Below are 72089 nucleotides of genomic sequence, written 5' to 3'. Positions count from 1 at the left end.
GTTGACATATGCTCTGCTCTGGATATCCATTCAAATTGCTAAAGACCTAGATGAAAATAGTTTCTTCATAAATCCTTTGTATTATACACATGCCTAACTGCCATACCTGCATTTCTCTAGAATCCATTATAATTCTTAAAGCATTAGAGATTTGCAAACTTAACTGTAGAAAACAAACTTACAAAAATCAAGACCCCTAACTTAGGGTACTTCATTTAAAAACAAACAAAAAAGATAAAACACACTATAGCTAAACCAAGCGATTTGAACTTTCTCTCAAACTTCCCACATCTTTTCACTTTATAATGTAAACTTGAATAGGAAGTCTATGAAAGTATTTCACATTGCAATACTTTTAGTTTTGAAATAATTGCAAAAGCACAGTAAAGGTGCAGGAATTAAGACCTCCTATCTATCCATCAATCAGAGACCCTAGTCACGTTCACAGTGTGTCCTGGGTAGTGTCCTTCATAGCAAAATGATCCAATACAGCATCATCTTTGTCTTAAGTTGTCAACACGCTTCAGTCTCTTTCAATCCAGAACAATTCCACAAGTCCTTCCTTGGCTTTCAGAACTAAAACATTTTTACAGACAACAAGCAAGTTATTTTATAGAATGTTCCTCGATTTAGGGTAGTCTGATGTTTCCTTACACTTAGATTCAGGTTATGTGTGCTTTCTGGCAGGAATATTACAAAAACAATGCTAACTTCTCCTTGCATCTTGTCAGATGGCACATGATTTCAATCTGGTGATGTTACATTTAACGTTACACTTGAATAAGGTAGTGTCTGCTGCTGTTTTTACTTCAGTGGAAGGCTACTTTTTCCACTTACTTATAAAGTCTTTTATGGGGAGATACTTTGAGGCTATATAAATATTCTATTTGTCATCTTTTACCCATGAGTTGTAGCATCCATTGATATTTGTTGCCTGAATTGATTATTGCTAAGATTGTTGCATAACCATGATCTTTTTTATTCCTCTTACATTTAATACTTCTCTGGTGGCTCAGTGGTAAAGAACTTCCTTGTCCAATCCCACGGACAGAGGACCCTGGCCAGGCTACAATCCATGGGGTCGAAAAAAGAGTCAGACACAACTTAACAGCAACAATAATCTCCTAAATAAAGAGCTTTTTCTTCTCCCATTTATTCATTTGTTTGTTTAAACCTGCATGAGCTAAAAGGATAGTTTATTCAGTGGAGTATAATCCATTCCTATCACTGTTGATTTTGATCTCATACTGTCCCAGGTTTTCCCAGTGGTTGACTCTTCAGAGTGGCTCCTGTTTACTTTTGACATGCCCCTATCATTTTTGTGTACTTCATCACTTTGAGACATTAAATTAACTTTCATACTCATCTTGTGCTTTTTCTGTTCTAGTTTTGAAATCAGTCACTTTCTCTAAGACCTCCTCATCTAATTCCATTGTCAGTGGAAAATGGTTTCTAAAAATCAAGATTCTGCATGCTGAGTATGTTTACTGCTATGGACTATTGCAGCTTCCAGGAACTCTTGGTAGACAGAACTACAACAGAACAGAGATACCTCTGTATTCATGTTTCTGTCTATCTATCTATCTAAAATGAATTCACAAGAGTATTTCCATGTGTACATCCGTGCATAGTTGCTTCAGTCATGTCCAACTCTTTGCGACCCTATGGATCATAGCACGCCGGGCTTCTTTGTCCATAGAATTCTCTAGGCAAGAACACTGGAGTGGGTTGCCAAGAGTATTTTCAGTTCAATTCAAACACAATGCTTCAGAGTTCATTATCCTTCTCCCTTTTTATACTTATAATTCCCTTTTCTGACAACAGGAAATCTGGCTCCACGATCCTCAATATACTTACTTATTTGCTCAATCCACCTATATGCAACAAAGCCTCTAACCTGCTGGGCCACCATTCATTCAACTTCTTTCTTGCTGTCCCTCTTGCTTGGGCCTCCCTAATGAGCTTTTAAATTAACTACTAAGTAGGGGAAAAAGGAAGGGGGAAAGGATGGAATAGAGGAAGGAGGGACGGATATTAATTATAATACTGATTATGCTTAAGTATAATATATGAATAGAAAGTCTGTGAATCAGAGAAAGAAAATACAACAGGGATCCACCTGATTGAGAAGGTAGTATAAGTCAGGTGAGGCTAGGTTATGCTGCAGTGATAAACATCCCTAACATCTTAGCCCTTTATAACAAACATTTATTTCTTCAGCCCCTCTTGTGTGGCTCTGCCAGATGACTGCTCTTTTTTCAGTAACTCTGCTTTAACCTCATTGTCCCTCCACCTTCTGATGCTCCTGTATCAACACTAGCCTTCAGGGACTTCCGAGGCAGGGAAAGAGCATAGTTGACCAACTCTGAAGCACTTTGTTATGGAAGGGACACATGTCAATTTTTCTCACTATTTATTGATTAAAGAAAGTCATGTGACCACTCATCATTTCAGGGGCAAATAATGATCCTCCACATTGCCTCTGAGAGGAGAGTAGAAAATACTGGTAAACAAGAGGATAACTACCACAAAGCATTTTCTCCCCACTGTCAGGAAAAGCTAGCAATAGTCAGACTATTCAGATTCACTATTTTGGTAAAGAAATTTATTATCTCCTTGTAGCCACAAATAATTTTGAACTCCAAGATAATGAAGATAAAGGTCCCATTTAGCAACTGAGAAAATCATTTTAAAATGATTTCCTTTTGAATTTCCATGGGACTTAAATCTGAATTTAGAAATGGGTCACATAGTTTTTGCTTTGAAAAACTTTTTAGTAACTGTGTAAGTCAGCCATTCTCAATCCTGCCCACACATTAGAATCCTCTGGGGAGGTTTATAAGGATCATTGCCTGGTCCTCACTCACAGAGATTCAGGTTGAATTGGCATGGGTGGGGTCTGGATAGCAGTAGTTTAAAAAAATTCCCTGGGTGAGTCTAATGCAAAGCCAGGATTGAAATCCCTGCATCCAGTCCTGACAGTTGTAGTTCCTGGGCATTCAACCTTTACATCACTTCCCGGGGCACCTCCCCATCCTCTAGTTCTAGATTATGTCCTCTTATGCCCCTCTCTATTTTCCCTATGATATTCTTTATTACACAACACTGTATTTGCCTGTAATCTTTCCCATACATAGCTGACTGTAAGATCTATAAAGATAGAGCCTATCATCTTCATTTATTGGATGCCCTGCTCCTGACATGGGGCCTAACACATAATAGGTGCTCATTTAATGTGTGTTGAACATATTAGTAAATAAAAACATAAAGCTGGACTTAAACCATCTGTCATACTGCTTTCTGTTCCAGTATAAAACTTAGAGAGGAGTAGACATACCAGGAAATAGACTGTATCCTTTGTGAATGACTGATATTGACCACTTGCTAGCTGTTCCTAATTGTACAATGAACATTTGCAAAATTGGCAAGTAAAATATTTGATGCTTATTGTGATTACCTGAACTTATTTGAAGGTTAGGCATACTGAGGAACTTTTCATAGGAGAATCAGAAATGGCTAATCCATTTGTCCAAGCATATCTGTAAGCATTTGGATAAGATAACATAATTAGTCATATTGCTTGTAGAATAAAATATAAACTTCTCTGCTGTTCAAAGACCTTCACAACCTCTCCCCAGCCTGGCTTTCTAACTTCTCCCAGTTGAGTATCAGTGGAAAGAGGGGTCGTACATTTTGAATCCGTAAATGTCAGAGTCAAATCGCTATACGACAATATTCTTTCTATCTGAGAATCTTGGGTTGGTTTCTTAATTTCTCTGGGCCCCAGTGTCCCTATATGTAAAATGGGGAGAGAAGGCTCACCTCTCATGGTTGATTTGAGGGGTAAGATATCGCATGTGACAGTGCTTCGTACACTGGAAAATCCTAGGAATGCTACCTGTTTTTAGACACCCAAAGAGCTACTGCGAAGAGTCATTTAAAGTTTCTCAACTTGGTGGCTTCCTCAGCCTAGAGGGCTCTTTCTTCATACTTCTCTCTTTCGAGTTCTTATGCTCAGTAATCATTAGTCTCCTTCCCTTTCCTCTTAAATCGTTATTTCTACATCAGTCTGGGCAAAGGAACCCAACAGTGAGGAAAGAAAGAGGTAACCTGGATGACTATTTTCTGTACTGTCGTCAGTAGAGAACAATAGGGTAGAAAGAGTAATGCCCTCACACTTTTGCCCACTAATTTCAAATGTGCCACTCAATTTTAATTATTATTTTAGTACTTCAAAGCATATTCTGTGAAATTACTAAAAGCCTGAGTAACTTGAAACCTCTCCCATTTCACTTGCCAATACATCGTTGCTGAGAAATGCAGTCAGTGGAATTCTGAGAGAATGATTTGATCTTTGGGTCAGGGACAGAAGGATTACTGAGGATTTTTGTATGTTCTTAGAATGCCTTTCTATTTCAGGAGGAAAATAATACAAATTCATTTCACACAAGCAAGTGGAATTAGACCAGAGAATTACTGATTTAGTAAAGAAGTGAATTTTTACTCCAAACCACACTCATGATGTTTACAGATCTTAAATATAGAATGAAAAGAATTTGGAAAGCAAAACGTTTGTGACAGAAATTTTAAAAATGGATGCAGGCATGTAATTGGAAATATATTTCAACTGTGTGAAGGCCTGGATTAATTTTTATGTAATAACGTTTGTTTCCAGGGTTTCCTGTTGAGATTAGAGACTTATACCTGCATTTACCAGCATAATGTCATGGAAGACTGATTCGGCACCATGCTCGGTGATGAAATGTTTTAAGATTAAACCGGCTTGGTAAACCATGCGTGCTCTTATCCTGCGTTTGGAGATTCAGATTGCATGTCAGCCTACTAAAACTCTGAGCAACAGTAAAGATCCTGTTTAAGCTTATTTAACTCTGTCATTCCCAAATTGCTTTGACTATGGAAACTTTTAAAAATTAATTATTATTATACCTATTAATAGGAGTGGATTGCCATTTCCTTCTCTAGGGGATCTTCCTGACCCAGGGATTGAATCTGGATCTCCTGCATTGCAGGCAGTGCAGGCAGATTCTTTTGCTTACTGAGCTGCGAGGGAAGCCCATATATATATATATATGTATATATATACACACACACACACAAATATATATATGTAAGATGTGTGTATCCATTCTTCTGTTGATAGATACTTAAGTTACTTGCTTGTCTTGGCTATTGTTCATAGAGCTGCTATGAACACTGAGGTGATGTATGTTTTTAAATTAAGAGTTTTCTTTTGATATATACCGCGGAGTGGGACTGCTGAATCATGTTAGTTCTATTTTTAGATTTTTAAGGAATTTACATACTATTCTTCATAGTCGCTGTACCAATTTACAATTCTACCATCAGTGTAGGAGGATTCCCTCTTCTCCACACCCTCTCCAGCATTTATTATTTACAGACTTTTTGATGATGGCAACTTTGACCGGTGATACTTCATTGTAGTTTTGATTTGCATTTCTCTGATAATTAGGGACACTGAGCATCTTTTCATGTACCTGTTTGCTATTTGTATGTCTTCTCTGGAGAAATGTTTGGGTCTTCTGCCCACTTTTGATTGGTTGGTTTGTTTTTTTGATATTAAGCTGTATGAGCTATTTATCTGTTTTGGAAATTAATATCTGTTGGTCACATCATTTGCAGGTACTTTCTCCCATTCTGTAGGCTGTCTTTCACTGTGTATATGGTGTCCATGGCTGTCCAAAAGCTTCTAAGTTTAATTAGGTCCCATTTGTTTATTTTTGCTTTTGTTTCCCTCACTTTAGAAGACAGATCCAAAAAAATTGTTACTTTGATTATTCAGGATCTTTTATATTTCCATGAAAGTGAAAGTAAAGTTGTGTCCGACTCTTTGCAACCCCATGGACTGTAGCCTATGAGGTTCCTCCATCCATGAAATTTTTCAGGCAAGAGTACTGGAGCGGGTTGCCATTTCCTTCTCCAGGGCATCTTCCCTACCCAGGTATCAAACCTGGGTCTCTGGCATTGCAAGCAGATGCTTTTACCGTCTGAGCCATCAGGGAAGCTCCCCCATATATTTCCATACAAATTTAAAAATTCTTTGTTTTAATTCTGAGAAAAATGTCATTGATAATTTGATAGGGGTTCCATTGAATCTGTGGATTACCTTGGGTAGTATGGCCATTTTAGCAATATTGATTCTTCTAATCCAAGAACACAGTATATTTTTCTTTCTGATTATGTCATCTTCAATTTCTTTCACCAGCATTTTATAGTTTTTACAGTACAGGTCTTTTGCCTTAGGTAGTTTATTCCAGGTATTTTATTTTATTATTTGTTTAAATGGTAAATGGAATTGTTTGCTTAATTTCTCTTCCTGATATTTCATTGTTTTTACATAAAGAATAATGTGATTTAAAAGTAGCCATAAAGGATTTTTTGCCTTTTTTTTTTTTGATAATAGCTTTCTTGAGATACAATGCACATACTATACAAATCACTCATCTAAAGTGAATAACTCAATGGATTTTGGATATTCAGAGTTGTGCAAACATCACCATAGTCAATCTTAGAATACTTTCACCATCTCAAAAAGAAATCTATTCTTTTAGCTAACTCTCCTCCTTCATTCCATTCCACCCGAACTCTAGTCCTAAGCAATCATGAATACACTTTCTATCTCTATAGATTGCCTATTCTAGGTATTTCATAGGAAAGAAATCATATGACTTTTTAAAACCTGGTTTCTTTCACTCCACCTAATGTTTTCAAAGTTCATTCATGTATTAATAGAATGTGTCAGCATTTCATTCCTTTAATAATAAAGTAATGAAGATGGACAGAAGACCAGGAAAGTAAGAAACTAAATGAAGGACAGGATTGGCGAGCTGTCATGCCCAGAACTTTTTACTGGTGGGTGCCACAGTGAGAAAGTGCCCTGGTCCTCGCTCTCAGAGAAGTGAGGGCCCAGCTAAGACAGTAAATGCACTGCCAGGGAGAGAAAGGCCATATTTTTTCATCTTTCCCTACTTCTTATGCTTTTGGCTCCAAAATTTCCCCACATATTGAATTTACCTCCTCTGTAAAATCTGCTTCCTTAAAATTTTGTGTGGATCAAAACTGATGCTGTTGATATGCATCTTGCACCTGTGTTTCAGAATGAGTATCTGAAGTCAGAGATGCTGGTAGCTGTTCCAGTTTATTCACAGACTTTAGGAGGGAATTTCCAGGGGGACTGCAAGGAGCTTTAGTTAAACCTTTTAAAATGTAAAAATAGTCAAGAGAGAGATTGCTGCTTTACTCCTGAGGCATCTACTAGTATCTCTATAGCGATATAATATTTGCTAAAGGCTCTCACAGCAATTTTAAGTAATTAGCTCCTAAGAGCTCTGGAGGTGAGAAGAGATTGTTTTATTTTTTATTTTTTTAACAGAGCAGATAAAGCAGGACCTGAGTACAGAATTTACACCCTCTGTAAGACTCTCCCCAAGAAGAGAAAGAAAAGTGGCAAAAAAAAGAAAGAAAGGGAATTTTAATCTTCCCTGGCATCTGGGATTTCAGTTGATTTTTACCAGGTTGGCTCTATTTTGCCATACAGTGACTTTCACTTGCATCCATTACTTACTGTTTATTATTGATGGTTGAGCATCTTGGCCTTTCTTTTAGGTTGTAGAATTCAAGAACCCTGAAACAGCTATAGGGGATGTTTTGGAGGTTGTTCTGGCACAGACTTGAGGAGATCCTAATGTGGTCTGATTGGTCACTTTCACATAAAATAGTGGCCTGTATGTAGACTGGGTTACATTCAGGTACATATTGGTTCTGAAGCACTGGGGCCATGGAACTTACACACTCTTATTCATTCATTCAGCCAATATCCCTTGACAATAGGTACATAGCAATAAATAAGACAGTCCCTGTCCTCACGGACTTTAAAATCCTATTCAAGTTCTTCTAGATCATAGTTGTCTCATGTCTTCTGTGGGCTCCATGAAATACCCAAGGATGTCTCAAATTAACTAATTTCTGAACTGAGCTCTCTAGAGAGACCCCAAATGCTATGTGTCAGCTACTCTGTCTGCTTAACATGTCTCAGCTCCTTTCATCTTCTTAGCTAGCCTGCAAGTAGGTCTTGTTATGACCCTTTGACTCAAGAAGCTGAGGCTCAACAAGGTTTATTAAGAGACAGAATAAGGACTGACTGTAAGATTGTCTGACTGCAGGTCCCCTTCTCTTGCAATAAATCAGAGCTACTCCAAGAGACTGGGAAACTTTGGCATTGACCCCAAGTTCAAGGGATGCTTAAGGAATACTAATAGATGATTTCTAAGAGTATGCTAAATAATGACAGAGACATTTTTGTGCCTTGAATCCTGTAATGAAGTGAAAAGAGTATGGGCTTTTATAAATCAGGGAGAATTATATTAGTCTCAGAATAATTGAAATTCCAAAAACAGTAGCTTAAAAATTAGAAGTATATTTATTTTGCATTAGAAAATGGTAGGAAACACATTGGTTTTCAGGGTTGTGGGGGTGGGGGGTGGTCCTTCCAGCTATCTGTTTTTTTTCTCATTGTCCAAGGTGGTTGCTAGAGTTCCAGATATCACATCCTTATTCCAGGCATCAGGATTAAAGGAGGGCTAAAAAACTATGTGGCCCCTTTCCTCTGGGAACACTTCAGCTGTTTTACGTAGTATTTCTATTTCAGTTGAAGTCAGATCTTAGTCACATGGCTGATTATTACAAGGGAGAGTGGGAAGTGTGCTCAGAGAGCTAACACTATTTGCTCTAATATAGTCTATGCTTCTTTATTATATTGTAGAATCTTAGCCTATCAACTAAATTGATTGAATTTTTTCATTCATTTGACAAATACAGGTTGATGCCTACTGTATGCCTGGCACTATGTTAAGTGCTTGGGATACAAAGACCAATAAGACACAATTTGAGCTGGGCTTCATCAAAATTTTTAAAAATCATGCATCAAAGGACACCATTAAGAAAATTACTTCCAGAGAATAGGAAAAAGTTTTTGCAAATGGCGCGCCTGATGAAGGAATAGTATCTAAAATATATAGAGAACTCTTACAGCTCACTAATAATAAAAAAACAAATAACCAAGTTAAAAGATGTGTAAAGGATCAGAATAGACATTTTCCCAGAGAAGTTATACAAATGACCAATATGTAAAACTTAAATGCTCAACATTATTAATCACTGCTGCTGCTAAGAAAATGTAAATCAAAACTACAATAAGATACCACTTCACACCCATTAGCATTGCTCTACTCAAAAAGATAAGGGTTGGTGAGTATATGGAGAAATACACTGCTGCTGGGAAGGTAACTCAGTGTAACAGCTTTGGGAAACAGTCTGGCAGTTCCTCATAAAGTTAAACGAAGAATTACCATTTGACCCAGAAATTCCACTCCTAGGAATTGCCCAAGAGAAATGAAAACATAAGTCCACACAAACTTGTTTAAAAGTTGTACACAGATCTTCAGAGCAGCATTATTTGTAATAGACCCAACATGAGAACAACCCAAATGTCCATCAGCCGATAAATGGAGAAATAGAATGGGTATCCATGCAATAGAATATAGCTCAGCAATGAAAAGAAATGAAGTACTGACACATGCTCTAATAGGATGAACCTTGAAAACATTATGCTAAGTGAAAGATACTAATCTCAAAGGACCACATATTGTGTGATTCCAATTATATGAAATGTCTAGAAAAGGTGAATCTAAAGAGACAGAGACTCTTGTAGACAGAGACAGACTAGTTTATGAAGTCAAGTGGGCCTTAGAAAGCATCACTACGAACAAAGCTAGTGGAGGTGATGGAATTCCAGTTGACCTATTTCAAATCCTGAAAGATGATGCTGTGAAAGTGCTGCACTCAATATGCTAGCAAATTTGGAAAACTCAGCAGTGGCCACAGAACTGGAAAGGTCAGTTTTCATTCCAATCCCAAAGAAAGGCAATGCCAAAGAATGCTCAAACTACCGCACAATTGCACTCATCTCACACGCTAGTAAAGTAATGCTCAAAATTCTCCAAGCCAGGCTTCAGCAATACGTGAACCGTGAACTTCCAGTTGTTCAAGCTGGTTTTAGAAAAGGCAGAGGAACCAGAGATCAAATTGCCAACATCCTCTGGATCATGGAAAAAGCAAGAGAGTTCCAGAAAAACATCTATTTCTGCTTTATTGACTATGCCAAAGCCTTTGACTGTTGGATCACAATAAACTGTGGAAAATTCTGAAAGAGATGGGAATACCAGACCACCTGACCTGCCTCTTGAGAAATTTGTATGCAGGTCAGGAAGCAACAGTTAGAACTGGACATGGAACAATAGACTGGTTCCAAATAGGAAAAGGAGTTCGTCAAGGCTGTATATTGTCACCCTGCTTTTTTAACTTCTATGCAGAGTACATCATGAGAAACGCTGGGCTGGAGGAAGCACAAGCTGGAATCAAGATTGCCAGGAGAAATATCAATAACCTCAGATATGCAGATGACACCACCCTTATGGCAGAAAGTGAAGAGGAACTAAAAAGCCTCTTAATGAAAGTGAAAGAGGAGAGTGAAAAAGTTGGCTTAAATCTCAACATTCAGAAAAAGAAGATCATGGCATCCGGTCCCATCACTTCATGGGAAATAGATGGGGAAACAGTGGAAACAGTGTCAGATTTTATTTTTGGGGCTCCAAAATCCCTGCAGATGGTGACCGCAGCCATGAAATTAAAAGATGCTTACTCCTTGGAAGGAAAGTTATGACCAACCTAGATAGCATATTGAAAAGCAGAGACATTACTTTGCCAACAAAGGTTCGTCTAGTCAAGGCTATGGTTTTTCCTGTGGTCACGTATGGATGTGAGAGTTGGACTGTGAAGAAGGCTGAGCACCAAAGAATTGATGTTTTTGAACTGTGGTGTTGGAGAAGACTCTTGAGAGTCCCTTGGACAGCAAGAAGATCCATCCAGTCCATTCTGAAGGAGATCAGCCCTGGGATTTCTTTGGAAGGAATGATGCTAAAGCTGAAACTCCAGTACTTTGGCCACCTCATGCGAAGAGTTGATTCATTGGAAAAGACTCTGATGCTGGGAGGGATTGGGGGCAGGAGGAGAAGGGGACGACAGAGGATGAGATGGCTGGATGGCATCACTGACTCAATGGACGTGAGTTTGAGTGAACTCCAGGAGTTGGTGATGGACAGGGAGGCCTGGCGTGCTGCAGTTCATGGGGTGGCAAAGAGTTGGACATGACTGAGTGACTGAACTGAACTGAACTGAGGGCTGGGTAGGGGATATGGGAAATTGGGGGTGATGGCTGAAGGATGTGGGGTTTCTTTTATAATTCTAAAATTGTGATAATGGATGCACAATTCTGTGACTATACTAAAAGTTATTGAATTGTATACTTCAATGGGTGAATTGTATGGTATTTGTACTACATCTCAATAAAGCTATTTTAAAAAGGAAACACTTTGTGTCCGGATTATGAAGGATCTTTTATGCTGGTGCGTAGGAGTTTGGGGTCAGTGTGGAGAAGAAATAGAACAGTGATTCTCAAAGTGTGACCTTGGACCAGCAGTATCAGCCTCATTCCAGAAGTTGTTACAAACGCACATTTTCAAGCTTTACTCCACATTTGCTGAATCAGAAACATTGGAAGTGGAACCCAGCAATCTGTGTTTGAACAAGCCTGCTAGGTAATTCTGATGCACACTAGAATTTGAGGGCCAGTGGATTAGAAAATATGAAAGGACTGAAGGAAAGCATTTAAGATGCTATTTTAATAATCCAGGTAAGAAATAGTGGGGATTGGTGGTTTGAAGTAAGGTGATAGACATGGGGATAAAGAGATAGATGGGGATTGACTGGATTGAAGGAGGGGAGTAAAAGTAATTCCCTCCCTCATCTCAAATGATCATGCTCTTAAAATTATTTTTATCAGGTGTATCTGGAAACACTTCTGAAACAGTCCTAATATACTTATCTATCTTAGCTATCAAAGCAGTGAGTCAGGAGGTAATGGTTAAAGTTAATATGAAAACCTTGAAAGTTTATTTAAATAGATATCCAAGTACCTTATACAAAGAATTAAAAAAGTAGTCATCAACATTTTCAAGCGGAGAAAAGAAGAATGAAAATGAATTAAGTCTCCAGTCCCTTTTTGGCAATCTCTTGAATGATTTTGAATCTTTTGAAAGATAATCTCTTAAAAATGATGAAGTTTTGGAAAGAAAGATAAGCTTATTGTGTAAAAATAACCAAACCCAGAAATAATTAGAACAAATTTACTCTGATATCAGAGATGATCAGGGTGGAACTTTTAATTAAACACTTTTCTGTACTTAGAAAAAAATACTGGAAATTCCCTGGTGGTCCAGAGGTTAGTACTCCATGCTTTCATTGCCAAGGGTCTGGGTTTGATACCTGATCAGAGAACTAAGATCCCACAGGTTTCACAGTGTGACCACAAACAAACAAAATAAAGTGTTTGTTTTTTTTTAATTAACAGCCTTCTTATGAAGCAATTTATAGTTTCTATTAATCTCACTTTTTTATGTCACTAATTTGATCCCTCTTAAAGTATCAGCTACAGTTTATGAGTAAATCTGAAAACCCAGGAGTTTTAAGAGGAAATGCCAGGGAATTAAATATGAGGAATATTCATCTGAGAGTAACTGTGAATAAAGCTGATCGCCGAAGAATTGATGCTTTTGAACTGTGGTGTTGGAGAAGACTCTTGAGAGTCCCTTGAACTGCAAGGAGATCTAACCAGTCCATTCTAAAGAAGATCAGCCCCAGGTGTTCTTTGGAAGGAATGATGCTCAAGCTGAAACTCCAGTACTTTGGCCACCTCATGCAAAGAGTTGACTCATTGGAAAAGACTCTGATGCTGGGAGGGATTGGGGGCAGGAGGAGAAGGGGACGACCGAGGATGAGATGGCTTAATGGCATCACCAACTCGATGGACGTGAGTTTGAGTGAACTCTGGGAGTTGGTGATGGACAGGGAGGCCTGGCATGCTGCGATTGTGGGGTCACAAAGAGTTGGACATGACTGAGTGACTGAACTGAACTGAACACAAATAATCTCGAGTGTTTCCAAAGCCTCAGTAATTGACATATTTTCAGTGTAAGTTAATATCACAAAATCTTTGATTGTCTTGTTACTTTTCTTGTCTAATTTTGAGTTGCTCTTGCCTTTTTCTCCCAGGTATGAAATGTATCTCTCTATAGATTTGTTTCACTTGGTCAACCCAAATCAATAACACCTATGAGTGCCTTCACTGCTCTAAATTCTGTGTTTTTACACTTCACAGTGATGACCAGGCATCCCAGGAAGCTTGAGTCACATTCCAATCAGGCTGTCAGCCTCGTCACTGTCCAAAACACACCTCTTCAAGTCCTAATGACCTTTGGGTTTCCAGCCTCAGTGGTCAATTCATGGTGCACACCTGTGCAATCTAGCAACCCCAGCTGATCATTTACTCTTTCACCATCTTCCCTTGGCTTCCAGGACCCCACCACCTTGATTTTCAGACTTTGCTGATTGTTTCTTTTCAGCTCTCTTTTTGGTTCCACCTCTAAACATCAGATGCCTCAGGGATCAGTTCTCAAACTTCCTCTCCTTTCTAGCTACACTCACCTACTCATTCTGGAAATGATATGATCCAAGGCTCATGACTTCACATGGCTGATAACATTCAACTTTATCTGAACTGCTGACTTGTACTTTCAGCTGCCTACAAAGTTCTCTTCTTGCGTGATGAATAAATAGTCATTTCAAATTTGACACATTCCAAAACACTTTCCCTGCCAACCCGTATTCTTTTGCAGGCTTTCCTAATTCAATAAATGAAAACACTCTTAGTTGCCTAGTCCAAAGCACATGGATTTACCCTGGTTCCTCTCCCACCCCCGCTGCAATCCATCAGCAACGGTGCAGCTCTCCTTTTGGGTATATTCAGAAGACCACTGCTCAATATCTCTATTACCAAAACCCTGGACCAAGCAGCCAGCATTTTGGCCTGGATTATTTGCAATATATGGTCTCCCATCCCACCCGGAGAAAAAAGGCAAAGTCTTTATATTTTCTCCCAGGTATGACCTTATACAGCAAGTGATACCATGATTCTCTTTCTTTTACCAGGGTTTGTTTCACTCTGTCCTGTATGAATTTTTTCCTGCAGCTAGCTCTCTTGAAAATATTGGCCACTGAACACAGAAAATATTAAGCAAGAGTAATCGGCTGAAACAGAGTATTTCTATTTGCTAAAAACAAACAGAAAATAAAGCAGAAAAAAGGATGCTCCAGTAATGAATGTTTATATATATAAGTAAAAATGTGTCTGTAAAACCAGGTGTTCCAGGGATGTACTCTATTTCCTATAACTTAATTTGTATCTCATGTGAAGAGTTGACTCATTGGAAAAGACTTTGATGCTGGGAGGGATTGGGGGCAGGAGGAGAAGGGGACGACAGAGGATGAGATGGCTGGATGGCATCACCGACTTGATGGACATGAGTGTGAGTGAACTCCGGGAGTTGGTGATGGACAGGGAGGCCTGGCGTGCTGCAATTCATAGGGTCGCAAAGAGTCGGACACGACTGAGCGACTGAACTGAACTGAACTGAATTTGTATCTAGAGCAGTGCTGTCCCACAGAACTTTCTGAGATGATGTAAAAGTCGTATATTGCCACTGTCAAATATAGTAGCCATCTGCCGTCTTAAACAGCACAGACCCAGAGCTCCTATGCTTCCCAGACATTTAAAACATAATCAATGTTGGGCAAACTTAGTCAAAGTCAGGATTTCTCCATCAGTTCAATGAAGCCCTATCCTCTCTTTATCCCATCAACTGCATCTAAGCTTGACAAGGCTCCTTGAGAGTCTCTCGTTCTGTCTTCCAACTGTCATTTGCTGAGATGTCTGAGTTCTTTCTTGGTCTCTGGTCATTGGTCTCTTAGTTGACTGTAGCTTCTATTTTGCAGGGTGAACCCAGAAGTATTATTTGTGACCTTGTGGTGTGTGTGGGTATGTGTGTAATGTGTGAATATACATTTGCTCTAATATTTAAGAGTATATAATTCTGTTACAGAAAAAGAAATGGGATAACACTGTATTTAAATGTGTTACATACATACATACTAACTATGTTAGTAGCTCGTGAGACATGTTAAACATAGATAAAGTGAGGTTTATGTGTACTGAAAACAGATGAGAAGAAAGGCAAGAACCAAGATATGCCTAATTGTCATGAAACAGTCGATATACGTGGGGCAGCAGTGTCACCTAATCTTCACAACGTGCTACATATACAGGAGGTATGAAGCACTTGATATTCATGTAACACTGGTTCCAGCCCCAGATGTCCTCTGCCAGATAAAACCCACAGCTGCACATCAGGCTAATTGGAGAGCCACAGCTTTGGCCAGGTCTATACACCTCTGTGTCTCTCTTACAAAATAGTGTCTGTGTGAGTTCCAGGCATCTTCTGTCTCTTGGATCTCTTTGCTCAAACCTCATCTTTGGTCCTTGTAGCCACACCATCAGCAGCAGCAAAGGCTGAAGGGACAGGGAGAGGGGTCCTATGAGTATTGTATAATCCAGGTTTTAGGTAGGGTGGTCCAACCATCTTGTTCACACCCTTTTCTAAGTATCCTACCTGATCCCACCTCTTTCTCTTTGTTTCTTGTTGTATAGGTTAACTTGGTTTAATAAACTGTGTGATTCGCACATCTTAATGTGGTCTCTGAGCCTTTCCAATCCAGCACTGCAGGGGCAACTTTCTTGTTGGTATAGTTAGAGGCTGCCATGGCATCAGGGTAATTTCCCTCATGATTTTAGGGGTAAATTAAAGACTTTTAAATACTCTCCTGAATGACTTGGAGAGTGAGGGTACCTAAGGCTCCCTCTGCCTAGATAGATTGTACTTTGTCTGCTGCTGCAGTCCTACTTGGGCGGTGTTGGGAGATCATAGCACGATTTGCTGTTTCATTGCTGCCCAGCTAAGGAGTGAGACACAGCCATTGATTGCTCTCAGATCCCCACACTCCTCAGTAGGCTCTCCCTGTTTCACTCCTTCTTTGTGATACCCATCAGTGTCTAAATAGCTTTATTCTTCCTCTTCTCTCAGCTTGAAAAGTCTGTATCTCCTTCAGAAAATGTTTTCCCCCAAATTTGTGAATAATAGGATAAACTTTATGCCTCTAGTCCTTAAGGATCTTGGTCTTGATTCTGATAATCCAGGTTTTTAAAACTCAAAAATGCTTTATCTCAAACTATTGTCTCTAGTTTCAAAAGTCCATTTTGAAAGTTAGCATCTCTTTTCTATCTCTTTGCATTTCTGTTAATGGCAACCCTACTCTGAGTGCATGAGTGTGCATGCACACACACACACACACACACACGGGCATGCACATATAAATACCCTCTGATGCCTGAATTGGGGGAAGGGTGGGAATAGCTTGGGATATCAGGAAAAGAAAGAGCATCAGTTAGTATTTCAAAGTTCCACTCATCCCTATTTGTGAAGATCACACATAGCCATAGCTGCAGCTTTAGTAAATGACGTTCACGGGATGTCCGAACCCAGGGCTTGGATGATTTCTCAGGCTGCTCCTCTCTGTGCCATAGTCCACTCTTCTGCTTGTCTTTCTGCAACAGTAAGACGCTAGCTGGCAGTTCCACAACAATGTTGTCAGTAGAATTCAGTAGAGTTCAAAGGCTGCTCCTGGAGAAGGAAATGGCAACCCACTCCAGTATTTTTGCCTGAGAAATTCCATGGACAGAGGACTCTGGTGGGCTACAGTCCATGTGGTTGTAAAGAGTTGGCACGACTTAGCAACTGAGTAGAAAACATCTTTTTTTTTTTGTCCTCTAATTTTACTTATAAAGTCTCATAACTTTGGTTCTTCAAGGGAGTGGAGATAACATTTATTGATTACCTTCCACACACTAGGCATTCCTTTCCAAGTGTTCCCTTTTTAAAATGTAAATTTCCGTTGGCAAGGAAAACCCCTTAAGTCCTCATTATCTAACCCCTAGAATTAACTAATTAGAACCATTTCCATCTGTCATAGTCAGCTGTGGTCAAGGCCACGTGAGACTGGAGTTGGGATAACCTTCCTGGGGAGGGCCCTGAGTAATGAGCCCTGAGACGGAAGAGAGGGCAGCGAAGTGGGTGATGGGGTGGACGTCCAAATCGAAGTTTGCCTGCTCCACAAAATTTGCCCCATGGTAGCACTGAAGTAATTGATGTGCTAATTAAAATCCCTGTGGATTCATTAAAGTAGTCCTGAGAAGAAATCTCTGCTTTGCACTAAGGGTAGTTAGTAGCTTAGGTATAAATATGAAAGTAATGAGACATTGTTAAAAAACTTCTCTCCTTTTGACTTTTTCTATCAGTACAAATGATAGAGTTTTATTGATCATCAGATGAGAGAAGAAATGTAGGTCATATAAGCTGGCTGGCTTGTGGTTTACAATTTCTATGATACAGACAGATCACAAAGATCAATCAGCATGCACAACTTAAAATGAGCTATTCATACAATGGGATACGACTCAGCAATAGAAAGGAAGGAATTACTGATATATGCAGCCATGTGGATGAATCTTAAAAACTCTCAACATCTACTGAGTAAATAAGCTAGACACAGGTTATATACCATATGATTCCATTTATACAATGTTTTTGAACAGGTAAAATTCATCTAGGATGAAAGCAATCTGAATGCTGGTTACCTTGGTAGAGGTAAGAGGGGAGGAAGGGGACATGAGGGAGCTTTTGGGGATGATAGAAATGTCTATCTTGATTCAGGTGTTATTCACCTGGACACTCATATATTTGTCAAGCTCCTAGAATTATTCAATTCATATATGTGCATTTTACCATCTATAAAATATACCACAATGAAAACAAATTCGAAAAAACATTTCCTGGTGTCCTGATGGCCTATCTTTCCTCATTCAGCGGCATTGGCTGGCTGGCTGGCTGAGGTGATTGACAATGCAGGTAGTTCTAGTGTAGAGGCCGAAGAGCAAATTGCTATTTGTTGAAGTGCTATACATTTAGGGTTGCCTACGTGCCATGTTATTAATCACTTTACTATGTGATACTTGCTCTAAAATAGAGATGACTCAAAAGTACATTATATCCATAATTGTTTGGGGGTATTTTCTTCTTCCAGAACATTTTTTAACAGGAAAAGTGCAGACCAAATTAATCCCTGCTTCATTTAAACAGTCTTCAAATGGATTACTCTTCTTTGTCCTACTCCTCATGAATTCCTTTTGTTCTAGAAAAGAGCAAATTTAAAAATACAGTAGTTGAGCTCTGTGCCTGTAGTGTACTTACATATAGCGATGCATTTCTTTCAAATACATAATAGTAAATCAAACTGTTAAGGTGACTTTATTAGGCTTGCCTCCAACCCCGACCTCTTTTATGCATGCAGTGGTCTGTGGTGTGGGAGGAGCCTCCTCCTGGAACAACTGATGACTCCTGGAAAACTGTGCTGAAGTAGGTTTTTTTTTTTAATGCAGCAATAATTCTGGAAGACCTATAACACACTTTCTCATCCTAATGTTCTATTTTTATTGAGAACAGGAATTATGATTATTGTCATTATTCATTCTCTCCTGTTGTTTATTCCTTTCCTGAAGTCATAGTCTTCTCCTTGAGACAGTTCAGTTGGTTACTATGGAAATGCTTATTTTGCTACAAACAGAAAATTATGACATACAGTAAAGAATAAGAAACAGAAGCAAAAGAACTCTTGGAAAAAAACTTAAGTCCTGTTAAAGCCAAAAATAGCTGAAAACTGTTAAAATTGTTAGCGAAGCTGTCCAAAGTTGTTCATGAGGCAATAATTTACCTTGACATTTTCTCAAATGATAATCAGATCCGTGGATGAAGAATTTATGATTTGAACACACTCATGGGCACTAACACTCACATAAATAAAAGTTCATCCAAAATTTTAAACTTAAACGTTTAAAGCAATCAATGACTTGATATTAGCAAGAATCATTTTTTTCTACCTGTCATCCCCCCAATATATACCTACAACTCTAATTCAAACTCAGCCATTTAAATTCCTGTGCAGTCATACTGACTATATAATATGTACATACATATATACATAAAAACATATATAATTCATGGGCTTCCCATGTGGCCCTATTGGTAAAGAACCCACCTAGTGGCAAAGAACAGGTAGACATTAGAGACGTGGGTTTAATCCCTGGGTCGGGAAGATCCCCTGGAGGAGGGGACAGCAACCCACTCCAGTATTCTTGCCTAGAGAAACCCATGGACAGAGGAGCCTGGCAGACTGTAGTCCATAGGATTGCACAGAGTCAGACATAACTAAAGTGTCTTAGCATGCATGCACACATATATAATATGTATATATATATATATATATGTAAACAATATAGTTTTGCTTTTTGTTTCTACTACACATATTATTTTTGCCATTTCCATATCATCTTAATATTTATACTTTTAAAATTACATTTGAGAAACTGCTTATCTTGGTTCCCTATAGTTGAATATTTATGCTGTATCAAAATTTTCTGCCATTATGAATGAAACTGTTATAAAGTTGTTCTTTCTTTCAAGAAGGTGTTGAAAGGAATTCTCAGAATTAACTCAGAGAAGTTGGGTTTTAGGGCAAAGAGTATGAAGATTTTAACGTCCCACATGGGCCTACATACACATCCCCATAGAATGTTTGTTAAGTGGTGACCCTCAGCATCCATATTTACTTTACGGCAGGTAATGCATATGGCTTCTACAAGTCAGGGAAGCCAGGACAAGAGAAAGTTCCAAAGAATTTGGGGAAGAAAGCAAATCCCCCATACACTGTGGTCCAAGGAAGTCAAGCCACTGACTGAGAGCTCGCTTGGGAGAAGGCATGTTAAGAAACTGGTTTTCCTTTCCCCATTAAATTCTTTTTATTGCACTGAGTGGAGCATCTCAGGGAACTCCCCGAGTCTTAGAACTCAGTGTGTTCCTGATTCTGTTTAGTTTGTTGATTTTTGTGTCCTTTCTCTTCCAAAAGTGATTTCAGGCAGATTATATACAGAGACATAAAATACAGTACAATAATGCCAAAATAAAAAGATAATCAGATCAAAGAGAAACTATGAGCAAGCAAAATACATACCTTCCAAAAATATATGCTTTAAGATATCATGTATGAGACGAGTCGCCAGTCCAGGTTCGAAGCACGATGCTGGATGCTTGGGGCTGGTGCACTGGGATGGCCCAGAGGGAGGGTATGGGGAGGGAGGAGGGAGGAGGGTTCAGGATGGGGAGCACAGATATACCTGTGGCGGGTTCATTTCGATGTTGGGCAAAACTAATACAATATTGTAAAGTTTAAAAATAAAATAAAATTTAAAAAAAATATATATATGCTTTAAGATCAGATGGAGTTGGGAAAGTTGTGCCATGAATTACACTCTCAGGAAAGAGGGAAATATAAACCAGCACCAGATAAACCAGTTGCCCAGGAAAAGAGCAGCTCTCTGCCACTGAATTCTCTCAGCATCTCTCAAACCCCAAGGCATTGCTTAGCCACACTTTCATTTCAGCTGTGTAGCTTCTAAACTTCTCCGTTGTGACCATTGCTGCCACTGACATAGGCTAGATTTATGAAGTCTAGAACCCCAGGTGCCTTGTACTTGATGACGGAATTTTGAAGACGGCCATCCGGTGGGAGTGATACAGGCTTGAGGGGAGAGAACTTAGGCATAAGTACCTGAGAGCCTAAAACTGTTTGTCCCATTTGAATTTGACTTTAAATACTTCTTTTCTGATTATAGAAGTAATATAAAACATAGCTTTATTTTAGAAAATGGAAAAACTACAAAGAAGAAAATAAATGTCACTATAAATCTACCACACCTAGACTTTTTAAACCTTTAGATGTATTTCTTTTCATAGTTATGATTTTATGTGTATGTATACACACATTTTTGTGTGTGCACACATATATGTGTGTGCACACACAAAAATGTGTACATACACATAGTACACACACACTTAGAAACTACAGACAAAGCAAATGGGAAAGAGGCAAACTTAAGATTGTCTGAAGCCCTGCATTGTAACTACTGGGGGTTTCAAAGAACCTGACCCTATTATAGGTGGAAAGGGAATTAGGTTAAGGATTCCAAGTCCTTCACATGGTAGTCCCTCCATTTTTCTAAGACTCATAATCCCTCAGAAAATTTGGCAGCTCTTGATATATGGGTCCCATATATTTATTGTTGGGGTTAATATAATTATATGTGTGTGTTCTTACACTGCAGACAAAAGTATTTGTCCTAATGTTATATATCCCCCTTACCATTTCTAACCTCTACAAGAATCGTTGATAATTGCACATTAGAATGGGATAATTATAGAATAATAATGTTAGAAAAGACTTCAAAAGCTCATAAGGTATGGGCCTTGTTGATGTACATATTATGGGCTAAGCAATATGATAAAAAGTCCTAAAAACATGTATGCCCTCTGACCCAGTAAGTCTACTTCAAGAAATTTATCAGAATGTGTATAAAGATATATGTATAAATAGGTACATCATATCTCTATAATGATATGAAATTGGAAACACCCTACGCAACAGTGGAAGATTACGGAAGTCTCAATGATTCTTGTAGAATAAGCATAAACCATGATAATTAAACAGATTGCTTATGACTTTACATCTGATAAAGAATCTGCCTGCAATGCAGAAGACCCAGGTTTGATCCCTGAGTCAGGAAGATTCCCTGGAGAAGGTAATGGCAACCCATTCCAGTATTCTTGCCTGGTGAATTCCACGGACAGATCATGGAGTCACAAAGAGTTGGACACGGCTAAGTGACTAACACACTTTGAAAACAAAACAAAGTCATTTAAAAAGTTATACCTATATAAAGAAGTAATATATTTTCCATGTTTATGATCCTTAGGAACAAACTTGGAGCAACCTAAAGATTGATTATTTTTAGATTTTAAAATTTAAGTAAGACATTCCTATAACTGCTATTAATCACCAGTTTTAAACATGCTATTCTAGCATGTCTTTAGACTTAAGAAGGCTTTGTCTATAAATCTACCCTACGTAACTCTTTTATTTGGAAGAGAGCATAATGCAGATGACAAATGATTCATTGTTCCTAGAGCCAAGTAATATCATTCTGGAACAAAAGGAAAGAGAAAAATAGTAACAAACGTTGTTGTGATTTTAAAATTTGGATTGATTTGATTTTTCAACACTGTTCTAATCTATCATACTTTCTGTTTTATTCCATTTTTCTAGCTGGATCTTTAATAACAAAAAGGAATGTTTGAAATCTTACATACGGGCTCAGTTATTTAAACAACTCAAGACATTGTTACTGCATTCAATTCTATTGCTCTGTAAGAGATTAGAAAATACAAAAATCACTGTAACAAAGCCAACATAGGATTTTCTGAAAGGCTTCAAATACAACATTCATCACAAATGTTTACTGAGCACCTTCTGTGGTCTAGTTGCAGGGCTAGGTGCCAGCGAGCCAGACAGAGCCTTTCCTGAACTCACAGAACTTGTAACCAAAAACCATACTCTAATGGAAAGAATGAAATTAAGAAGCAAATGACCAGACTTCTACAGGATCTTTTCCCCTTTCCATTGTCTTCTCAGATGCTAAGCCACCTTTTTCAGTTCACTTCCTTTTTGGAAAATGGCAGTAGGGGTGGGTACTGGCCTAACTTTTAAAGAAAATTTCTTAAAAGTGATTTGGCAGGTTGAAGCATACTCCCAATGCACCCTTTTAATAACAGAGATCAACAGAGAAGGAGCATGAATAACAAACATAGCTATTTTAGTTGATATCAACTGTAATCTTAGTCTCTGGTTAGGCGGTTAACACCCCCCACCCCCGCTCCATCATACATATACAGAAATCCTTTGACAAGCTTCATTATTGGCATAATAGGATTGTCCTCAGCGACCATGGACCTTAAGAGATCAGGCTTTCAGGACAAGAAGGTCCTGGGTAAAACTGTGAGCATAATAGCCGCTGATCATTGATGCCCTCTCCTAGATGATGTCACAGGCTTCCTTCCCATTCTCTGCATCCAACCTCTTACGCTTCTCCTACCCTTTGCTTTTCAATGGTTTTTCAATTACTAATCTGATATTAATGCCCAGAGAGTAATAAAATGCAAACTTCAGCAGAAAACAGAGCTTTACGTTAAAGGGCTAACTCTAAATAAGCAATTGAAGGCACTGGTGAGCATATAGAATATATTTGGGCAAAACAAAGGAAGAGAAACCTTGAGGTGGGCGCAGGCATCAGACCACAGACAGAAAACACCTGGGTTCAAATTCTTTCTGAGTGTCAGTTTCTTTAAGTACAAAATGGAAATAATGGCATCTATTTTGTAAGATTTTATCTTTTTATAGTGTGAATCACACAGGATAATGTCTGTAAAGTACTCTGGATCCACTCAGTGCTTGATAAATACTGGCTGTTGTCACTCTGCCTCTGAAGTCAGACGCCTTTGAAGCTGTGATTTCCGTACAACAGCATGTCCTCAATCTCTTTTCCTATCTGTAAAGTGGAATACAAGAGGGTTCTTGAGCTGAGTCTGAACTCTAATAATTTGGAATGAATGGAAAAACATTGAAGGGAGGGTGTTTAGAACAGACCAAATTTTTTAAACTGCAATTTATTTTTCTAGAGAAAGCAGAGGTTCTTATGCTTCAGTTTGCAATAGAAGCACTGAGAAAACTTTGCCCCCTTTCTCTGTTAATGTATTCAGCACATATTAACTACAAACATACTTGAGACACATATGTTCTTTCCTCAGGAAATTTGTTTTTAAATGCCATGTCTGGGGCCCTTTCCTAAGAAATTTTGATGGAGAAGACCTTGGAATCCAGACCTAGGAATCTGTATTTTGAAAAAGCACCCTGGTCGTTCTGAGGCAAAACAGCCGTGGACAAACTGAGAAACATGGCTGGAGAAATTGTGCCTTGATTTTCATTTTGAGAATACACTGTTTTGGGAAAGTCTCTTTAATGAGTCTTTTGGTAATTCTAAGGGAAAATGAAAAATTCAAAGGAAAAACTCAGAAGTGGAAAGATTTAAGACAATGAAACCTAAGTAGATAAGCAAAGTAAAATAAAAGGCTGTCTTCATTGTGAGTGAGATGCAGAATTTTGGCAGATTGTTTTTTGTAGGAAGTGATTGTTCTTAATGCAGATTTAGACTGCTATGAATCTGGACTATTTTACTTCCCAAAGAATTACCGAATAGTTTCACTAGGAGAACTGGAGCAGAGATGAACAGGATCAGGAGGAAAGAAAGTCTAGATTGCTTTTGCAGGTGTGAAGCCTGCAAAGAGTGGGAGTAGGACTGAAAATGGCAAAGCCCAACACCTTTAGTTCTGTGCGTGACTCCCTTTGGTGTTACTGTAGACAAAACGTCCCAAACTGTGGGAAAGTTACCCTGTCAGGTTGGATCCTGATTCATTGTCTTGTTGGCGATAAAAGCGAGGTCTTCCTGAAGGTCAGGGCTTCTTGGATAGTTAGCCATTCCAGTAGGTAGAAGATCTTCAACTGCAAGATCCTCACGCAAGCCCTGGTTGAGGCCTGGGCTCCAGCAGAAGAAAACTGGTCTGGGGTGTCCATTTTGGGGAAGGCACCGGCCGTTGCCAGGTGGTGCTTCAGGCCAGGGATGAGAGAGATAGAGCTAGCACATGACTCCTATGTGGAGGGCTCTTTTTCACAACTCAGGTTTTTTTGGTTGTCATTTCCAATCCTTCAGTAAAAGTCAGTACATTTGGTGAACATTTCAACTCCTAAAGCACCATGTTCTAAGGTACAACAATGAACTTGGAAACCTACTTCTGTGATTCTTTCTAATGTTAGCCTTGAGGTCTGAAGAGAATTAAGGAATAAGTTGGTGTCCAAATTGGACCAAACTATATGAGGGGTTTATGTGAAAAACCAGCACTCTTTCTGAGCACCTGGTAGGATCTGCTTTGGGCCTAGAAAGATCTGAGTGTTTAATCCCTCTTAAGGCTACAACTGATGGTCTGTTCCCCTTCCCCCTATAGAAAATCTTTTTTTAATGTGGACCTACTCAGTGCAGATTTTTCACTAATGCTCTTGAAGAGCTTATGTGAGCAGTTTGAACTTTAAAATATTATAAACAAAATTCCACTTTTTCCAGCTAAAAACATTGCCTTCTGGTAGAAGTATAAGTAGAAACTGACTGATTAGTTTTGATGAAAATGAGAATTGTGTGTAACTAGTAGTTAATTTTTTGGCATCCACATAGCAATCTATTTGCTCTCTTTAGGCAAGCTCACCATCTTTTCTTGTACGAGACAGCAAAAGAGACACTGATGTATAGATCAGTCTTGTGGACTCTGTGGGAGAGGGAGAGGGTGGGGAGATTTGGGAGAATGGCATTGAAACATGTGTAATGTCATGTATGAGACGAGTCGCCAGTCCAGGTTCGACGCACGATGCTGTATGCTTGGGGCTGGTGCACTGGGACAGCCCAGAGGGAGGGTATGGGGAGGGAGGAGGGAGGAGGGTTCAGGATGGGGAGCACAGGTATACCTGTGGCGGATTCATTTCGATGTTGGGCAAAACTAATACAATATTGTAAAGTTTAAAAATAAAATAAAATAAAAAAAATAAAAATAAACACACACACACACAAAATTTCCCCTTACAGATGTAATACCTGCTCTTATTGAAAATTTAAAAATAAAATAGAAGGAAAAAGTATCAATAGTTTCACATACAAATACTTTGTGATGTGTATTCCTTTCCATGTATATATCTTTACATAATTGCAATCACATGGTATATAAAAAATTACATATGCTAGTTTCTTAAAAATCTGTTTTAAAAATATCTGCTAATTACTTAAGTGTGGGTCAACAGATGAATGGATAAAGAAGTGTGATAAAATCCAGAATATTACTCAGCCATAAAAAAGAATGAAATATTGTCATTTGCAGCAATGTAGATTGACCCAAAGATTATCATAGTAAGTCAGACAAAGCCAAGTATTATATGATATCACTTATATGTAGAATCTAAGAAAATGATACAAATGAATTTATTTATAAAACAAACAGCCTGATGGACATAGAAGACAAATTTACTTTACAGGTGGCACTAGTGGTAAAGAACCCACCTGCCAAGGCAGGAGATGTAAGAGATGCAGGTTTGATCTGTGGGTCAAGAAGATCCCTTGGAGAAGGAAATGGCAACCCACTTCAGTGTTCTTGCCTAGCATGCACAAAGGGGAAAGGAGAGGAGACGGATAAATTAGGAGTTTGGGATTAACATATACACACTACTATATATAAAATAGATAAACAGCAAGGATTTGCTGTATAGCACAGGGAACTATATTAAATATCTTGTCATAACCTATAATAGAAAAGGAATCTGAAAAATAGTATATATGTATAGATAGATACACACACACAAACACACACACACACACATATAAAACTTTGCAGTATACCTGAAACTAACACAGTATTTTAAATCAATTATACTTCAATTAAAAAAAAAACACCAGAAAGGTCAATTATGCAGGAAAAAATCTGCTAACTATATGAAGCAGGAAAAAAAATCACTTTGAAGTTCACTGCCCAGACTTACTTTGGGTGCATTTCCTTGCAATTCCTTTACCATACATTCCCCACCACCCCCCCAACATGATTGCAATTACGTTGGATTAAAGATCTGTTCAAAAAAGATCTTCACGACCAAGATAATCACGATGTTGTGATCACTCACCTAGAGCCAGACATCCTGAAATGTGAAGTCAAGGGGGCCTTAGAAAGCATCACTATGAACACAGCTAGTGGAGGTGATGGAATTCCAGTTGAGCTATTTCAAATCCTGAAAGATGATGCTGTGAAAGTGCTGCACTCAATATGCTAGCAAATTTGGAAACCTCAGCAGTGGCCACAGGACTGGAAAAGGTCAGTTTTCATTCCAATCCCAATGAAAGGCAATGCCAAAGAATGCTCAAACTAATGCATAATTGCACTCATCTCACACACTAGTAAAGTAATGCTCAAAATTCTCCAAGCCAGGCGTCAGCAATACGTGAACCGTGAACTTCCTGATGTTCAAGCTAGTTTTAGAAAAGGCAGAGGAACCAGAGATCAAATTGCCAACATCTGATGGATCATGGAAAAAGCAAGAGAGTTCCAGAAAAACATCTATTTCTGCTTTATTGACTATGCCAAAGCCTTTGACTGTGTGGATCACAAGAAACTGTGGACAATTCTGAAAGAGATGGGAATACCAGACCACCTGATCTGCCTCTTGAGAAATTTGTATGCAGGTCAGGAAGCAACAGTTAGAACTGGACATGGAACAACAGACTGGTTCCAAATAGGAAAAGGAGTACATCAAAGCTGTATATTGTCACCCTGCTTATTTAACTTCTATGCAGAGTACATCATGAGAAATGCTGGACTGGAAGAAGCACAAGCTGGAATCAAGATTGCTGGAGAAATATCAATAACCTCAGATATGCAGATGACACCACCCTTATGGCAGAAAGTGAAGAGGAACTCAAAAGCCTCTGGATGAAAGTGAAAGTGGAGAGTGAAAAAGTTGGCTTAAAGCTCAACATTCAGAAAACGAAGATCATGGCATCTTGTCCCATCATTTCATGGGAAATAGATGGGGAAACAGTGGAAACAGTGTCAGACTTTATTATTTTGGGCTCCAAAATCACTGCAGATGGTGACTGCAGCCATGAAATTAAAAGATGCTTACTCCTTGGAAGGAAAGTTATGACCAACCTAGATAGCATATTGAAAAGCAGAGACATTACTTTGCCAACAAAGGTCCATCTAGTCAAGGCTATGGTTTTTCCAGTGGTCATGTATGAATGTGAGAGTTGGACTGTGAAGAAAGCTGAGCGCTGAAGAATTGATGCTTTTGAACTGTGGTGTTGGATAAGACTTTTTAGAGTCCCTTGGACTGCAAGACGATCCAACCAGTCCATCCTAAAGAAGATCAGCCCTGGGTGTTATTTGGAAGGAATGATGCTAAAGCTGAAACTCCAGTACTTTGGCCACCTCATGCGAAGAGTTGACTCATTGGAAAAGACTGATGCTGGGAGGGATTGGGGGCAGGAGGAAAAAGGGATGACAGAGGATGAGATGGCTGGATGGCATCACCGACTTGATGGACATGAGGTTGAGTGAACTCCAGGAGTTGGTGATGGACAGGGAGGCCTGGCGTGCTGTGGTTCATGGGGTCACACATAGTCGGACACGACTGAGCGACTGAATTGAACTGAACTGAAAGATCTGTTAATTCAGGAACATTTTGCAGATCCTATAGGAAAGGGTGTGAAGAGGTTCATTGACATATCAGATCTGTTACCTAGTGGTTTAGTAGTCTTTCCTAATAAAACCTCAATGACTCAGGACTCTCAGTATGACTTTGAAAGGTACAGAAATTCATCATTCATGTTCCATGGCAGAAAAAAAAAAAGTGGCCATTATGATATAGTATGTCATCCTGCTTTTGTGCAGAGAAAGCACCTTTAAAATGTAAGTCTTCTGGTTCAGTTTCTTAACAGTGACCAGTGTAGCCATGGTTAGCAAGTGCTGGGAGAGAACACAGTCCACATCGCTGTCAGTGACCACTAAGTATGCAGATTTCCTCTGATCTGAAAGTTGGAGGATATGGCTCAATGAACCCATTTCCTGGCACTGGAAAGTGGAGAGTGATGTCACAGAAGAGGCCACGTTGCAGGAAGCACAGTTGGGCCAAGCTTTGCCTCTGCACTCGGACCTCCTGCTGGAGCTCCTGATTTCGGGTTTGACCTGAGTCGATGAAGGAGCTTCTGAACTTTCAGTTATAACTTCCTCTTTTTGGAATTCTTAATTTTTGTTGATACCTTGGTCATCTGAATACACCTTCTAGAAATTTCCTCAAGTAAGGTATAGGAATGATTCATGTTGTGAGATATAATATACATATAAAATTACATAAAGATGTGAAATTCTGGTGTGACAATTATTTTCCTAAAGTCTGTAGACACATCTTTGTTGTCTTCTAGAACTGGCTACTGCAGAGACCGAGTCTGCGGCAGCTGATGTGTACGCTTCTGTAGGTAACCTTTCGTTCTCTCTGCTTGTTTGGATTGCTCTTTGTTTTTAATTTAACGATTTTTCTAGACTATGCGTAATGAAATTCTATTTTTGTAAAGCTCCTGGATATATTTTCCCTCTGTGCCATCCGCTTTATTATTTTTTATTTTTTTCCTTTCTCCTGAAGCTCTTCCACCATGAAGGCTGAGCAGGAAGCCTGATTCCCAGGATTCAAGGAGGCTGCAGAACCCCGAAGGATAAAGCCATGTTGTGGAGATGCTATTGACAGAAACACCTGGGCCTTGACTAAACTGGACGAACACACCAGGAGTCACGCTAGGACCTGGAGGTGGAGGCTGATGCTCACACACAGGCTGGGACTGCTCTTTCTAACACCTGCACGGCTCACCTCCTCACTTCCTTCAGGGCTCTGCTCATGTGTCACCTCCTCAAGGTGGCTTTCCCTGAACACCCTTTCCCCACTCCCATCCCCATCCTTTCCCTGCATTCCTGTCTCCTCACCCTGCTTTGATCTCCATAGCATATATCCCAACCAACGTAGAACAGGCTCACTTCTAATGTTGCTAGAAGGCTCCTTTCTGCTTTGTTGGACTTCACTAGACCCACTTTCCAAGTCTTCATCACTCTGAATGTATGGAACACAAGAAGAGCTTGAAATTTCTGTGTTCCCCTAGAGCGCTTCTTTGTTGGGGCCACACCTCCCAGGGCACACTGTCACTCCCTTCTCCCTCTCTCACCTCCTGCTGAGTTGTTTTCTGAGTGTTAGTCTCTAAACAGACATAAAACCGACATGTGTTTTGCTTGATGGAAGCTTCAGAACAGTGTACTTTTTATTTGTTCACTCCTCTATCCCTAGCTTCTAGAACAGTGCCTGGCATAGCACATCATAGGCTTGCAATGAACAATTCTTGAGCAAATTTAGGAATGTATCCAATGGACAAGTTTGAAAGAGTTAGTTTGGAAATGGGAAGGTTAGTGGGAGAGACAGGGCTCTGACTGCCTCAAAAAGCAGCAGTCATAGAATAGGACAGAACTCCTTTTCTGCTTGAACTGAAGGGCAAGATGGTGGTGAAAGGATAAATGCATCTCTACCTAAATAGGCAATCTCATTTTCAAGAGGTAAGAACTGGGAAGACCTACAATATTCTGGCACTTGGTTGACTATTCTTATTTTCCGTATTGTAAATTCTTGTTTCCTGGGTCTTCATATGAACTTCAATAGGAAGAGGCAAAGCTGTTTCAGGATTTTTACCCAGACTTGCCATTTCAATTTGGACTCATAGTTATACTTTTAATTGACTTAATGAACACCTCACAGAGAATGAGAAGATAAGCTAGAGGCAGCTCCATTCATCCCACAAAGGGCAGGCAAGAGACTGCAGGTCTATGTTCTATCTGCACTACAGAAGATTTTATAAAAATAGTTTGCTATGGCTCCTGAGTACATACAAATACCTTTTATTTGGTGTAAATTAGTGAGTTTGGAGCCTAAAGAAGGAAGGTTGGTGCTTAGTCGTGTCCAACTCTTGGGACTCCTTGTACTATAGCCAGCCAGGCTCCTCGGCCCTGGAATTTTCCAGCAAGAATACTGGAGTGGGTTGCCATTTTCTACTCCAGGGGATCTTCCCTACCCAGGGATTGAACCCATGTCTCTTGTGTCTCCTGCACTGGCAGGTTGATTCTTTATTACTAGCGGCAACTGGGAAGCCCTTGGAGCCTAAAAGACTAACTAAATCATTTGGACCTAGATTTTATATTGGTTTTATCTGGTTATAAAATGCAAGAAGTGAAGATGAAAAGAAAAGTAGCATCCGAACTTATAAAAACAAATAAAATACATCCCATTGATTCTTTGGTAGTTTATTGATGCTAAGACTCATTTTTCACTGAAAAACTACAAAATTTCCCTTTTATCTTTCCTGAAGCCTGTCAGAATAAGCTGATGACAGGATAATTAACATCCAAGTATTTTGTGATATTTTGATATTGGGCTCCCCTTTTTCTAATCTTATTTTTTATTTCAGACCACACATTCTCAGTTTGTTGATAATGCATTTGGTTGCAGCCTGAGATATTTCCAGGTCTAAAGCCAGGTTCACATTTTTGCTTTGAAGAGGCAGAAATTCCAAACAAATACAGATGGTCAGACCATAAACTTAATTAAAATTTCGACTTTACTGGATGCTACATTAAATATGGCCATAATGCCAAGAGAAATACATGAGAAATCCATTTGTCTCCACATCCTGCTGCTTCTACATAGTATAAAATAACAGAATGCTAAGTATGTGTTTGTGTATGTGTGTGTGAGCATGTGTGCCTTAATCTAGCTCTCTCTTCTGGCTTGGCTGTCATACTAGTAATGTTTTGACCAATAAAAGATGGGTTTTAATTAAAATCTGGGATTGGCTAGCTGTACATCTGTTAACTTTTCCTATGTAATTCTCAAGCACTAATTTAGATACTTTCTGAAGAACTGTGATTTTCTCTCTTTTTTGTGCAAAAAAAAAAAAAAAAAGGAGAGAGAGCATTTTAAACTTCCTAATTAAGCCCAGAATATGTATTTATTTTAAAATTATGTGGAGATAATAACTCATTTCAGGAGGGTAATAAAAGTCATTCATAGGACGGTAAAACAGCTTTCTTACAGAACTCAAAAGGGAGGAAAGGACCTAGCCCTGTCGTTTGAAGGTGAGGACTCATGTCCTGGAGAGGACAAGTGAGAATGAATAGTCCATCGTGGCTTGATCACGCTGAGCCCTGGGCTGGCTGGACAGGGAGGCCTGAAAGGACTGCTGCGGCCACATGGGACCAGTTTGATTGGCCCTCTGATGGGACAACATCCAGTTTCCACCAGGTAACTTAAGTCAGATTCCCCAGAGAGATGGACCTGAGGCCAAGGCGTATACATAAGGACTTCTTTGGTGGGTGTAATCCCAAAGAAGGGGGGAGACTCAAAGCAAGCAGAAGGGTATACTTCAAATTGGCCACCACTATGGTCAACTGGCTGCTTTATCTCATAGGATCTTCTGAAGAGCCTAATGGGCTGAATTGTGTCCCCCCAGATTTATACACTGAAATCCTAACTACCAGTATTTCAGATTGTGACTGTATTTGGAGATAAGGTCTTCAAAGAAGTGACTTAAAAACAAATTATTTATTTTTGACTGTGTTGGATCTTAGCTGTGGCACGCAGGCTCTTGTGTTGTGGCACGTGGGCTTCTCTGTAGTTGTGGCATGTGGGCTCAGTTGCCCTGCGGCATGTGGGATCCTAGGTCCCCAATCAGGGATGGAACCCATGTCCCCCAGAGGTTTGAAGGAAGATGGAATTTTAACCAATGGACCATCGAGGAAGTCCCTATAGAAGTGATTAAGTTAAATTGAGACTGTTAGGGTGGGTCCTAATCCGATCTGACTGCTGTCCTTTTAAAATGAGGAAAACCTGGAAACATAGAGTCACCAGGGATGGATATGCACAGAGGAGAAAGAGCATGTGAGGACACAGGGAGAAGATGGCTCTCTACAAGCCAAGGAGAGAGGTCCAGAAGAAACCAATCCTGCAGACACTTGGATCTTGAACTTCTGGCCTCCAGAACTTTGCAACAATAAATTTCTACTCGTCAAGCCACTTGGTCTGTGGTGTTTTGTTATGGTATACCCCTAGCAAACAGATGCATCCTTGACAAGGGAGAAGAAAGGGTCAAAGTTTGCCTGGGAGGGCTCTCTGCTAGCACTTTGGGGCTGTGTATGCTCCAGTGTCCAGCAGTTTCCTCAGGGTCTCATGCACTGTCCACAGGGATGTCCTAGGGCAGAGGGTGACGGGGCACAGCTGGGCTTTAGGTGAGGCCCTGGGAGGTAGCGGGCAGGATAAGCAGGTTGGAGGCTCTGCAGGACTGGGGTGCAGGGGGTGAAATGTGGGTGTGCTAGAACAAGAAGTAGGCAAGAGAAACTGAAGCAGAGCTGAAGTGGTATCTGATACCCAGGGTAATAATGATACTGATTTTAGTAATGATAATGAATGATGATTCTCGAGGACATTCTATGTGCCAGATACTGGGATATATACTTTACATAAACCATCTCATATAACCCCAGCACCACTTGAGGATTTAAGTAATATTATTATCCCTACTTTCCAGATGAAGAAATGGAGGCAAAGAGAGGTTCAGGAACTTGCCCAAGGTCATAACAAGTATGCCAGTCACTACCCTCGAGTTCAATTGACCCCGGCTCCAGAGCTTGCATTCTCACTCACGTCACTCTGCTCTCTCTTGATAATGTGCCTGAAACAGTGCTTTAGAAAGATAAATTTGGGTAGATGTTTTAACTTATTTTAGGCAAGTTATTTTAAAACATACAAGGCATTCTATGCAAAAGATTACCATCAGGTTAGACTGAAGGGACTTAGCAGCAGCAGCAGCAGTCTAGCAGGGTGGTTAAGCAGACAGCCCATACAGTTTGCCAAGGTTCAAATGCCAGTTATTCTGTTCACTGGCTAAGTGACTTTGCCAAAGTTATTCAACCTCTCTGTGCCTCACTTCAACCTCTAGATGCTAAAAAGTGTACCTACCACTTGGAGTTACTCTGGGGATTATTTAATTTACATAAAATACTAGGTGTTTTTATTATTATAATATTTAAAAATATTGACCAGATACGATTTCTTCTATAGCGTCTTATCTGTACAAAATTACTGAACATTACATGTGCACCTCTAAATTTTTGCAACACTTCTGTTGCTGTATAAGCTAATGGATGATTTTTCTAAAGTAGTCAAACGTCAGCTGTTAAACATCACACTGCCGGCATCATAAATGAAGTCACCATTTGGCAAATAATTTCTTGGCAGGAGTGGTTCTCACCAACAGGGAAAAATGAAAAAAAAAATTATTAAATAAAGTCCCCACTGTGATTTGTTAAGCATTTTAGACACATGGTTCAGCAATTTTTCCAACTGCAAAATTCTTTTCCTCCTATCTTAGAACTCAAAGGATTGAGTTGTGTGGAGGAGGTGAACTCTTTGGTAAATGCTTTTTTTTTTTTTCTGTAGTTGTCATTTCCCTGGAGGTGAGGCTGTTTACAACGGGGAGAAGATAATCATATTATTCAAACACAGGCTTGGTTCTGGCTTAGAGGCCACAGTTTATTATCTGATTGCTTTAATTTAATGTGGGGACCCTCGCTGAATGGTTGCAATAGTTAGTCTTATCTCATTTCCTCCCTTTCAAGGGGAGATAGAGCAAGTTTCCTCATCTGTGAAATGAAGGGGTTGGACCAGATATCCTCCAAGGTCTTTTTTTGGCTCTGATATTCTGAGGCTTCTTATTCTCTTCTTTGGTAATGTTCTTTGTTTTCCAGTGCATTGAACAGGCCCAAACATCTCTACCTGCTGACTCCAGTTTTGTCTGCTAGGAAAGCAAAAGGCAAGGTCTTACATTTCTGTAAGGCTTTGCAATTTATAGCACACCTTCACATTTACATCCTTTATAAAATCTTCACAGAAACCCTCAAGGAATTTTTGATGACTAAAATGAGACTGAAGAAAGTTAAGTGATTTGTCCAAGGTCACACAGGTTGTAGGAACCAGGGCCTTAAAACAAGGCTTCAGTCAGGGGAGTGGTATTTGTAGTCTGCCACAGTGCCCTACAACCCAAAGGGACTTGAAGATGTTATAAAGACTCTTTCAGTTCCTTCAGTGAACGGCCCAGAGTCAACTCTGTCAGTTCTGAGCAGGTCATGTGTGCAAACCTGAATCGATCATTATGGCCAGGAGGGGGTAAAGTTTTTGATTTGACCAACCCTACGCACATTCGGAGAAGGCAATGGCACCCCACTCCAGTACTCTTGCCTGGAAAATCCCATGGGCGGAGGAGCCTGGTAGGCTGCAGTCCATGGGGTCTCTAAGAGTCGGACACGACTGAGTGACTTCCCTTTCACTTTTCACTTTCATGCATTGGAGAAGGAAATGGCAATCCACTCCAGTGTTCTTGCCTGGAGAATCCCAGGGACAGGGGAGCCTGGTGGGCTGCCGTTTATGGGGTCGCACAAAGTCGGACACGACTGAAGTGACTTAGCAGCAGTAGCAGCAATGAACATTAGTTTCCAGAAACAGAATGGAATCCGCTCCCCTGAACCACACAACTGAAAATGGGAGATGAGAAATCATGGGCAGTTGTCAGATGAGAAGAGAATAGATAGTGCACAGATAAATAAGCAAATTCTCATTATACACAGAGAAAGCATTTCCGCCAAAACTATACTTATTTTTTAATATTTTCCTTTCCATTTCTTTTAACTGAATTTAATTTTTGCAAAAGTAGTTTTCCCTTGAACTGAGCTCAAATCAAATGCTACATCTAGGGTAGTTGAGGAAATGTAGCAATAATAACTGAATCATTTCAAGTTCTGGCATTTCTGGAAATCTATGCTCTTTTGGTGTTTGGGTTTTAGCTCAAATAAGACAAGTTTATTCTTCGTTGGGGCATGAAATAAGGATTTGGAGCCCAATCAGATCAAGCCAACAGACGTGACTTGGACGCCTTATGTTCAAGATGCCAGAGATAAGGCGGTGCTTGGGCAGCCATGCCTCCTGCTTTGTCCACCTACTCCACTATTACTTGTTTCTTGCCTCGTGACCCCCAGGTTTTATACCTGTGAAACATTGTGCTTTTTGGGTGTGTATCATCTGAATCCCCATTTGCTTAGAGAAGCTGCTCAAAGGCTTGATTTTTTTTTTTTTTAATGGTTTTGGATTATAATCTGTTGACCAAAACTTTCCCCTCAGTTGTCATGACAACTTTCATGTTGCAAGAGCTAGATGTTAGCCTAGAGGTTTGACAAGCAGATGACTTCCAGACAGAGAGGCTGATTTAGTACTTTTGGGCTGGGACACAGGGCTTTTACTGTACTTGAAACTAGTTTACATAATTTGTAAATCATTTCAGTTCACAAAAGTTCACTTCTGAAGTGACCATGGAGTATTTGGTTATAGCCCAAGTTCCTTCAAGGGACCCGATGTACACATTTATATTCTTTGAGTTTCAACTAGCATCTGACAAGTTAGCCCATGGATACGGGGGAAGGGAAAGGTACTTGTCATATTGAAATCGTTGTTAATAAGTTGGGTGCTACTGAACTTTTGTCTCCTATCCTATCCTCCTATCCTCAAGTTTTGCTGGCTTCCAAGAACAGGAATTGATCCCACTGCTACCCCTCTGCCCCGAAGCCTGACCCTTGTATGTGATAGAATATAATTGGAAAATCACAATTTGCTCAGTGAAAGTAAAATGCTCCTGTTAAATTTGGGAACCCTTTTTTTCCAAAGACTCTTTGCTTCATATTCTCACTCAAATTTGCCTTTTAATTATTTAACTTCTTCAGTGAGAGTTTGTATATTTATTCTTTAACGTTGTTATAGTTTGCATTGTTGTTGGGAGAGTTATCTGTGGTTCTAGTTCTTGATGCTGAAGATTATTGCTTTAAATTGTCATGTGGGAAACAATTTTTAACATATTCAGGTTATATATAATTATTTAAATTTCACTCTTTTAAAGTATATAATTCAGTGACTTTAGCATATTTACAGAGTTGATTATATTCTTTGCAGTCAAAGATGGAGAAGCTCTATACAGTCAGCAAAAACAAGATCAGGAGCTGACTGGTTTGGATCATGAACTCCTTATTGCCAAATTCAGACTTAAATTGAAGAAAGTAGGGAAAACCGTTAGACCATTCAGTTCAGTTCAGTTCAGTTGCTCAGTCGTGTCTAACTCTTTGTGACCCCATGAATCGCAGCACGCCAGGCCTCCCTGTCCATCACCAACTCCTGGAGTTCACTCAGACTCAGGTATGACCTAAATCAAATCCCTTATGATTATACAGTGGAAGTGAGAAATAGATTTAAGGGACTAGATCTGATAGATAGAGTGCCTGATGAACTATGGATGGAGGTTCGTGAAATTGTACAGGAGACAGGGATCAAGACCATCCCCATGGAAAAGAAATGCAAAAAAGTGAAATGGCTGTCTGGGGAGGCCTTACAAATAGCTGTGAAAAGAAGAGAAGCAAAAAGCAAAGGAGAAAAGGAAAGATATAAGCATCTGAATGCAGAGTTCCAAAGAATAGCAAGGAGAGATAAGAAAGCCTTCCTCAGTGATCAATGCAAAGAAATAGAGGAAAACAACAGAATGGGAAAGACTAGAGATCTCTTCAAGAAAATTAGAGATACCAAGGGAACATTTCATACAAAGAGGGGGTTAATAAAGGACAGAAATGGCATGGGCCTAACAGAAGCAGAAGATATTAAGAAGAGGTGGCAAGAATACACAGAAGACTATACAAAAAAGATCTTCACAACCAAGATAATCACGATGGTGTGATCACTCACCTAGAGCCAGACATCCTGGAATGTGAAGTCAAGTGGGCCTTAGGAGGCATCACTATGAACAAAGCTAGTGGAGGTGATGGAATTCTAGTTGAGCTATTTCAAATCCTGAAAGATGATGCTGTGAAAGTGCTGCACTCAATATGCCAGCAAATTTGGAAACCTCAGCAGTGGCCACAGAACTGGAAAAGGTCAGTTTTCATTCCAATCCCAAAGAAAGGCAGTGCCAAAGAATTCCCAAACTACTGCACAATTGCACTCATCTCACACGCTAGTAAAGTAATGCTCAAAATTCTCCAAGCCAGGCTTCAGCAATACGTGAACTGTGAACTTCCAGACGTTCAAGCTGGTTTTAGAAAAGGCAGAGGAATCAGAGATCAAATTGCCAACATCTGCTGGATCATGGAAAAAGCAAGAGAGTTCCAGAAAAACATTCATTTCTACTTTATTGACTATGCCAAAGCCTTTGACTGTGTGGATCACAATAAACTGGTAAATTCTGAAAGAGATGGGAATACGAGACCACCTGACCTGCCTCTTGAGAAACCTATATGCAGGTCAGGAAGCAACAGTCAGAACTGGACATGGAACAACAGACTGGTTCCAAATAGGAAAAGGAGTACATCAAGGCTGTATATTGTCACCCTGCTTGTTTAACTTCTGTGCAGAGTATGTCATGAGAAATGCTGGGCTGGAAGAAGCACAAGCTGGAATCAAGATTGCCGGGAGAAATATCAATAACCTTAGATATGCAGATGACACCACCCTTATGGCAGAAAGTGAAGAGGAACTCAAAAGCCTCTTGATGAAAGTGAAAGTGGAGAGTGAAAAAGTTGGCTTAAAGCTCAACATTCAGAAAACGAAGATCATGGCATCTGGTCCCATCACTTCATGGGAAATAGGTGGGGAAACAGTGAAAACAGTGTCAGACTTTATTTTTGGGGCTCCAGAATCACTGCAGATAGTGACTGCAGCCATGAAATTAAAAGACACTTACTTCTTGGAAGGAAAATTATGACCAACCTAGATAGCATATTAAGAAGCAGAGACATTACTTTGCCAACAAAGGTTTGTCTAGTCAAGGCTATGGTTTTTCCAGTGGTCATGTATGGATGTGAGAGTTGGACTGGGAAGAAAGCTGAGCGCCGAAGAATTGATGCTTTTGAACTGTGGTGTTGGAGAAGACTCTTGAGAGTCCCTTGGACTGCAAGGAGATCCAACCAGTCCATTCTGAAGGAGATCAGCCCTGGGTGTTCTTTGGAAGGACTGATGCTAAAGCTGAAACTCCAGTACTTTGGCTACCTCATGGGAAGAGTTGACTCACTGGAAAAGACTCTGGTGCTGGGAGGGATTGGGGGCAGGAGGAGAAGGGGACGACAGAGGATGAGATGGCTGGATGGCATCACCAACTCGATGGACATGAGTCTGAGTGAACTCCGGGAGTTGGTGATGGACAGGGAGGCCTGGAGTGCTGGGATTCATGGGGTCGCGAAGAGTCGGGCATGACTGAGCAACTGAACTGAACTGAACTGAGCAAGTGTAACTGCAACCCAATTTTAGAGCATTTCTAAAATTCCCAAAACATCCCAGTGCCCATATGTAGTCATTCCCGTTTCGTACTCCCAGCCCAGATAACCAATAAGGAAGAATGTTTTATCCTTCCCTACTTGATTGGCTTTACTACTAACTCCTGGAAGCTCCTTTTGGGATTTTTGAATGGCCATTGTTTTAGGAAAAAAAGATGTATTTTTCCCCTAAAATCTTCATTGTGAAACAAATTTAGAATTTAAGTAAAACCATTTAAAACTTTGTGGTTAGTAACAATAATAACCACATTTAATAATTTGGTATGAAATATTCCAGGTTATTTTTTTAGTCATTAATAAATGATTATAGAGAATTTGGAAAATACTTTAAAAATACAAATAAAGGGGAAAAAAATCACTCACACTCACTATTCAGAGATGACCTCTGTGTACCAGTTAGCCTTTTCAGTGTAACAAATGGCCTCAAACATCTCACTGGCATACAACAACCAGCAATTACTTTTTGATCACAATTCCATGGGTCAGTTCCACCAGCTGTTTAGGGCTATGGGACTTTACTCCACAGTTGTCATTTTGGCTCAGGCTCGGTGGTTACCTGGAGAATGCCTCTGCAGAGGATGAGCCAGACCTGAGTTCAGACCTGATACACTGCTACTGCCATCCATGTCCACTGGTGGCCAAGAGAAGGTACAAGAAGTCCAGCTCCAGGGTAGGGAAGTATATCCTCCCATGGTGATACTGGGGAAGGGAGTCAAGATTTGCTGGATAGTATTTCAGCACACTGAAAATATTTTGATGTTTATATTTTCTTTTTTCCTCCCCTATGTAATAGATTTTTATATAAAAGTTTATTTCTTTTATAAAAATGGTTTCTTTCCAATCAGTGCATGAAAAGTTGTTCAATATCATTTAATCTAGGGAAATGCAAATCAAAACCACAATGAAATAACACATCACAACCATCAGAGTGACTATTATTTAAAAAATGGGAAATGACAAGTGTTACTGAGGATATAGAGAAATTGGAACCCTTGTGCACTGCCAGTAGGAAAGAAAAATGGTATAGCAGCTGTGGAAAACACTATAGTGTTTTCTCAAAAAATTAAAAGTAGAGTTGCCATATGATTCAGCAAGTCCATTTCTGGGTGTATGTATGCGTGCTAAGTCACTTTAGTTATGTTCGACTCTTTGCAACCCCTTGGACTATAGCCTACCAGGCTCCTCTGTCCATGGGATTCTCCAGGCAAGAATACTGGAGTGGGTTGCCATGCTCTCCTCCAGGGAATCTTCCTGACCCAGGGATGAAACTGGAGTCTCTTTATCTCTCCTGCACTGGCAGATGGGTTCTTTACCACCAGTGCCCCCTGGGAAGCCCTTCTAGGTGTATACCCAAAAGAATTGAAAGCAGGAACTGAAATAGTTATTTGTACACCCATGCTCACAGTAGCATAATTTACAATAGCCAAAAGGTGGAAGCAACCAAAATATCTATAAATGAATAAACAGAATGTGATACATCCATCCAATGTCATACTATTCAGCTATAAAAGGAAGGAAAGTCAGACACACACTATGGTGTGGCTGAACCGTGAAGACATTATGGTAAGTGAAATAAATTCATTACCTAAGAACAAACATGATATGATTCCACTTAAATAAGGTCCCTTGTTGTCATTTAGTTGCTAAGTTGTGTCCAAGTCTTTTGCATCTCCCTGGACTGTAGCCTGCCAGGCTCTTCTATGCATGGGATTTCCCAAGAAAGAATACTGGAGTAGGTTGCCATTTCCTTTTCCAGGGGGTCTTTCTGACCCAGGGATTGAACCCATGTATTCTGCATTGGCAGGTGAATTCTTTACCATTGACTTATCTGGGAAGCTCATAAGGTACCTAGAATAGTAAAATTCATGGAGACAGAAAGTAATATAGTGATTTCCAGGGACTGGAGGGATGAGGGAATGAGAAGTTGTTGCTTAAGGGTCATTTGAGTTTGTTTTTCCAGACGAAGAAAGTTCTGAAGATAGATGACAGTGATGGTTGCAATAACACTGTGAATGTACTTAATGCCACAGAAATACTCACTTAAAAATTATCAAAATGGTATGTTTTATGTTCTGAAAAGTTTGCCACAAAAATGGTTTCTTTCTTTATATATGGTTTTAATTGTCTTCTTAACATTTTCAAGTCATTTAACAATACTTTATAGCATTATTTGTACTGAATATATCATTTTGCATATGTAGATATAAATATTTAATTTCATATTATGGCCATTTTTTGCTATTGTAAATAATACTTCTGTTCCCATCTCTGATTTCTTTCTTTAGATAAATTTCCAGAAATGGAATAATGAGGTCAGTGGATATGATCATCTAAAACTGTAAATGTAAAAATCCTGCATTCTTGCTTCTTCATTCACTTAATGCTATATTATTATTTTTAAAAAACTATTTTTTGCCAGATGAAAAAAATTATTTCATGAATGTTTTAATTTGCATTTCAGAGATTCCTAATAAAATTGAACATATTTTGATCTGGCTTTTCTTTTTTTTTTCCTCTCTCCCTTCTCTTTCTCCTTTTTTCAATGTGTGAATTGGTACATTGGCATATTAAAGGCAGGGAAAGAAAACAGTCTACTTCAGGTTTAGACAACTTTTACCTAATAAAAAAACCTACTAAGAGTCATTCTGTACCAGCGTTCTAAATAAGATCATAAAATGATCTTAAAATGATCTTATCATCATAAATATGATAAAATACCCCCCCATCCACCTTAGTCAAGGCTGACCACTCCCACTCCTTCCCTTTTTTCTTCTTGGTCTATAAAATTCTGTGTATATTACAGTTATAAAATCTTTGACATTTATGTTGGTATGCACTGTTTAATTTGGTTGATAGCTTTAAAAACTGTTTTGAATAAGTGATTCATTCACGTGTTTAAAATTCAGAAAGTATAAAAGGTCATCAGGGAAAAGCTCTTATCCTTGTCTCACCAGCAACCTAATTCTCCTCCTCCCAGGCAACCAATTTAACTTCCTGTGTATCCTGCCAAAAAAGAGTTTATGCAGAAACATTTTCCCCCTCTTAATCAAATAGGAGCATACTACAATACTGTTCAGAGCCTTGTTGTTTTTCACCCTTAGTAATGGATGTTAGGGATCTTTCCACATCACTAACTGAAAACCTACATTTTTTTTTCTGCATAGTTCTCCACTGCATGGATATACCATAATTAATTGGATCGCTTTCCTACTGATGGACATGTATCATTTTGCACATATATCTGTAGGAAAAATTCCTAGGGGTGGGATTTTTGCATTCAAAGATCTGTATATTTACACATTTGACACTGGTCTTGTCAGTTTACACCCCCGAGAGGAATGTAACAGTGTCTGTTTACCCGCAACTTATTCACCATGACATGGATGCTTACCAGTCTCTTAGGTAAGACACATATTTTGCTGAATTGTTTGAAAGTAACCAGCTAACATCTTAACATGATGTTATCCCTAAAGAGTTCAGCATACACCTTCTAAAAAATAACATTCTCCTGTGTAACCACAATGTCATGATTATATCTGTGAACATCAACAATAATTTCATACTATCATTCTACTCAAATTTCCCTAATTGTCCCAAATTTTCTATAAATGTTATACTTCTAGAAACCAGTTGTAGATCAAGCTTCAGCTGTTGTGATGGACTGATGTATGTCCTTAGTTTCTTGATCTAGAACAGTCTCTACACACTTCTCATCCATGTTAACTTTGAGGAGACCAAGCCAACCATCTTACAGGAAGTTCACCATCTTCAGTTCAGTGTGTTATGTCCTGCTATGTCAGACACCGTTTGGGTTCTACAGAAATGTTCTCCACATCTTTCTCCTTGGAACACAAAGTGATTCTGACTGAATGCCCAGCAAGTTTAGAGCTGCCCCTACAGTCAGTGATGGAGGGACACTGCTTTAGCTTGTGAGGAGGAGGTGAGGGGTAGAAGTACCCATTTGGGAGAAACTAAAAATTAATTCATAAAATCATTCTTCTCAGCACGAGTGTAAAAAATTCTTGCATAATTTGTATTATAAGTACTTATAAGGCAAAAAGTATTGCCAAGCATCCATTTTCTTCTCTTCACATTGGAAATTGAGGTTCTAGAAATCCTCACAAATTCATGTGGTGTTTGTAAGTTGCAAATTTTGCAATATCAGTTTTTATATACGCATGAATATGATACTAATATTTACAAAGGCATCTGGATGAATAAAGAACACTAGCATTACAAAAAATTATTTTTATAAACATTTAATAAGCTTTCATCACATTTTCAAAAATTAAATATGTCAGCTTTATACACTGTTCATTGAAGTTTTGTTATTTGTTAATATTTAATTACAGTTGCCTTTCAATATATTATTTTGAATATTTAGACAAAAACAATATTTTTGGAAAGCATGTATAAAAATAAACTTAAATTTTCTATATATTTATATGTTATATTTTTGATAAAATACATTCAAATTTTGAATACTTTGAACTCCATTAGATTTTTCTTCCTGTTGAGAATTTTTATTCACATTTTCAATTCTATGTGCATAGTATCCACATGCTTATGGGTTTGTTTCACTACAGAATTGCATACAGGACTTAGAAGATGGAGAAGTTATGAATGGGGTGCAGACAGAACTTCCAACATTACCAAAAACTAGGACTGCATAGAGGTATTCTCTTTATGTGAATAAGAATATTTTACTTCAGTTTAATGTTTGTTATTTTCTGGTTTATAGATCTTTTTACTTTATAGGAAAGAGCAAGAAAAGTAGGATACTAGAGTGAAAATTAGGTCTAATAGTAATGGCTGAATTACTTTTTTATCTTATTTTTTTTTATATGATATGAAAACTTTCTGACAAACATGTAAAACGAGTCTCAATTCTTCCAACTCTGGTCAACATGAGATACAATCTGGATTTCTTTTTTTTTTTTTTTTAATCTGGATTTCTTAATTGCTTTTTTCTTCTCTTTGAACAACAGTGCTGTTTTTGGTTTGTTTATTTGTTTTTTAAAAATATTTGTTTATTTATTTGGCTGTGCAAGGATCTTAGTTGCAGCACTTGGTATCTTTGATTTTCACTGCGACATGTTGGATCTAGCCCTCTGACCAGGGATCTGACTCCAGCCCCATGCACTGGGAGCGTAGAGTCTGAATTCCCTCGACAACATCTTAAAGTGAACATTTCATTTCAGAGTTCATTGTGGTGGAGTCTTTTACTTTGACATTAGCTTTTTGAATATTACTTTGCATCTTGCTTTAACAATCTTGCAATATTTTACCCTATGTATGTAAAATGAATCCAGCCTCTCACTCTGGATTTTTCATGTTTTCAGTGTAAGTAACTCATTGTACAAAATCAGTTGCTTTCATGTTTACCTGTACTTCTTTTGCTCTGCACTTATTTCTAGTTCATCCCTAACTACTGCCTGGGTTCAAATCCCAGCTCTGCTGCTTATTAATTCTAGGAGTTCAGGCAAATTGCTCATCAATCTTTATGTTAGTTTCTGGCCTGTAAAATGGGAACGATATTAAAATCTTCAGAGTGTCATTGTGAAGATGAAATCAGTTAACATATGTAAAGCACTTTGAACAGTGTCTGAGTCAGATTAACACCTGATGCTGTTGCTACCACTATTATTGTTATCATTATCATCAATTTTGAAGCTACTTCAAGTTTTGCGTAAGTAATTTCATTTTATATTTCTAATTCTTTAGATTATTACTATCAATAGGATAAAGTTTTTGTCAAATTATTGATTGTAACAAATTTGATTTTATCAAAACAAAGGCAATAAACATTAATATATCAAAATAAATATAATAAAATTATGTATCTCTTCATTACAACACCACAGTGCATCAAATAAAACTCACATAGGTACAATAATAATTAAATTCAATTGTATTTGATATTTTTCCAGGTTTCAGTCATTTAAAAGTCCCTGTGTAAAAATCATAGCTTTGTACTTATAAACATTACAAAGTTGTATGTGTCCAGGTCTGAGAATAAAATATACTTCATGAAAGCCCGTAGCTTAATTCACAAGCTTTAATGTTAGAGAGTGGCATGTGGGCCTCCACGTGTTTTTGGGCTCCAGGCCAAATGTTCCTGGATACCAGGTAAACGTGAGGTGCATGCTCAAGTCTCTCCACGGGAACCAACCCTCAGGTCTGACCACCCGGTTAAGGTGGTGACCACTGGATCTCTACATTGGGAACATAAATTTCCCCCTCACATTTAGTTAGTAATCTGTGGGGTGAACCTTTGTTTGCACTGTGTACTTTAGAGATTAAGAAAAAGATGATTTTTCTAATATCTTATTGCTTCTACATGTATTTGAAGGCATTCTTCTATAACAAAGAGCTTTCCTTTCTTCCTTGATATCCTTTGTCATTTTTCATTTTCTTATAATTAAAAAAATATGTTGAAATATATCACTGTGGTGACCACAAAAATGCACCTTTCAGATCTCTTGTTGTGAGGAATTGGAATTGACTGACAGTCCAGCTACTGCCTTTTGACAGCTCCTCCAAATTCATGCCAAGGTCATGCTTCCTGGGTTGATCCCAACCAGTGCCTGATGGCAAGAACACTGCCCCGGCAAAATGGGGACTTCTTACTAGGTGGCCATGGCTCCTCACTGGCCTGGCTGAAACTTTCCTTCAACTGTGCTGCTGTCCAAGGCTCTTTCTACCCAACCCTGCTTCTTTCTCCCTCTCCTTTCCAAGTGTCAGATCTGCATCTTGGTCCTTTTAGGCATCTACTTCATAAATCTTTGGCATGTTTAACATCATCTTGACTTCTTAGAAAGCTGAGCTAACACAATCATAAACCCAAGAATGTATAAACACATATATACACTTTATATAATAATAAAGCTATGTGAACCTGTTACCCAGGCTAAGAAATAGAAAATTACTTACAATTCCCTCCTTCCTCTCCTTCACTTTAAACTTAACCACATCTCTGAATTTTGTTATCATTCCCTCCTTTTCCTTTATTGTTTAATCACTGATATTTACATTGCCAAACAAATGATATGACTGATATGGGATTAATATCCAACATAGGTAAACAGCTCATACAACTCAACATCAAAAAAACAAACAACTTGATTTAGAAACACATAGAAGAACTGAATAGACATTTTTCCAAAGAGGAAATGCAGATGGCCAATAGGTACATGAAGATGCTCATGTCACTAATTATTCAATTCAGTTCAGTCGCTCAGTCGTGTCTGACTCTTTGCCACCCCATGAATCACAGCACACCAGGTCTCCCTGTCCATCACCAACTCCCAGAGTTCACTGAAACTCATGTCTATCGAGTTGGTGATGCCATCCAGCCATCTCATCCTCTGTCGTCCCCTTTTCCTCCTGCCCCCAATCCCTCCCAGCATCAGGGTCTTTCCCAGTGAGTCAACTCTTCACATGAGGTGGCCAAAGTATTGGAGTTTCAGCTTTAGCATCATCCCTTCCAAAGAAATCCCAGGACTGATCTCCTTTAGGATGGACTGGTTGGATCTCCTTGCAGTCCAAGGGACTCTCAAGAGTCTTCTCCAACACCACAGTTCAAAAACATCAATTCTTCGGCACTCAGCTTTCTTTACAGTCCAACTCTCACATCCATACATGACCACTGGAAAAACCATAGCTTTGACTAGATGGACCTTTGTTGGCAAAGTAATATCTCTGCTTTTGAATATGCTATCTAGGTTGGTCATAACTTTCCTTCCAAGGAGTAAGTGTCTTTTAATGTCATGGCTGCAATCGCCATCTGCAGTGATTTTGGAGGTCCCAAAAATAAAGTCTGACACTGTTTCCACTGTTTTCCCATCCTTTTGCCATGAAGTGATGGGATCAGATGTCATGATCTTAGTTTTCTGTGCAAATCAGACTCACAATAAGGTATCACCTCACTCATGTCAGAATAGCTTTCATCAAAAAGAACACAAATAACAAATGTTGGTGAGGATGTGGAGAAAAGGGAACCCTCCTACACTCTTGGTAGGAATGTAAACTGGTGCAGCCATTATGCAAAACAGTATGGAGGTTCCTTAAAAAACTAAAAATATATCTACCATATGGTCTAGTAATCCCTCTCCTGGGCATATATCCAGACAAAAGTACATTTCAAAAAGACACACGTACCCCTATGTTCATAGCACCACTATTCACAATGGTCAGGACATAGAAACAAAGTAAGTGTCCAGCAACAGATAAATGGATGAAGAAGATGTGGTACATATAAACTATGGAACACTATTAAACCATGAAAATGAAATAATGCCATTTGCAGCAACATGGATGGGCTGAGAGATTATCAAGCTAAGTGAAGTAAGTCAAAAAGAGAAAGACAAATACCATATGATATCACATGTATGGAGTCTAAAATATGACACAAAGGAATGTATTTATGAAACAGACTTATAGACATAGAGAACAGATGTGGTTGCCAAGGGGGAGAAAGGGTCGGGGAAGATGCGATGGGTGTTTGGGGTTCAGATCAGATCAGATCAGATCAGTCGCTCAGTCGTGTCAACTACTATATATAGAATAGATAAATAACAACGTCCTACTATATAGCACAGGAAACTATATTCAACTTCTTGTGATAAGCAATAATGGAAAAGAATATAAAAGAGAATGTGTTTATATGTGTATGACTTACTTTGCTATACAGCAGAAATTAACGTAACACTATAAATCAATTATATTTCAATTTTAAAAACTCAAAAAACAGATCCAGTTCTGTCGCTCAGTCATGTCCGACTCTTTTCGACCCCATGGACTGCAGCATGCCAGGCTTCCCTGTCCATCACCAACTCCCGGAGATTAACCAAACTCATGTCCATTGAATCGGTGATGCAATCCAACCATCTCATCTTTTGTTGTCCCCTTCTCCTCCCGCCTTCAATCTTTCCCAGCGTCAGGGTTTTTACAAATGAGTCAGCTCTTCACATCAGGTGGCCAAAGTATTGGAGTTTCAGCTTTAGCATCAGTGCTTCCAATGAACACTCAGGACTGATCTCCTTTAGGATGGACTGGTTGGACCTCCTTGCAGTCCAAGGGACTCTCAAGAGTCTTCTCCAACACCACAGTTCAAAAGCATCAATTCTTCGGTGCTCAACTTTCTTTATAGTCCAACTCTCACATCCATACATGACCACTGGAAAAACCATAGCCTTGACTAGATGGACCTTTGTTGACAAAGTAATGTGTTTGTTTTTTAATACGCTGTCTAGGTTGGTCATAACTTTCCTTCCAAGGAGTAAGCGTCTTTTAATTTCATGGCTGCAGTCACCATCTGCAGTGATTTTTGAGCCCCAAAAAATAAAGTCTGCCACTGTTTCCCCATCTATTTGCCATGAAGTGAGGGGACCAGATGCCATGATCTTAGTTTTCTAAATGTTGAGCTTTAAGCCAACTTTTTCACTCTCCTCTTTCACTTTCATCAAGAGGCTCTTTAGTTCTTCTTCACTTTCTGCCATAAGGGTGGTGTCATCTGCATATCTGAGGTTATTGATATTTCTCCTGGCAATCTTGATTCCAGCTTGTGCTTCTTCCAGCACAGCGTTTCTCATGATGTAGTCTGCATAGAAGTTAAATATGCAGAGTGACAATATACAGACTTGATGTACTCTTTTCTCGATTTGGAACCAGTCTGTTGTTCCATGTCCAGTTCTAACTGTTGCTTCCTGACCTGCATACAGATTTCTCAAGAGGCAGGTCATGTGGTCTGGTATTCCCATCTCTTTTAGAATTTTCCACAATTTGTTGTAATCTACACAGTCAAAGGCTTTGGCATAGTCAATAAAGCAGAAATAGATGTTTTTCTGGAACTCTCTTGCTTTTTCAATGATCCAGCAGTTGTTGGCAATTTGATCTCTGGTTTCTTTGCCTTTTCTAAAACCAGCTTAAAAATCTGGAAGTTCACAGTTCATGTACTGTTGAAGCCTGGGCTGCAGAATTTTGAGCATTACTTTACTAGCGTGTGAGATGAATGCAATTGTGTGGTAGTTTGAACATTCTTTGACATTGCCTTTCTTTGGGATTGGAATGAAAACTGACCTTTTCCAGTCCTGTGGCCACTGCTGAGTTTTCCAAATATGCGCTGGCATATTGAGTGCAGCACTTTCACAGCATCATTTTTTAGGTTTTGAAATAGCTCAATAGGAATTCCATCACCTCCACTAGCTTTGTTCATAGTGATGCTTCCTAAGGCCCACTTGACTTCACATTCCAGGATGTTTGGCTCTAGGGGGAAAAATATATATGCATACATATATATGATGGAATACTTCTCAGCCATAAAAAAAAGAATAAAATTTTTCCATTTGTGGGAACATGGATGGCCTTGGAGGGTAGTATGCTAAGTCAAATAAGAGAAAGACAAATAGTATAATGGTATCATTTATATGGGCTTCCCTGGGTAGCTCAGCTGATAAAGAACCTGCCTGGAATGTGAGAGACCTGGGTTCGATCTCTGGATTGAAAAGATCCCCTGGAGGAAGACATGGCAACCCCGTCTAATATTCTTTCTGGAGAATCCTCATAGACCCCGTGGACAGAGGAGCCTGGTGGGCTACAGTCCATGGGGTCACAAAGAGTTGGACATGACTGAGAGACTAACCACAGCACACATCACTTATACGTGGAAATTAAAAATTATAATAAACTAGTGAATATAAGAAAAAGGAAGAAGACTCACAGATACAGAGAACAGTGGCAGGGGGTGGGGCAACATAGTGGTGGCTGAGTGGGAGGTAGAAACGATCAGGCGTAAGATATGCTACAAAGATATATTGTCCAACACAGGGGATATAGCCAGTGTTTGCAATAACTGTAAATGGAAGGTATTTTTTAAGTTGTATTAAAAAATGAATGAAACAAAACAATCTACCCATTAGTCAATTTCTTTGCTAGCATGCAAACTATCAGAGTATTTCCAAGTGCAGAGAAAAATCTTGATTCTAAATATAAAACACGCTTGATGTTATTGAACAAAACACATGAATCTCAAAAATATCTAAGACTTGTTTCACTTTTTAAATTTTAATAGAAATAACCTTCTATTTATTTCCTTTTCCTTAAAATTCCTGTTTTCTCAACAAATGGATTTAAAAAATAAATGCTCAAGAGAGATACTTTGTAATAAATTTCATTTGATACAGGTTCAGAAAGAAACCTCTCTTTAACAAAGCCTGCCGGCTGTTTTGTTGATGGCAAGGCCAGATAGCAGTGGACTATGCATGGGCCTTAATTTTTTCTATCAACCATTATTCTTTAAGATTTCTGGCTGTGTATGTGGGTATATGTGTATGTTTGTGTGTTCATGTACTTGCTTGTGACTGCCTATGTGTGCCTGAAGAGGCCTAGTGGAAATGAGAAGTTCGTCCACTTTAAGCACGTGGGGAGCCAGGCCTTTGATTGTGACTATAGTTGAAGAGTCTGTTATCTAAAGGGCCTCTTGCTGTTTGATATTGCCTCTTGGTCTCGTCGTTGGCATGAAGTTCTTGTCTACAAATAGCAACTCCATTCAGCCCTGCTAAAGCTATACCTCTGGTCAGTCTTTCCTGGGAAGTTTCCTCAAAGTACAGCGTGACTTACAGTTTGAAACGATAACCGTGGCAGGTAGCAAGCGACACTCGACGTGTTCTTTGCAGAAGCCCACAAGTAAACACTCCCATGGAAAAGTAATATTTTCTACCCTTTACAGATTGGATTTAATAAGGAGTTAGTGTTAAAGTCACATGCAGAACAGAGGGAAGGATGTTATTGAATGCTCAGCATGGTATCTACAAAAATTGTCTGCTGAATGCAGCAAATTCCTTTTCAGGGCTGATAAAAGCCAAAATGGGCCTGGAATGCTGATATGAAGGGGAAACCAATATCATCACATTTTGGCTTTGGGCCCGGCTCTCTTTAAACTATATCTTCTTTTTAGAGTCACGGGGAACAGAGATCAGACGTGGGGCCATTGACATCTCTTGCTTCTACTTGTGTGGGCCTGCCACAACTGTTGGTGACTAGGAAGTCATGAAAAGAAAAGACTCCCTTTGAAATTCCATGATACTGTTACTAATGAAAGAACAGTTAGGATCTTGATGTCTTTAAAAGACTAAACAGAAGCTGAATCTTTGTGTTCAGCTCTGTAATTTAGTTAATACATCAAAACTAACAGTTACTATTTAAAAAATAGTATAGGATTAAGTAAAAAATAGATGGGATTAAGTAAATTTTCTCCCTTTTTAATTTGTTTGGTTGGCTTGTCCCTGGGTGATCTAGGCAAATTCTTTAACGTCTCTGATTTCCTGATTTCCATGTGCCATAAATTAGACTCTTCCCAGTTGTGCAGGTATAAGGCTGCCTCACTTGCAGTAGAGTGAATTTGAGGTCACAACCTGAGTTCATCCTGGTGACTGGTATATGTGACAGTGCCTTTAAAATATCAGGATTACAGAAAGGCTTCAGAAGGCCCAATGGCTCTTAGGGAATTGTATCTGTTTTTTTTTGAGTACTTAATATTTCTGATGTTAATGACTAGTTTCTCAGGAATTTTTGCAATAGGGAATTTAATTATTTTAACTGAATTATGGAAATATATGCATATATAAGGCTTTGCTGGTGGCTCAGATGGTAAGAATCTGCCTGCAATGCAGGAGACCCAGGTTCTATCCCTGTGTGGAGAAGATCCCCTGGAGAAGGGAATGGGTGCCCACTACCCACTCCAGTATTCTTGCCTGGAGAATTCCATGGACACAGGAGCCTGGCGGGCTAAAGTCCATGAGGTTGCAAAGAGTTGGACACGACTGAGTGACTAACACTAGCTTCAACTGCTATGCATATATTTTCCCTGGAGAAGGAAATGGCAACCCACTCCAGTATTCTTGCCTGGGGAATTTCATACATAGAGGAGCCTGGTTGGCTACAGTCTACAGGGTCGCAAAGAGTTGGACATAACTGAGCAACTAAATAACAACAATAATAAATCAGGATAATTTAGAATATTTTCCTATGTTAAAGTCAGCTGATTAACAACCTTAATTTTATCTACAACCTAAATTTTTCCTTGCCACGTAACATAACATATTCATAGGTTCCAGGAGTTAGGATGTGGGCATTTTTTAAGGGCCATTTTTGTCTGCCTATCAAAGTTATCCTCTTTGATGGCAAGAGGATATCTTGCCAAGAATGCCTGGCAAGTATGCACTATCCTAAAACCCATACCCCTAAATCATAACTCCACTATAAACATGTCCCTAGGTAACTGGAAACGCTGTGGTTATTGCTCCACACTTAACTTCCTCAACATTCCCAGATCCAATAAACATTATAGATTTTAGTTTAAAAAATTAAAGTAAAATGAAATATTTAGCATAAACTCATTTTTGGATATCAATTCTTTTATAATTGAGGAGTTTAAAGAAAAAAGTTTAATAGGTACCGATTGTCTTGCATGGGCTTCCCAGAAGGCTCAGTGAGTAACAAACTCGCCTGCAACGCAGGCTTGGATTTGACCCCTGGGTCAGAAAGAGCTCCTGGAGGAGGGCATAGCAACCCGCTGCAATATTCTTGCCTAAAGGATCCCATGGACAGAGGAGCCTCATGGGCTATAGTCCATAGCGTCGCCAATAGTTGGACACAACTGAAGCCACTGAGCACTCATGCAACTGTCTTGCTTTGCACTAAAAGCTTTGCAGATAAAACTGTAAATTTTTGATAGTAATATTATATATATATTGAGATAAGGCAATACATAGCAAGCAAATGCAGGTCCTTTAAACTCACATTTTTTTTTTTATTTTATTTTTAAACTTTACAATATTGTATTTAAAGATACTTTTTATCAGTAATTCATCTTCTGTGGATGTTTTAAGGATATAATCTAAAAGAAGGAAAAGCAGTGTGCACTTAGATTTGCATAGCCAGGTTATTTATAACAGAGGGGAGAAAAAATGAAATAAATGTCTCATGAAAGGTAGTAGATGCTTAAGTCAATTGTTAAAAACCCAAAGGACTGTTACATAGTTGTTAGTGACATTTATTATTTCTATTTATATATTTACAAACTGCATGTAGTTCAGTACTAACTGAAAAAGCAGAAGTATGTGTAAAAAAATGTATGACTGAAACTGCTTAAAGATATTTATGTATAGGAACAAAGAATGGAATGCCATGAAAAATAAAAGTATAGTAGTGATTTTACATTTATAAAACATTGAATTGTTTTTTAATCAATCTTTTTAGCAATAAAAGATATTAGAGTATCTTTAAATTACTAAACAACAATAATTATATCAAATTTGTATCATCTTAAATCTACTTCTTCAGTATTCTTTATATATTTCTGCAAAACCAAGAAAAAAAGAATATGTGCCATAAGGGAAGCAATCACATCACAAAGTACACTGTGTAGTTCAGCTTCTTCTTTTTTCTTTTTTGGAGTAGGAAAGCTTCCTTGATGAAAGAGTAGTAAGCACTTTGATTTTCTGGCACAAATTCCTCACTTGGTTGCTGAAGACACTGAGCAGTTCCATTTCAGCCATACCCACCTTCCACTCTCAAGAATGCCAGCCTCCTTTCTGTTTCAAACCTACTGTTTCTTCTTCCTGGATGTTCTTTCCAGATTACTCCACTCCTGAGTCCTTCACTTAGGTCTCAGTACAAATGTTGCCATTTGAAAATGGTCTTCATTAGCCTACCCTACTAAAGTTGTGCCATGAAATCCCTTTGCCTAGAACTCTTCAGCAAGCTCCCCAGTTTGTGATTTTTGAGGTGGACTTGTGGGTAATTTTTTGGCTGTGACAATAATATGTTCGGATTGTATTCCATGTGAGACCAGGGCAAGAGCAGGACTGGCTTTGGAAAGTGAAGTCACTGGGCAGTTTCCAGTGTGAGGGAAGAAGCGCGTGTCTTTTGTTTGCAGTAGGGAGACTCCAAAGATCTCACTGTGGATCTGGGAAAGATACACTTAAACAGGACAGAAGACTGAGCATTGGCTAAAGGAAACAGGACGAAACAAGTGACTCCAGAGATCTCTTTACTTTCTAATCCCAACGAATGACCTGCATTATCATCCTTCTCCTTCCAAAGTGGCTGATCATTTTTGTTCTATGTGTGTCAAGAAGTCCTAGATACAGAGGTGGAGGTGGTGATTGTGCAGAGGAAACACTCTTGTCACGTGAGACATAATTTTAAGTAGCTGTATTCTCAGTCTATCTTTTTGCACAGAACAAAATCCTAACACGTTATCTTGAATGTGGAGAGACTTGCCTGGGGTTGCCTGGGCCCATCCTTCCTGGCTCCCACGTGCTATCCCAGCTTTCCCTCTCCTCCCACTTACTCAAGAATTGACCTATTTTACAAAGCAGCTATGATGAAGATACTCAGCTTTTACCCTAGAATGAGGCAAAGCCTCTTCAGAAAGTCCACGGAATAGAGAGGGGCCAGTGCGAAGCTTCTCAAGTGTTCTGAATTCACAACCTTCTTACTTTATGTGCATAGTTAACTACATACATGCTAATAAGTCAGTAAGTAAAATCCCTATAGAGCCAGTAAGCCAGTTATCTAGAAGGGGACTGAAAAAAAAACAACAATTAAATGTTGCAAATAGAAGTCATGGGACTTGCTGAACCTATCTACGAAACAGAAACAGACTAACAGACATAGAGAACAGGCTTGTTGCCAAGGAGCGCAGGAAGGAGAGGGATGAATTGAGAGTTTGGGGTTAGTAGATGCAAACTATTACATATAGAATGGATAAACAATAAAGTCCTACTGTATCGCATAGGGAACTATATTCAGTCTCCTGGAATAAACTGTAATGGAAAAGAATATGAAAAAGAATGTATATAAACTGAGTATCTTCACTGAACAGCAGGAATTAGCACAACATTGTAAATCAACTACATTTCAATTAAAAAAGTCATTGGACTTGCAGTAAAATCTTTCTCTTTACTTACTATTAATATATTCATTGTCTAGGCCAAAATATGACAAATGGAGTGGCTGTTTGATCTACTGGTACAATATGCTTTCTGGTGTGGTTCTGTGTTATACTTGGTGATAAATGCATGGCTGCACGGTGAATATTATAGTATCGTGGAAATAGAAGAAAAGAAAAATTGCTTCAGAAATAGCCTCATTGAATCTTAAAACAAGCAGATGAACAAAATCCCCTAAGTGTAATCTCTTCTAAATATCCCAAGAAACTAATGAATGATTCTGAAGACTCTTTGAGCATCATTATAGATTGACCATTTTGACAAACAGGATTACTATTCAATATTCACATTCCTTAGGAGAAGAAAAATTTTATTTTGCCTAAAATACTCCATTAAATAGATTTCTTTGAAAAAGGTTTTGTCTGGAAGATAGTCCAGTATTTAGAAACTAGGACTCTGGACTCAAGTAATCTGGGTTCAACTCTTACTCAGTGACCTGGGCAGGTTACTTAACCTCTCTTAGCCCAAGTGTCTTCACTGGTAGAAAGAGAGTAAGAATAGCACATATCTTACAGATTGTTATGAAGACTAAATGAGTTAATCAGTTTAAGATACTTAGAACAGCACCTGGCATATAGTAAGTCCCTGAAAGCTTGCAACTGTTATTTTAAATCTGGGGGATCAAAGCATTAGGTTAGGTACTGGTGGAAAAGCAGTTGGTTGAATTGGATGAACATTCTTAAATTTGTAAAGATTAATGTGTCATGTGAAAGTGAAAGTGGCTCAGTTGTGTCCGACTCTTTGGACCCCATGGACTATACACCCCATGGAATTCTCCAGGCCAGAATACTGGAGTGGGTAGCCTTTCCCTTCTCCAGGGGATCTTCCCAACCCAGGGATCAAACCCATGTGTCCTGCATTGCAGGCGGATTCTTTACAGCTGAGCCACGGGGAAGCCCAAATGTGTCATGTAGACAGGTACAAAATTTAAACATGCTAATCCAGTTTGTAATAAGTTGTTGATCAGGGATCCTAGTAGTTGACAAAATGAACACTAAAGCAGTGGCTCTCAAACTGGAGCTTACGTCAGATCAGCAGGAGGGCTTGTTAAAATGCAGGTTGCTCAGCCTCACCCCAGAGTTTGTAATTCACTCGTTCTGGAGTGGAGCCTTAGAGTTTTCCTTCCTAACAAGCTCTTTGAGGTGGCGGTTCCAGAGACTGCACTTTGAGAACCACGGCTCTCAGGCTTGTGCAGTTCATGGTGATTACATGGAGGAACATTCCTCCCTCCTCCTCTCTGTCTTTGTGAGGAACCCAGCCTTCCTGTGGTTTCCTGGGAACTACAGTGCTCCTTGCAAACAACTTGATCCCTTTAATTGAATTAAAATCTCCTTTTATGACTTGACTTCATCTCTGTAAGTACTTCTCAGACAGTTCATCTCTAGTTTAGGGATCTGGCATTTTGTTTTTGTTTTTAAAAATTTGGTTAGGAACATTAACCACAATTAAGACAGATCACTTTTTGCTTCCTGGTAGTAATTATACCAGTTACCACAGTAAGACCTTGGCCAAGTTTCCTAATCTATCTTCCAGTCCCTCATCTGCCAGGAGGGCATCACCTCCCACTTCACAAGACCCACTTCACAAGAACGTTGGGAGAACTGAATGAAATCATGAGAGCAATCCTCAGTGCAGTGTCTGACCCAGAGCAAAGGCTCAGTAAATGCAGACTATTAGTACTCAACGAACAAAACAGGAATCCGAAACCTCAAAGTAAAGAGCAAAGAGTAATTGAAAAATAATAGACAAGAAAACAATGACATTTCTAAAGAAAAGGCATGGGAATGAGAAGGATGTTAATTTTTATCAGACTAAGGCAGCCACATCACCAATTACTTCATTTTAGCACCTAATAATATCACGCATCAGTTAGGGCCAATTTACTGGAGTGGTTTGACTTGTTTCAACTTGAGGGACTAGAAAAATTTTGCTGGGATTTACCATCATGTTGTTGGAAGAGTTTTACTGTCTCTCTCTTCTTCCACTGCTCTTTACACATAACCTCTAGATATGGAAAACATTCTCATTTGTCTTCTGTCTTTTCATATTGGGATTGCAATGCTTTCTCTTTCAATTAAGTTATTTCCTTGAGCACACATTTTCCAAACAACTTTTCAGAAAATCACAACTTAACACAGTTTGGCAGGAGTTACCACAAAGGATAATTCACAGTTTTGCAAATGTTTAGGCTTCTTTGGAAGACATTTTAGTCTCATTTTTGCCTAATATTATTAAGTTTATTCTTTCCATACATGCACATTTATCTTTCTGGCAGCACCAGACATCATAAGTTTATGTCTTCAAAAGCGGATCTTTGCAGCAGATATATTACAGTTCTAAACAAGTCTCCACACACTTCCTTTTAGTATAAAATAGGCTATTATTGTTGACATCAGTATTGCTGCAAAACAATTTCTAAATTTATTTTGTGCAGGAGGCCCGTTAGAAGGGAACTTGGAGAAATACAATCTTCTGTGGAGAAAATTTTATAAGAGTCCCTTTTACAGGGAGGCCGTCCAAAGCATTCAATAACATGAATAAAATGGTAACACTGACTTTGGAGTAAAATCTGAGCTCAAGGTCTTTCTTCTTCCTTTTTAGCTTAATTATTCAAAATACGTATATAGTTCCCAAAATGCAAACACCTACAAATGATTCACCAAATAGATAACTTTGTTCTGGCTCCTCACACTTCCATTACCAGAGTCCTACTCAGGGGAGTATTTCAGGGAAGAGTGTAAAAAAAGAAACAAGAAAAAAATCTAGTTGGAACTTTTAGAGTAATGGTCCTTAAAATTTAGCCTGCCTCAGAATTGCCTACAAGGCTTGTTAAAACCCAAGTGTCCATTACGACTGAAGGGATAGATTCAAACACAGTGGAATATCATTGAGCCTTTAAAAAGAAAGGAAATTCTGTCATGTGCTACAACCTGGATGAACCTTGCAGAAATGGTAAGTTAAATAAGCCAGTCACACACACAAAAAATAGATATTGCATGATTCCATGTGTATGAGGTATCAAGAATAGTTAGACTCAAAGAGATAGATAATAGAATGGTGGTTCACCGTGGCCTGGGGTCAGGGAGAATGAAGAGTTGTCTCATGGGTATGGGTTTAAGTTTGGGAGGATGAAAAAGGTCTGGAGATTGGCATCACAATACTGTGAATCGAGAACTGTAATACTATTAGACTGTACACTTAAAGTGGCTAAGATGGTAATTTTTATCTTATGTGTACTTATCAAAATTAAAAATTTTTTGGAATTAAAAGGAGATAGAATGGGGAAGAGAAATTAGAGACAGCAAGTAGAGAAATTTTCAAGGAGCTTTTCTGTGATGGTATGGCAAAAATGGGGCACAGTTGGAGGTGGAGGTGAGGTCAACTGTTCTGTTTTTGTATTGTGATCCAAGCTTGTTCAGATTTATGAAGAATTATGTTTGTGAATATAAGAAATCTTACACAGTTTTCCTCTTTGAGTGGGTGAGACTGAAAGTTCCAACCCTCTAATCACTGGGTTTGATCCCTGGGTCAGGAAGATCCTCTGGAGGAGTGCATGGCAACCCACCGCAGTGTTCTTGCCTGGAGAATCCCATGGACAAAGGAGCCTAGCAGGCTACAGTCCATGGGGTAGCAAAGAGTTGGGCATGACTGAAGCAACTTAGCTTGTGAGCACATGCGTGCGCATGCACACACATACACACACATCACTGGGTTGGCTCCACTGGTAACCAGCCTCCATCCTCAGGAGGTTCTGAAAGTCACTCATTAACATAACAAAACACCTTAACCACTCTCTTCAAGAAAATCTAAGCCTTTAGAACTCTTGGGCCCAAAACAGGAGACCAAGGCCAAATATATATAATTCTTACTGTAAATCTCAATATCACACTTTGGAAACAATACTAGGATAATTTATTAGAGTAACTTATATGGTTAAACAGATTTCATTATGGTTCCTTTGTCTATATCTCTATTTCATTTGATTACTAGATTTTTTTTTTCTTATTGAGGAAAACTTGTAAAAATGGGACATCCCCCCCCTCCTCTAAATTTGACTTAGTTGATTTTTGTTGCATATGAAAAATGAAAAAGATTATCTTTGTAAAGCAATGGTTGCTTGTGAGCTAGAACAAATCTTGTTCGGGGAGGAAAATGTGTAAATTTTCCAGAACCTTTAACCTTGGATCATGAGGGAAAAAGAAACACAACAACTTGCCTTGGCCTTTTTGAAAGACCCTAGTTAAAGGCACACTCAATTTTGTAAATTACCATTTCATGTGAACAAATCGAAGTCTTTATAGTATTCTTAATTTGGTTTCTGAAAGGGATTTAGATAATTGGGGCAATTTACAAAAGAGTGTGTTCTTTCTGGGGCCAAGCCTGCTTTTTCTGTGGGTTGCAGGTTCTCTGCCCCCTTGTGGCCTCTCGTGGGGTATTTTTTCTACCGTGTTTCACATTTCCAGGCTGGTTTAGAGTAGCAAGACTGCCTGGTTTCCTGAGCACCAGATGCGATGGCTAATCACATTTGCCCAAATGGGGGGAGGAGGCCCCTCAGCCTACAAGACTTAATTTCCGAAATTTACTTTCATAGTGAAGCGAGAGAGGATTGCTTTCAAAATTGAAGGGAATTATGTTACAGGCATTTGATTGTGTGAGGCGGCCGAATCCCAGAACAGGAAGGAAATCTTCAGAAGTTTTTTTAATTCGATTTGGACTCCAGAAGACATTCAGGACAGATGGGCAGGAGCTTAATCTCCGTGTTATATCTTCCTGTCTCTCTTGTTGCAGTCAGTGAAATTACTGTTTTAAAAACATTATTTATCAGAAATATGTACTTAATGTAAAAATTTGGAAGATGCTGAAGAATAAAATAAAATAAAAATCACCTATAACCCTATCACCTAAGCATAGTCACTATTCACATTTTAGTTTAACCTCTCCTAGTATTTTTTTGATGGAGAGAAGTTATGTATACACTTTAGCATTGTATATTTAATAAGGTAAGGGTTTTCAGATAGTACAGAAGTGGGTTTGCAAAATATGGCCTGGGGGCCAAATCTAGCTCATAGCATGTTTTTGTTTGGCCTACAGGCTAAGAATGGCTTTACATTTTTAAATTGTTGAAAAAAAATCAAATGCACATTTTGTGACATTTGAAAATTATATCAATTCAAATTCAGTGTTCATAATAAAGTTTGATTAGAACACAGCTGCATGTATTGTCTATGGCTGTTTTTCTAGCACAATAGTAGAACTGAGTAGTTAAAGCAGAGACTATAATCCTGCAAAGTCTAAAATACTTACTATCAAGCCCTTTAGAGAAAGCATTTGCCAATCCCTGACATAGGATAAGCATTTTCCAATACCCTTAAATATTCTTCAAAAATAAGACAAAGTTAATTTTCACATAGTTTAGTGGGAGGGGAGTGGTTTTCTTTTTCCTTATTCTCTTGCTCTTAAAAAAATTATTTTTTTTCACAGTGGTATTTTTTAAAAGTATTTATTATTAGAAATTTAAATATATACAAAAGTAGAGAGTACAATATGTCCATATGCACACCCCATAGATTTAACAATTATCAAGATTTTGCCACATTTGTGTATCTTTTTCTGTTTATTCTTTGCTGAAATATTTTAAAGCAAATGATTAAGATCGTGTAATTTGATCCCCCTTCTCTCCCTTTGTGGATCATAGCCTTGTTGTGGCGAAGGGGCTTTTGTAACTCAATAAAGCTATGACCAATGCAGATCACGGCCACCCAAAATAGATAGGTCAATGTGAAAAGTTCTGACAAAACGTGGCCCACTGAAGGAGGGAATGGCAACCCACTCCAGTATTTTTGGCTGAAGAACCCCATGGGCAATATGAAAAGGCAAAAAGATATGACAGCAGAAGATGAGCCCCCCAGATCGGAAGGTGTCCAATACGTTACTGGAGAAGAGAGGAGGGAAGTTACTAATAGATCCAGAAAGAAAGAAGCAGCTGGGCCAACGGGGAAACCACACTCTGTTGTGGATGTGTCTGGTGGTGAAAGTAAACTCCAGTGCTGTAAAGAACAATACTGCATAGGAATCTGGATTGTTATGTCCACGAATAAAGGTAAGTTGGACACAAACAGGAGATGGCAAGAATGAACATTGACATCTTAGGAATCAGTGAAATAAAATGTATGGGAACGGGCAAATTCAATTCAGATGACCATTATATCCACCAATGTCAGCAAGAATTCCTTAGAAGAAATGGAGCAGCCCTCATAGTCCACAAAAGAGTCTAAAATGCTCTCAAAAACAACAGAATGATCTCGGTTCATTTCCAAGGCAAATCATTCAACACCAGAGTAATCCAAATCTATGCCCAACCACTAATGCCAAAGGAGCTGAAGTTGAATGGTTCTATGAAGACCAAAAGCAGAGACATGCCAACAAAGGTCCATCTAGCCAAGGCTATAGTTTTTCCAGTGGTCTTGTATGGATGTGAGAGTTGACTGTGAAGAAGGCTGAGTGCCGAAGAATTGATGCTTTTGAACTGTGGTGTTGGAGAAGACTCTTGGGAGTCCCTTGGACTGCAAGGAGATCCAACCAGTCCATCCTAAAGGAGATCATCCCTGGGATTTCTTTGGAAGGAATGATGCTAAAGCTGAAACTCCAGTACTTTGGCCACCTCATGCGAAGAGTTGACTCATTGGAAAAGACTCTGATGCTGGGAGGGATTGGGGGCAGGAGGAGAAGGGGACGACAGAGGATGAGATGGCTAGATGGCATCACTGACTCAATGGACGTGAGTCTGAGTGAACTCTGGGAGTTGGTGATGGACAGGGAGGCCTGGCGTGCTGCGATTCATGGGGTCACAAAGAGTCGGACATGACTGAGCGACTGAACTGAACTGAACTGATGAAGACCTAGATGTCTTTTTCACCAAGGGGGTTTGGAATGCAAAAGTGGAAAGTCAAGAGATACCTGGAATAACAGGCAAGCTTGGGCTTGGAGTACAAAATTAAGCAGTGCAAAAGCTGAGTTTTGTCAAAAGAACATACTGGTAACAGCAGACACCCTTTTTCAATAACATAAGAGACAACTCTACACATGGACATCACCAAAATCAGTCAATACCAATATCAGATTGATTATGTTTTTTGCAGTCAAAGATGGAGAAACTCTAGATAGTAAAACAAGACCTGGAGCTGACTGTGGCTCAGACCATCTACTCCTTATTTCAAAATTCAGGCTTAAATTGAAAAAGGTAGGGAAAACCACTAGGCCATTCAGACATGACCAAATCAAATACCTTATGATTATACAGTGGAAGTGACAAATAGATTCAAGGGATTAGATCTGGTAGACAGAGTACCTGAAGAGCTAAGGACAGAGGTTCCTAACATTGTACAGAAGGCAGTGACCAAACCCTTACCAAAGTAAAGAAATGCAAGAAGGCAAGGTTGATGTCTGATGAGGCTTTACAAATAGCTGAGGAAAGAAGAGAAGCGAAAGGCAAGGGAGAAAGGGAAAGATACACCGAACTGAATTCCAGAGTTCCAGAGAATAGCAAGGAGAGATAAGAAGGCCTTCTTAAATGAGCAAAGAAAGAGAGAAAAACAATAGAATGGGAAAGACTAGAGATCTCTTCAAGAAAAGTGGAGCACCAAGGGTACATTTCATGCAAAATGGGCACGATAAAAGACAGAAATGATAAGGACCTATCAGAAAAAGAAGAGATTAAGAAGAGATGGCAAGAATACACAGAAGAACTGAAAAAAAGATCTTAATGACCTGGATAACTATGATGGTATGATCACTTGTCTAGAGCCAGAAATCATGGAGTGTGAAGTCAAGTGGGCCTTAGGAAGCATTACTATAAACAAAGCTAGTGGAGGTGATCAGAGAAGGCAATGGCACCCCCCTCCAATACTCTTGCCTGGAAAATCCCATGGACGGAGGAGCCTGGTAGGCTGCAGTCCATGGGGTCGCTAAGAGTCGGACACGACTGAGCGACTTCACTTTCACTTTTCACTTTCGTGCACTGGAGAAGGAAATGGCAACCCACTCCAGTGTTCTTGCCTGGAGAATCCCATGGACGGGGGAGCCTGGTGGGCTGCCGTCTGTGGGGTTGCACAGAGTTGGACACGACTGAAGCAACTTAGCAGCAGCAGCAGCAGCGGTGGAGGTGATGAACTTCCAGCTGAGATATTTCAAATCCTAAAAGATGTTGCTATTAAAGTGCTACACTGAATTTGCCAGCAAATTTGGAAAACTCAGCAGTGGCTATGGACTGAAAAAAATCAGTTTTCATTCCAATCCCAAAGATGACCAATGCCAAAGAATGTTCAAATGACTGTATAATTGTGCTCATTTCACATGCTAGCAAGGTTATGCTCCAAACCTTGAAGCTAGGCTTCCACAGTAAGTGAACCAAGGACTTCCAGATATAAAAGCTAGATTTAGAAAAGGTAGAGGAACCAGAGATCAATGAATCTGAGAAAACTCCAGGAGATACTAGAGGACAGAGGAACCTGGCTCGCTACAGTTCACGGGGTCTCAAAGAGCCAGACAGGACTTAGTGACTGAACAACAACAATTTCATCCCAGAAACTTGAGCCGTGTTTTTAAATTATAAAAGTAGTACTTGCTCATGATGAACATGGAACTTAGCTAAAACAATGTAGATACACTTAAATACATGAAGTAAAAAGTAGAAATCCCTTTTTGTCTCTCCCCATTCTCTCCCCTGCCAGTTTAGTGGGTATCCTTTTCTTGAGTGTTTAGAAATACATTTTTTATAACACAGATTTACCCCTTAAAACTAATTTTGGAATAAAGGAGCAGCAGTAGAAACCCAGAGGAAAGCACATATGATGGTACTTCAAAGTGGTCCATCCCAAGACTGGGATGCTCTTAAGTAACTGGTTGGGGCAGGATATGTTTTCCTCCTCAAATGCCACCCATAACCAAGAAGCCCACGTCATTAACCAAGATTGTGAAGGTGGGGTAGCGGAGACACTCTTTTTACTGCCCTTTGCTGCCACGTCGTCTAATTTTTCAAGTAACAGGTGAATGCACATAGTAAATTTTAGGGACCTTGTGTTAGGCCTTCAAAATAAAAGTTGCCATACTTAATCCATCTTATTTTTTAATATTTTATTTTGTAAACAAAACTCAAATTTAGAGGACAGCTGTATGAATTGACTAATGAATTACTATATACCTTCAACTTCGATTCATCACTTATTATTCCCATACTTTCTTTATCTGTTTCTGTATGTTTTTACTTATTCTTGTTATTGCTGAACAATTTGAAAGTAGGTTGTAGATATGATTCTGTATTCCTAAATTTCTCAGTAGGTAAGCACACCTTTTATAGAAGCCTCATTGTAGAAGGTGTACTGAAGCTTCATGAAGAACTCTCAGGGTCTTTTCCACATAGAATTCACTTGAATGAGTTGTTTGTGGCATTAGCTAGTCATTTTTGAACTATAAATTGACAAATTATGCATTCTTTTTAGTTTTTTCATTTTTGTGGAAGAACAGGAGAATTTTTTTATGTTAGGATTTGAGGTGAATTTTTTCCTTTTCTGAAATAGACATACATTAAAAAAAATAGCTTTACTGAGATATCATTCATGTAACATAAAATTCATCCCTTTAAAGTATATAATTATGATATGATAAACATAAATAACACTACTTTTTGTTATATATGAAACTTGTTGAGAATGTTGATCCTGAAGCTTCTTATCACAAGGGAAAGATTTTTTTCTTTAATTTTGTACCTATATAAGACAGTGAACATTCACTAAACTTCTTATGGTTGGCATTTCATGGTGTATGTAAGTCAAATCAGTATACTGTATAACTTAAACAGTGCTGTCAACTATATCTCAATAAAACTAGGAAGAAAATTAAAAAATAAAGTGTACAATTAAATGTTTTTCAGTCTATTCACATGGTTATTAATCACCACTAACTGATTATAGGACACTTTCATCACCCCAAAATACTCAGTACCCATTAACAGTTTCCCATTCACTTCTTTCTCTAGTGTTTCAGTTCAGTTCAGTCACTCAGTCATGTCCAACTCTTTGCGACCCCATGAATTGCAGCATGCCAGCCCTCCCTGTCCATCACCAACTCCCGGAGTTCACTCAGACTCATGTCCATCGAGTCGGTGATGCCATCCAGCCATTTCATCCTCTGTTGTCCCCTTCTCCTCCTGCCCCCAATCCCTCCCAGCATCAGGGTCTTTTCCAATGAGTCAACACTTTGCATGAGGTGGCCAAAGTACTGGAGTTTCAGCTTCAGCATCATTCCTTCCAAAGAACACCCAGGGATGATCTCCTTCAGCATGGACTGGTTGGATCTTCTTGCAGTCCATGGGACTCTCAAGAGTCTTCTCCAACACCACAGTTCAAAAGCATCAATTCTTCAGTGCTCAGCTTTCTTCCCAGTCCAACTCTCACATCCATACATGACCACTGGAAAAACCATAGCCTTGACTAGATGGACCTTTGTTGGCAAAGTAATGTCTCTGCTTTTCAATATGCTATCTAGGTTGGTCATAACTTTCCTTCCAAGGAGTAAGTGTCTTTTAATTTCATGGCTGCAATCACCATCTGCAGTGATTTTGGAGCCCCCCAAAATAAAGTCTGACACCATTTCCACTGTTTCCCCATCTATTTCCCATGAAGTGATGGGACCAGATGCCATGATCTTCGTTTTCTGAATGTTGGTAATCACTAAATTTGCTTTCTGTCTCTATAGATTTGCCAAATCTGGAAGTTTCATAGAAATGGAATCATATAATATGTGACTTTTTATGTCTACCTTCTTGCACTGAACATTAAGTTTATAAGGTTCATCTATGTTGTTGTTCAGTCGCTGTCATGTCTGACTCTTTGCAACCGAATGAACTGCAGCACATCAGGCTTCCCTGTCCTTCACTGTCTCCTGGAAGTTGCTCAGACTCATGTCCATTGATTTGGTGATGCCATCCAATCATCTCATTCTCTGTAGCTCCCTTCTCCTTTTGCCCTTAATGTTTACCAACCTTCCAATGAGTCAGCTCTTTCCATCAGGTGGCCAAAGTATTGGAGCTTCAGCTTCAGCATCAGTCCTTCCAATGAATATTCAGGGTTGATTTCCTTTAGGACTGACTTCCATTGAGTCAGCTCTTTCCATCAGGTGGCCAAAGTATTGGAGCTTCAGCTTCAGCATCAGTCCTTCCAATGAATATTCAGGGTTGATTTCCTTTAGGACTGACTTCCCTGGTAGCTCAGGTGGTAAAGCGTCTGTCTACAATACGGGAGACCTGGGTTCCATCCCTGGGTCAGGAAGATCCCCTGGAGAAGGAAATGGCAATCCTCTCCAGTACTATTGCCTGGAAAATCCCATGGACAGAGGAGCCTAGTAGGCTACAGTCCATGGGGTTGCAAAGAGTCGGACACGAATGAGTGACTTCACTTTTACTTTCTTTCACAGGATTGACTGGTTTGATCTCCTTGCAGTCCAAGGGACTCTCAAGAGTCTTCTCCAATACCATAGTGAAAAAGCATCAGTTCTTTGGTGCTCAGTCTTCTTTATAGTCCAACCCTCATATCCATTCATGACTACTGGAAAAACCATAGCTTTGATTATATGGACCTTTGTAGGCAAAATGATGTCTCCACTTTTTAATACACTAAGTTTGTCAAGGCTTTTCTTCCAAGGAGCAAGTGTTTTTTAATTTTGTGACTGCAGTCAGCATCCACAGTGATTTTGGAACCCAAGAAAATAAAATCTGTTACTATTTCCCCATTTTCCCCATCTATATACCATGAAGTGATGGGACCAGGTGCCATGATCTTAGTTTTCTCAATGTTGAGTTTTAAGCCAGCTTTTTCACTCTCCTCTTCTACCTTCATCAAGAGGCTTTTCAGTCCCTCTTTGCTTTTTGCCATTAGAGTGGTATCATCTGCATATCTGAGGTTGTTTATCTATGCTGTGCTGTGTGTGCTTAGTCGCTCAGTCATGTCCGATTCTTTGAGACCCCATGGGCTGTAGCCCGCCAGGCTCCTCTGTCCTTGAGAATTCTCCAGGCAAGAATACTGGAGTGTGTTGCCATGCCGTCGCTCGAAGGGATCTTCCCAACCCAGCGGTCCAACCCAGGTCTCCTGCATTGCAGGTGGATTCTTTACAGTCTGAGCCACCAGGGAAGCCCTATCTATGCTGTAGTGTGTATGGTTCTTCATTCATTTTTGTGGCTCACTAGTATTTCACCATATGGATATTCACCATTATGTCCTTATATCCATATATCCAACTGATTTATCAGTTGGTGGATATGTAGGTTGTTTCCATTTCTTGGACATTATGAATAAACCTGCTGTGAACATTTGTGCACAAGTTTTTTGTGTGAAAGTATATTTTAGTTCTCTTGAGTATACACCTCAGAGTGGAATGAGTCATATGGTAACTCTATATTTAATCTTTTGAGGAACACTTCTGAGGAACTAGCAGACTGATTTTTCAAATGGCTGCACCATTTTACAGTCCCACTAGCATCATATGAGGGTTCCAGTTTATTCACATATCAACAGTACTTGTTACTATCCACCTTTTAAATTATAGCCATGCTAGTGCATGTGAAGTGGTATCTCACTGAAATTTTATTTACATTTCTCTAATAGCTAATGATATTGAACATCTTTTCATATACTTAGTGGCCATTTGTATACTTCTTTAAAGAAATGCCTATTCAAATCCTTTGCCCATTTTTAGTGGGTTATTTGTCTCTTCATTGTTGAGTTGTAAGAGTTATTTATGTATCCTGCATACAAAAGTCCTTTATCAGATATATGATCTGAAATATTTTTCTCCCCTTCTGTATTTTGTCTTTTCACTTTCTTGATGGTGATGTCTTCTCCTTTGAAACACAAGACATTTTTAATTTTAATGAAGCCCAATTAATTTATTTTTCTTTTGTCACTTCTGCTTTGGGGATCATCTCTAAGAAGCCACTGCCCAATCTAAGATTTTTCCACAAGAAAACGTAAACATAAATCTTAGTGACCTTAGATTTGGGTCTATGATCCACATTGGGCTTCCCAGGTGGCGCTAGCGGTCAAGAGCCCTCCTGCCAGTGCAGGAGACATTCAAGACACAGGCTCAGTCTCTGGGTCAGGAAGATCCTCTGGGGGAGGAAATGGCAAATCTCTCTAGTATTCTTGCTTAAAGAACCCCATGGACAGAGGAGCCTAGTGGGCTACAGTTATAGGGTCACAAAGAGCTGGAGACAATGAAGCGGCTTAACACTCATGATCCACATTGAGTTAATTTTTGTACATGGTGTAAATAGGGGCACATGATATTTTTAAGAATAAAATTTTAAAAATATATTAAAAATAAGTTTATACTCATAATGAACTAACAGCTTTCAAACTCCTAATATGTGTTGCTTCAAGATTTATATACCCATAAACTAGATGTTTAAATTGATCCTATTTCATGTTCATATTTCTTAGACTGAATTAGAAAAAGAAATATGACAACAAAGTGAACTTTTCTCTTAATAAAATGATCTGATAATGGAGTCGTCAGATGCCTGCTGCCTGTGATATTCTGCATGGCAAAGCATTCCTTATCCCCATTGCCCTAGCAATAAGAAAGCTAAAAACAGTCATAAAAGTGCAGATTATACATTTCAAACAAACAGACAATTCAAAAATAAAAGAATTTGAAATATCCAACTAAAAGCATTCAATATATAGCCATGAAACCCAAAATAAATTTTAATGCACATTATATGAAGATGAATGTTTTTTAAAGTTTCTAGTTCCCATTTTTGTAAGTCATAAGAAATTTTTGTATTTCTCTGTCTCTTAGATGTATTTTTCTGGATATTTATTTTTATATCAAATTGTAAGTCCTTAAATATGGGCACCTTGTCTCAGTCACCTTTGTTTTTCTCCAACTTCCAGTGGTGTGTAATGATCTGGATTGTGTACTGCACAACTCTAAATTCTAAAGGATTCTAAAGGAAATTCTAAAGGACATCAATCCTGAATATTCATTGGAAAGACTGATGCTGAAGCTGAAGCTCCAATAATTTGGCCACCTGATGCAAAGAGCCAACTCATTAGAGAAGACCTTGATGCTGGGAAAGATTGAAGGCAGTAGGGGAAAGGGACAACAGAGGCTGACATGGTTGGATGGTATCTCCAATCAATGGGCATGAGGTTGAGCAAGCTCCAGGAGACGGTGAAGGACAGGGAAGCCTGCAGTCCACAGAGTCACAAAAAGTCAGACGTGACTGAGCAACTGAACAACAACAACTCTAAAGGTACCTGCAGTGAAGCAGTGTCTATCTGTCCAGTTGGACATGGTGGTCCTCAGCTCCACAGTAAATTGTAGGCAGCAAGTCTTGATATTTATTTGTTGAGTTGAAATGAGTTCCCATAGATTTCCTTTAGAATTAGTGGCAAGTTCTTGATGGACAGAATGCATATGAGGAGGGCAGTTACAAGTGGACAGACGTCTACTATATCTTTCAGCATATTTTAAGACAGATGCTAATCTTTGTTCTATTAAAAACCATAAATGAGTTAAGCAAGGAAGAGTTTGTATGGGGCAGGTCGTATGCACCCCGCAGAGTGCCAGGAGGCTGGCTTCAGACATTTTGTATGTTTTCTGAGAAACACTTTCTATCTGCAGACTGAGGCATCTGACACCTACAACCTGGTCATCTTCATTGTGTCTCTTCCTTTTCGTCACAGAATTGAACTTGGTTTTTGAGTGACCCAGCAGCTGTTATGCTTTGGTGAGAGTTCTCCTCTCTCCATCACTTGCTCTTCTTCCCCCACCTCCTCTGGCTTACTCTACCCAATTACCACACCAGAAACCGCTCTGTCTCTCTCTTTTTCCAAAGAGACGCTTCCTTTATTCAACTGCTTAAACAAATAAAACAGAGTTTCCCTTTTCCCTGAGCCACCTGCTCAAAATACAAGCAGGAGACCAATTATAACCGGGGAGACAAATCCCCTTTGAACAGCTGATCTAGGGCATGGATTTGGAGGCTTATCGTCGGTCTGAATCACAGGGTCATGCCAGGGTCATCCCTAGAGCAAATCGTCCCTTGGCTTCCACTGAGCTTACCCTGAAATGTGCAAACTGGGTCTCTTTTCCCATGGATTATGAAGCTATTTGGTGAAGGCTGCTCATTTGATGTACTAATCAGCATCTTGACATAACACATGGGAAGAGTTTAAAAGTTTGCCTTTGTATTGCAAAGCTTCTAGGGTAGTTTCTAATTATGTCCTTACAATTGGAGACAGAGGTCTGCGACTGAACTTGAAAAAATAACTTCCAAAGAACAGGGCAGTGCTTCTCAAACTTTCATGTATATACAAATCATGCGTAGATGTTGTTTAAATGCAAATTTTGATTCAGTAGGGCTGGGGTGGGGCCTGAGATTCTGCATTTCTAACAGGCTCCCAGGTGACGCTGCTGCTGTGGTCCGTGGGGCACATTGTGAGTAGACTACTTTATGCAGGGCTGGCCAAGAACCTTGCTGCTTGAGGATAATTAGTGAAATTGGGTATTCCTTAACTATTCTTCTGTTCAGCTTTCTCAGCTGCCCAAACTCATTTCCTCATTTTTTGCCACTCTCTACTTAGTTCAAATCTCTATTATTTCAGTGGTCATACTGGATTATATTTGTGTGCATTTCTATCTCCTAGATTGTGAGCACACAGGGTAAGGGATCCACTCTCATTCATCTTTAGATTGAGGGCATTTAGACTAGCAGCTAAACAGTAGGCACTCAACAGGTATTTACTGAATAAAAAAAAAAATTGACGAAGTAAATCAGAAAATAAAGTCTTAACCACCTGTATCCTAAATATCATAAAATAGATAAAAAAGCAATTGACATGCTAAGAAAAATATTTGCAGCATATAAAGATCTCTTACGAGTTGTTATGGGTTGAATGGTGTACCCCAAAAGATATATTGAAATCCTAAACTCCAGTACCTCAGAATGTAGCCCTAAATGGATGCGGGTGACATTGAAATGAGGAACTATTCAGATAGGGTAGTCTGTAAATTTAATATGACTGGTGTCCTTACGGTCAAGGGGATATAGATAGACACATGGGGAGAAATTTCCCTGGAGATGGACGAAGAGATTGAAGTGCTATATCTACAAGCCAACAAACGCTTGGGCTGCCAGAAGCTGGAAGAGGCGAGAGAGAAGGAGCACAGTTCTGCCACCACTTTGATTCTGGACTTCAGTCTCCAGATTGTGAAAGAATAAATTCCTATTGTTTAAGCCACCTAGTTTGTTGTGTTTTGTTATGGCAGCTCTAGGAAACAAATACATAAGCAACAGGAAAAGAACAATTTAATAGCAAAGGGGGAAAAAACACCCTCTAGACAGTGCACAAAAGAATAAATGCAAACAGCCATAAACGTAAAAACCGTTCAGAGGTGAATAATCAACACGATATAAATGGAACCAACATAGAATTTCTGTTTATCACTATTATTGTATTTATTTTACTAATATAAATTAGTTTTTTATAAAAAATAGAATAGTATTATGAGGTTCAGGAAAACAGTCCCTCTTGTGCACTTGAGCCCTCCTTGCCTATGGATTTTTTTGACCTCTAAATATATCTTAAGTCTTTCAATGTTTTCTGCCACTGCCTCTTTCTAAGATGCCATCACTGACCTTCTGGGCAACTGAATTATCTTCTAAGTGGTCTTGTGATTTATTTTGCTTAAAGTAGCCAAAAATAATCTTTTAAAAACATAAATCAGACCATGGTAGTCTTTTGCTGAAAACCCTTGAATGATAGCAGTCATGATCACCCCTGTCAAGGCTCCTCCCTCCCAGTCACTGAACTCAACAAGGGCTTCTTCCAGCTCCTCCATGGGGCTCTTCTCTCTCGGGCCTGCCACTTGACTAGTCTCTCTC

Source organism: Bos javanicus, chromosome 4 (genome assembly GCF_032452875.1).
Source record: "Bos javanicus breed banteng chromosome 4, ARS-OSU_banteng_1.0, whole genome shotgun sequence".
NCBI classification, from domain to species: domain Eukaryota; kingdom Metazoa; phylum Chordata; class Mammalia; order Artiodactyla; family Bovidae; genus Bos; species Bos javanicus.
This window is presented reverse-complemented; position numbering follows the sequence as displayed.